This window comes from Lithobates pipiens, unplaced genomic scaffold (assembly GCF_037356315.1).
Source record: "Lithobates pipiens isolate NorthernLeopardFrog02 unplaced genomic scaffold, aLitPip1_a1.2 Scaffold_27, whole genome shotgun sequence".
NCBI lineage: Eukaryota > Metazoa > Chordata > Amphibia > Anura > Ranidae > Lithobates > Lithobates pipiens.
Window position 1 is genome coordinate 62151121 of NW_027507788.1, and position 72089 is coordinate 62223209.

The 72089-nt window shown below is 44.0% G+C and overlaps 1 protein-coding gene across 1 annotated transcript; it reads right to left on the reverse strand.

Annotated features, from left to right (window-relative positions):
* Nucleotides 1-29389: 29389 nt before the first annotated feature.
* Nucleotides 29390-50155, reverse strand: PTH2 (parathyroid hormone 2). The gene is made up of 3 exons (XM_077456113.1): nucleotides 50018-50155; nucleotides 47723-47848; nucleotides 29390-29907 (listed from the first exon to the last, which is right to left on the reverse strand). The coding sequence occupies exons 2-3, from the start codon at nucleotides 47830-47832 to the stop codon at nucleotides 29460-29462; spliced, it is 558 nt and encodes a 185-aa protein (XP_077312239.1). The 5' UTR covers nucleotides 47833-47848; nucleotides 50018-50155; the 3' UTR covers nucleotides 29390-29459.
* Nucleotides 50156-72089: the final 21934 nt, after the last annotated feature.

Sequence of the window (72089 nt, forward strand, 5' to 3'; positions counted from 1 at the left end):
ATATATATATATATATCCACTATATCCACTATATCCACTATATCCACTATATCCAGTTTAGCTATATCTCACTGCAGTCCATTACTGGTGTAGTCTTGCTGAAATACTTCAGGCAGACAGGTGATTCAGTTAGCTGCAATGTATTTAATATATATGTACAGTCCAGTGTGAAAGCCGGAAGAAAAACCCTCCAGCAAAAATTGTCCGAATGCTGGGGATGGGTGGATACCTAGGTAATCCCCCAGCAAGGAGGGGAGTTCTGATTAGCAAAATGCCTGCAAAACAGTTCCATGTCGATGTTGCCCCAACACGTCACCACCTGAAATTGGGCCCAAGTAGCCGCTACCTTAGCGGCAAAGGAACGATGATAGTCGTAAAATGTGAAACCACTGTACTTGTGTACCAAATCCACCGCCTTATGAAGATATAAGTCAAACTCTTCCCTCCTACCCTGACTGACCGAACAGACAATGTCTCTGAAAATGACAAATGCCAGTACAAATTCCGGCACACTGAGTTTGCGACTAAGCCTGGGATCCTTGGTTTTGAGCACCACCGACACCTCTCCGCAAGCAAAAGACTTTTTCTCCAAAACATCTTGGGCCGCTATTAGTAGCGAGGCTAAATTGACATCCTTACCTTCCAAAATATCCTTTTTGATATTGGCAGGAATGAAATGGGCAGGAGACATCGAAAGCAATACTGCCAACGGTGAAGGGGCTGCCAAAGGTAAAGACAGCGCATTACCTGTAACCGAGCTTGGAAGAACCGGAGCTGGGGGTGCAGCGGACACCCCAGCACTGGCTGTCACTGCCGTACTGACTGAGTGGGCTTCCATCACCTCCATCCTATCCTGCAACTGCAGCATGGAGTCCGAGAGTGTATTTAAAACCGCATGTATCGCTCGAGCATGGGCGGATGCAGGACGTGAGGACGGAGCATCCGCCTGAGGGGAGGGGCTAGCTAGCGCTTACCGCAGCGTGTGAGCGAGCAGGGGATGGAGGAAACGGTGTGGTGTGGCTGGGAGAAGCAGGAGGCGCTGAGCAGAGTAGACGTGAGTCCCCCCTGTGCTGCAGCACGATGATACGCGGACCTGTGTACCCCTGTATCTCCGCCGCTCGTAGGGGAGTGAAGGACTGAGCGGATCCTCGGCCGGCTGCATCCCCCCTCCTTCTCGTGCTCCCCCCCCCTCCAGCAGTGAAGAGACAGACGGAACTCTCAGCAAGATCGCATGAATCTGCCGAATATGAGCGAACATGTTAAAGGAGGGTAACAAACGAATTGCTAAATGTGCCTGAGCCATAATATTCTGATTGGTGTACTGGGACTATTTCATTTATGCATACAGTAACCTCTTAGTAGGAAAGTAGTGTCTGCACATAATACTGGTGGCTGGAGAGTACTCCTAACAGGAAGAGACATATTCTGACTGAAATATAATGATCAATATTAAGATTAATGTAACACTTCAGATGAACCTAGCCGGTAATACTTAGAAAACACATCTATCCTTAAGAGGTTACCCTGCATAGGCTGTCTTTTTGGATAAACATAAGGACTGAAACAGTTTGAATTCCCTCAAAGCGTTGGTTGCACCAAGGAAAAATATTTATTTTTTGATTCGGCAGAGGTTTTGGGAGAGGGAGGGGGGCACTCCTGGTAGGAGGGCACCACAGGAATTCAATTAGCTGGGTGAACGTCCTAGAAAAACACTGTTTGCAAAGTTGATAATAGTAGACTGTACTGTAACCATTTCCATAATATACTTCGGAGCTAAATAAGACCGTTTCTGCACCGTGAGTGTAACATATTGGTGGAATTTCACAGAAAGGTTTCTAGGACCAAATCTTGTTGGAAAAATTTACCTATACAGGTGCAAATGCAAATCAAGTTGTAATCACAAGAATGGTGTAGTGCTGTCACCATTTAAAGTGCTTACTGGTTATGCGGGAGGGAAACTGTTTTATTCATTGTCTGTAGGGTAACCTTCATGCAAAGAACGTGGAGCATTTAACTATCATTTCCGGTTAATATCGTAGAAGAAAGCACCTTTTTGTAGGAGGTTAATACAGGGATGAACTTAGCCAGATTTTGGTGAATATTCTAAAAGTCGATGCCTGTGAAGTTCATAAAGGGTGGTGGTATGTGAACTTATGTTATATATATGTAAAAGACTCGCTCCGGATCTCCTAGGGGCTGCATGTGTGTAATGTCAAGTGACTCCTATAGAAATTTATATAAGGCTAGGTTGTACCGGAATAACTAAACATCCAGGTATAGGAGCTCTCTTATTGGAATTTGATATAGTCCCACCTTATACAGCCATTACTGGAATAAAGTCACATTATATGATAGGAAGATACTCATAGAAATACGAAATTTTTCCCTAATGTGAAAAGAGAAGATTAGAGAGCAGCTGGTCTGATCTGTAACAGATACATCTATCTAGGAGTATAAGCTGAAATAATTCTTTACTAGTCCTGGGGCTGGGGATTGTTTATTCGGGGTGAAGAGACTCCGAGACCGAGAGCTTGGGCGGGTTTGTGTTATAATTCTGAGAAAGCAAAAAAAAAAAAAAGAAGAAGCTGGGGAGACACAAAAAGCGATCTGGGAAGAACGTCATGAGTAAATCAACAAATAAAACCACTAAAAGTGGGGCCCCAAAAACTCAGAAGGAGAAAGTAACGGACAGCACGATTCAACAATATATGACACAAGGAGTAAGCCCCAAAAATCCTGGAGCAGGGAAGAAACAGCAACCGGCACTGGAAAAGAAAAAAGGTTCGGAAAGATACAAAGAGGGGATGGCCCACCAATCTAGTGCCGACTTAACAACAGTGAGATAGAAAGCAGTAAAGTAGACGAATCAAGGTTGGAGGATCTCCCCCCAACAAAAGGGGAAATGCTAACGATGCTGCAGAGATTGGAAAATGCGATTAAAGCTGATATTAAGGGGGTACGGGACGATTTGGGTGGCCTATTAGTGAGAGTAGAGGCCACTGAGTATTGCATGGACCAACAGGCCCAGGACTTAAGTAAAGTCAAGGAGCAATTAAAAGCAACCCAGCAAATTCAGAGGGAAATTATTTACAAACTAGAAGACCAGGAGAACCGTAACAGAAGAAAAAATATAAGGATCCGATCGGTACCGGAGGCAAAAGGCGAAGATCTAAGAAACATTTTTGAAACCATATTCTCTCATTGCTGGAGTGGTGAGACTGAAGAAGCCCCAAGAATTGACAGGATACATAGAATAGGTAAAGTAAGACCCCCAGGTACAGAAAGACCACGGGACATAATTGTGAGATTCACGTACTTCGGGGAAAAAGCAGCGCTATGGAAAATGTTAAGGGGGAGAAACCCTCTACAGTATAACGGAGTAGAGGTGCAAATCTTCTTGGATATATCGTCCGAGACGTTAGCTAGGAGGCAATTACTGCAACCTTTGTTGATGGCGATGAGAGCCCAGAACGTAAAATACAATTGGGGGTTCCCGGCATGCCTACTGGGGGTCAAAGACAGCAGAACAGCAAGACTGAGATTCCAGGAAGATCTATCGGACTTCTGTAATAAACTCGACTTGCGTATACCGGATCTTCCGGGCTGGATTAACGAAGAAGGAGAATACTATAGTCAGTAGATAGCGGGTTTAGGCAGGGGGGGAGTGGGAGGGGGGGTGATGACGGCCCGGGGGAAACTGGAGATTGCAGGGGAGACAGGATAAGTGCCTTCTCACCCCACTTAGGGGAGGAATGAGTAGAGGTGCTGGTGAAGTTGCCCAGGGCCCCGAAACAAGTAGATTGGGAGGATGGTATGGGAGTATAAAATCATTGCCCAATCAAGGGTCAAGACTGGACCACAGGGAGGGGGCAGTGGGTTTGGGGGGGAGTGGTGGGGGAGGGAGGGTGGAATGAGGGGGGAGGGAGAGCGACAGAGGGAGGGGGATAAAGGGACTAATTGTTGACCACCTTAGCAATTTAGGGAAACACCTGGATATGGGAGGAACCCGTGTTAGCCGAATGGGGCGCAAAAAAGCCTAAATGGTAGGAACCATTTTTATCACATACAATGTAAAAGGACTGAATACGCCAACAAAGAGGCACAAGATCCTTGCGGAGTTAAAAAGATATGACGCAGATGTTGTTGCCCTGCAAGAAACACATATCTCCCTGGCATCAAACACTAGACTATATTCCAGGCATTTTCCGACCTGGTATTATAGCGATACGATATCTACAAGAAGTAGGGGGGTAGCAATAGGTTTCTCTGGGAAAATCAGGTTCCAACTAGTAGATAGAATGAGTGATCCAGAAGGGAGATATCTGTTTCTAAAAGGCAAACTAGAGGAGATGGATTGTACAATAGCTAATATTTACGCCCCCAACAGTAATTCCATTGGTTATCTAAATGAAATATTAAGGATCTTGATGGAGTTTAAAAATGGATACGTGATTATGATGGGAGACATACATTTTTGCTTGAACCCGGGTGTGGACAGTATGTCTAGAACTCAGAGGGTCAGAAATGAACAGCTAAAAAAGTGTGAGAAAAAATTATACGCCAGCCAAAGGCCCTAGACTACTCGTTCTACTCTCTAGTTCACGATTCATACTCCGGTATCGATTATATATTTATTGATCATGGCATATTAGATTGTGTGGTGGAAGCTGATACAGGGGTTATTACCCTTTCGGACCATGCCCCAGTGAAAATGAAATTAAATATCCCCGGGAGCAGGGTCAGACCTGTGTCATGGCGGATCAACGAAGACCTGATACGAGACGAGGAAGGCAAGGCCAAAATAGGTAGAGAAATTGACCAGTATTTTACAATAAATGAAACGACGGAGATAGCAGGTCATACATTATGGGATGCACATAAAGCTTATATCAGGGGAATTTTGATTGCCTTAGGGGCAAAAAGAAAAAAATGCGGGCCGAGAACATTAAAGCAGTAATGGAGGAGATCTATAAATTAGATCAAGAACATAAAAAAGGGCAGAATCAAAAAGAGGTGTTAAAATATATATGTATAAAAAATTTATAAAAAAATAGTGGAGAAGAGGGAAGAACTGAAGGGCCTGTTGGAACAAGAGACCAATAGGGCTTTTAATGGTCTGGCCCGGGAACGATATCTCTGGGGAGATAAGCCAAGTGAGTTCCTAGCCAAGATGCTCCGCAAAAAAAACCACAAAAATTGTATTGGTAAAATATTAAATAAGCAAGGAACTATGGTTAATACAACAAAAGAAATAGCGGAGACGTTTAGGAAATATTTTGAGGGGATTTACGCGGATAGACCCCCAGGGATACAGGACGAATCCAGAGAAAAGAACATCCACACGTTTCTAAAAAAAAGCTAGACTTCCGAAAATAAGTATTCAAGATAGGGAGACCCTTGAGAGGCCAATAACGGAAGAGGAAATTAATCGGGCACTGCTTGCATCAGCTCCGGGAAAATCTCCCGGTCCAGATGGGTTTACAATGTTCTATTATAAAAGATTTAAAGAAAGCCTGATCCCAAAAATATGTCGATATATGAATGGGTTGGGGGAGGAGTATAAAATGAGCAGGGAAGCCCTATCGGCTACAATTACCCTAATCCAGAAGGAGGGGAAAGATCCAACACAATGTTTTAGTTTTAGGCCGATCTCCCTGCTTAACGTGGATACGAAACTTTATGCAAAGGTCCTGGCCAGGCGAATGAGGGGTCTGATGACCACTTTAATTCATCCAGACCAGGAGGGGTTTGTACCAGGGAGGGAAGGAAGAGATAATGGGTTGAGAACACTCTTCTTACTTCAAAGGATGCGAGGGAAGGGGGCCCCCAGTCTACTTCTGTCGACAGATGCTGAGAAGGCTTTCGACAGAGTAGACTGGGGGTTCATGTTTCAGATGATAGAGAGCATGGAAATAGGCCCGAAAATGTTACAGAAGATGAAAATTCTTTATCATCATCCAGGGGCACGGGTAAAAGTTAATGGGTTGGAATTGCCCTATTTCGAAATGAAAAGGGGAACAAGGCAGGGGTGTCCGTTGTCGCCCCTCCTTTTCGTATTGTCGTTGGAACCCGTCCTCTCTTCTATCCGGGAAAACCCAGACATATTAGGGGTAAAAATCGGGACGGATGAACACAAACTCACAGCATTTGCGGATGATATACTATTTTACATTAGTAACCCAAAGAACAGTATGCCCAACTTAGTAAAGATGCTAAAACAGTACAGCAACCTCTCAAATTTCAAAATAAATCAGCTTAAATTGGAGATATTAAATATTAGTATTAGCAAAGCGGAGGAGCAAATGCTTCAGAGGAAATGGAAGTTCCCATGGCAGAAAGAACTCAAGTATCTGGGCATCAAATTGGCCAATTCCGAGAAGAAATTGTATTGAATCAACTATATACCACTACTACATGAAATTCAAGCGGAATGTAAAAGATGCGGAAATAGACCACTATCATGGCTAGGATGCATAAATACAGTAAAGATGATAATATTTCTGAAAATTCTGTATAGGTTTCAAATGATGCCGATAGCACTCCCACAGGTCTATCTCGCAAAATTGAAATCGGTATTAATGAAATTTATATGGAAGCATAAAAAACCCAGAGTAGCACTAGCCAGCATGCGACAACCGAAAATAAGGGGTGGGTTGACGATGCCAGACGTTCAATTATATTACAACGCAGTCGTCTTGTCAAGAACGACTGAATGGACCAAAAGGGAGAACACGGAAAAAAGATGGGTAAATCTTGAGCACGTTAGTTGTAAGGCACAATTAGGAAAGCAAATTTGGAATCCTCCTCATAAGAGGACAGTGGTCCTAGATGGAAACAATATAACACGTAATACACTTAGGATATGGGATAAGGTGTATAAGCAAATAAACAGGAAATATAATTCACCTCTTATAGCGCTAAAAGAAAACGAAGATTTTTTATTAGGGTGTAAGGAGATAGGAGGTAATTGGGTAAAGAAAGAATCACAGTTAAAAGATGTAATCATTGATGGAGGTATAGCACCACTACACGAAATACAGCAAAAAACAGACATGATGGTGATTGACGACAGGAGATACACCCAGCTCTCCCTCTTCGTAAAAAAATTACCTCAGCCGATTCGAACGGGGGAGAATTAACACCTCTGGAACAGTTATGTACAACAAAAAATTCTAAGGGGATCGTTTCAAAATGGTATGAGTTGTTGCTGGCGGGAGGGGGGTTGCGTGTTCCACCATTCGTCAAAAGATGGGAAAGGGAATTAGGTTCACATAAAGATAATTTAACGTTAGGTAAAATGTTCAAATTGGTCCATGGGTCGGCTGTAGATTCCAAGACGGCAGAGATGAGTTACAAATGTCTGGCAAGGTGGTATTATACTCCAGACCGTATATCACTCAGAAATGGAAGAGTTGGCAAGAATTTAAAATAAAATGGTACATATCTGAAGGGCTAAGGGTATAAGTCCCATTCGGGGCTTGATACAGTTTAGAACGGAAAAAAAATAAAATCTGGAGGTGGTCTACAGGGTTAGCGGGGGAGGGTGTTGGGTGGGGTAGATGGGTGGAGGGGGCAAGTTAATTGGGGACGGAAGAAATGAAGTGGAATAAATAAAAGAAATAAGAGTTAATGCACTATAACAATATACGATACAACATGGAAAATATAAATAAGTGTATTTATCTACTATGTATTAGGGGGAAAAAAAAAAGAGGGAAAGACAAACCGCCACAATGATGGGAAGATGGACGAGAGGGATTCTGAGCGTTAAGCTAATTTGGGTCCTTTGGTAACAATGGAATTCACTGATGTGGTAAAAAAAAAAAATCGCATGTACTGTATCTGCGTCAAAGAGTTGTGCAAAGAAGCATGTTCCGTGCTGGTGGATGCCAGCGCTTGAGAAGGAGATGGAAACAGCAACCTGAAGAGTTCCGCTTTCCTAGCCGTAGCAGGGAAAGGAATACCCTTCCGACGAAGCTCCGCTACCAGCCTAGGTACAGTCCAACTCCTCAATGATGGTGAGCTGCCATGCTCTGAACCCCTACGAGGGGTAGGTGGGATGAACCCAAATTCGCCGCTCTCCGACACGTGAGACATAACGATATCTAAGAATAAATGAACTGAGAGAAATAAGAACAAAACAACAATACCCCCAAGAAACCCCCCCCCCCCCGCCTCTCTAAACACAACGTGTGTGAAATGGCGACAGACCAACAGCGCGTGAAATGAGATAAGTGACCCACCATCTCAAGGTGTATTGAATGAGTAAGCCAGAGAAAACCTGCAGCGCAATACAGGCAATTACCAAATGAACACTCAGGGCTATGATACCCACAGACCGCGCTGGGTAGATATAAATGAAATGAGGTGATGGTGCGACGTATGACGTATGCTGTACAGGCGAGACGATTGTGGTCCAAGCAATCACTTAAAAACGTAACCTCAGCCTGTACGGATCTGAAGACGTGACAGACCCTGAAATCTAACTACATCTGCCTAGCACCCGTGAAAAGAAAACCAACACATGCACCTTTCTGTTGTTACAAAGCAGAAAATCCTGAGCTGAAATAATGACACAATTACCTGCAATGAACCCACCGGATGAAACCAGAACCAAGCCGACGAGAGACCTGTAGGAGGAGGAGGGATATATACCCCCTCAGACTCCTCCTAAAAATCCTCTGGCCAGCCTTCTGACATATCCACTGTATCCAGTTTAGCTATATCTGACTGCAGTCCATTCGTGGTGTACTCTTTCTAATATACTTCAGGTAGGCAGGTGATTCAGTTAACACTGCAGTGTATTTTATATATATATATATATATATATATATATATATATATATATATATATATATATATATATATATATCCACTGCAGTTCATTCATGGTATACTCTTTCTAATATAATTCAGGCAGGTGATTCAGTTAGCAGTGTATTTAATATATATATATATATATATATATGGTCAGTCTTGTATATATAGTCTGTTCCTGGTGTACTCTTTCTAATATACTTCAGGCAGGTGATTCAGTTAGTAGTGTATTTAATATATCTCACCTTTGCACTCCATGCAACCTCTCTAACTATCCATTCCCTCTCTCTGATCACCACCTTATTAGTTTCACTCTCTCCCTCTCCTTCACCTCCTCTCCCGCCAACCGCATTAAAGTTACCCGCAGAAACCTACGTCATCTCAACCCTTCTCTTCTCTACTCTGCTATTGACAACCTCTACGACAAAATCTCACCCCTATCCTGCACCAACCTAGCCACTTCTGTCTACAACACTTCACTTCTGGCCTCTCTGGACTCACTGGCCCCCCTCACTACACACAGAATTAAGCCCCGACCCCTTCAACCTTGGCAAACAGATGCCACTAGAAGTCTGAAAAAACTTAGTCGTGCTCATGAGCGCCTGTGGCGCAAGACCAAGTCTCAGAGAGATTTCAACCAATATAAATCTGCCCTCCAAAATTACAATTCTAGCCTCCTCTCTGCCAAGCAGAACTATTTTATCACTCTCATCAGCAACCTATCATCCCGTCCCCGTCAACTCTTCTCTACTTTCAACTCTCTACTTCGTCCTCCACCACCTCCACCCGCCAACTCACTCACCGCCCAGGAGATTGCTAATCACTTCAAACAGAAGATTTATACAATTCGCGTGGAGATTTCTACTGTTCTGATACCCTCCACGCTTTACACATCATGCCCACAGGCACAATCATTACTTCCCTCCTTCAACCCCACCACTATAGACGAAGTTGCTAAACTACTTGGTAATGTCCACCTTACCACCTGCCCTCTAGATCCTGTTCCCTCACAAATGCTGCGTTCACCCTCTGACTCTATGCTACACTCTCTAACTCACATCTTCAATCTCTCCCTCTCTTCTGGCATCTTCCCCAACTCTCTAAAACATGCACTTGTCAAACCCATACTTAAAAAACCCTCACTGGACCCATCCAATCCTAACAACCTACGCCCCATCTCCTTGCTCCCCTTTTTTTCCAAACTACTCGAACGTCTGGTCTACAACCGACTGAGTGACCACCTCGCTGATAATAGCCTTCTTGATCCCCTTCAGTCTGGATTTCGTCCTCAACACTCCACAGAAACTGCTCTCCTAAAACTAACAAACGATCTACTAACGGCCAAAACCAAACGACATTATTCTGTACTCCTCCTCCTGGACCTCTCTGCTGCCTTTGATACGGTTGACCACCCCCTCCTTCTCAAAAAACTCCACACCTTTGGTCTCCGTGACCGTACTTTACGATGGTTCTCTTCCTACTTATCCAACCGCACCTTTAGCGTTTCTTACAACTCTACTTCCTCCTCTCCTCTTCCTTTCTCTGTTGGGGTCCCCCAAGGTTCTGTTCTTGGACCACTCCTATTTTCAATCTATACCTCCTCCCTGGGTCAACTGATAGCCTCCCACGGCTTCCAATACCACCTCTATGCTGACGACACCCAGATCTATTTCTCTACCCCTCAGCTCACTCCCTCTGTCTCCTCACGTATCACTAATTTACTATCGGATATATCAGTCTGGATGTCACACCACTTCCTCAAAATCAATCTATCCAAAACCAAACTTATAATTTTTCCTCCCCCATATGCCCCTTCCCCTGATCTCACTGTCAAAATTGATGGCACAACCATAAGCCCATCCCCACATGCCAAGGTTCTAGGTGTAGTCCTGGACTCTGAACTCTCCTTCAAGCAACACATCCAATCGCTGTCCAAATCCTGCCGCCTCAACCTCCGCAACATCTCCAAAATACGCCCCTTTCTAACCAATGAGACAACAAAGCTCTTAATTCACTCGCTGGTCATCTCCCGCCTCGACTACTGCAACTCCCTTCTCATTGGCTTACCTCTACATAGTCTATCACCTCTTCAATCCACTATGAATGCCGCTGCCAGACTCATCCACCTTACCAATCGCTCTGTGTCTGCTACTCCTCTCTGTCAATCCCTCCACTGGCTTCCGCTCAGCCAAAGAATTAAATTCAAAATACTAACAATTACATACAAAGCCATCCACAACTCTGCCCCCAGCTACATCACTAGCTTAGTCTCTAAATACCAACCTACTCGTCCTCTTCGTTCCTCTCAAGACCTCCTGCTCTCTAGCTCCCTCATCACCTCCTCCCATACTCGCCTCCAGGACTTTTCCAAAGCCTCCCCAATCCTATGGAATGCCCTACCCCAATCTGTCCGTTTATCTCCTACTTTATTAGCTTTTAGACGATCCCTGAAAACACTTCTCTTCAGAGAAGCCTACCCCACCCACACCTAACTGTATTTTCATTTTCTCCATCAGCTCATCCTCCACAGTTATTACCTTTTGTTTCAACTTGACCCTCCCTTCTAGATTGTAAGCTCTAACGAGCAGGGCCCTCTGATCCCTCCTGTATTGATTTGTATTGTAAGTGTACTGTCTGCCCTCATATTGTAAAGCGCTGCGCAAACTGTTGGCGCTATATAAATCCTGAATAATAATAATAATAATAATAATAATAATATATATATATATATATATATATATATATATATATATATATATATATATATATATATACGGTCAGTCTTGTATATATAGTCTGTTCCTGGTGTACTCTTTCTAATATACTTCAGGCAGGCAGGTGATTCAGTTAGCAGCAGTGTATTTAATATATATATATATATACTAGGGATACTAGGGATGAGCTTCGTGTTCGAGTCGAACGCATGTTCGACTCGAACATCGGTCGTTCGTGCGTTCGCCGAATTCCGAACGTTTGGGCCGTTCGCGGCAAAATTCGTGTGGCCCACAATGCATTGCGATGGCGCAATGCATTGCTGTCTCACGATTGGCCAAGCATGCACTGTGACCCCGCATGCTTGGCCAATCGCAGCGCCAGTAGCGAGGAGAGCAATGGTTGGCCACAGGCATCCTGCCTGTGGCCAATCATAGCTCAGGCTGTGTAGTGCACGCCCCACACTATATAAAGCTGCCTTTCAGGCGGCCTCGTGTAGTGTTTGTTAGCATCTGAAGCAGTGGGTGTTCTGTGTACCTTCAACACAGTTACACACCAATCGTTTTTGGCTGATTTACTATTTTGCTCTTGTGTAGTGGTTACTGTCTGTGCCCTGACCGCAGTATACACCACTATATTCACCTCACCTATATAGCTAGTGATCTAGCTTTAATAATAGAGCTTGCAGTCAGTAGTGTTAGTGCGTGCTGTCTGCGTGCTCTGTACCCAGTACATACCACTATATACACCTACATAGCTGTTCTCTATTTGAGCCCGATTGTCATTTGCTGGAGTTATTGGAAGTTGTGTGTGCCTCCAGCACAGCACAGTATACATCTGTATATACCCCTTTAACTCTGCTGTTTTCTGGTTATTGTCTGCGTGCCCTGACCGCAGTATACACCGTGATATTCACCTCACCTATATAGCTAGTGGTCCATCTTTAACAATAGAGCTTGCAGTCAGTAGTGTCACTCAGGAGATAGTGCGTGCTGTGTGCCTGCTCTGTACCCAGTACATACCGCTATTATCCACCTACATAGCTGTTCTCTATTTGGGCCCGATTGGCATCTGCGGGAGTTATTGGAAGTTGTGTGTGCCTCCAGCACAGCACAGTATACATCTGTATATACCCCTTTAACTCTGCTGTTTTCTTGTTATTGTCTGCGTGCCCTGACCGCAGTATACACCGTGATATTCACCTCACCTATATAGCTAGTGGTCCATCTTTAACAATAGAGCTTGCAGTCAGTAGTGTCACTCAGGAGATAGTGCGTGCTGTGTGCCTGCTCTGTACCCAGTACATACCGCTATTATCCACCTACATAGCTGTTCTCTATTTGGGCCCGATTGGCATCTGCGGGAGTTATTGGAAGTTGTGTGTGCCTCCAGCACAGCACAGTATACATCTGTATATACCCCTTTAACTCTGCTGTTTTCTTGTTATTGTCTGCGTGCCCTGACCGCAGTATACACCGTGATATTCACCTCACCTATATAGCTAGTGGTCCATCTTTAACAATAGAGCTTGCAGTCAGTAGTGTCACTCAGGAGATAGTGCGTGCTGTGTGCCTGCTCTGTACCCAGTACATACCGCTATTATCCACCTACATAGCTGTTCTCTATTTGGGCCCGATTGGCATCTGCGGGAGTTATTGGAAGTTGTGTGTGCCTCCAGCACAGCACAGTATACATCTGTATATACCCCTTTAACCCTGCTGTTTTCTTGTTATTGTCTGCGTGCCCTGACCGCAGTATACACCGTGATATTCACCTCACCTATATAGCTAGTGGTCCATCTTTAACAATAGAGCTTGCAGTCAGTAGTGTCACTCAGGAGATAGTGCGTGCTGTGTGCCTGCTCTGTACCCAGTACATACCGCTATTATCCACCTACATAGCTGTTCTCTATTTGGGCCCGATTGGCATCTGCGGGAGTTATTGGAAGTTGTGTGTGCTTCCAGCACAGCACAGTATACATCTGTATATACCCCTTTAACTCTGCTGTTTTCTTGTTATTGTCTGCGTGCCCTGACCGCAGTATACACCGTGATATTCACCTCACCTATATAGCTAGTGGTCCATCTTTAACAATAGAGCTTGCAGTCAGTAGTGTCACTCAGGAGATAGTGCGTGCTGTGTGCCTGCTCTGTACCCAGTACATACCGCTATTATCCACCTACATAGCTGTTCTTTATTTGGGCCCGATTGGCATCTGCGGGAGTTATTGGAAGTTGTGTGTGCCTCCAGCACAGCACAGTATACATCTGTATATACCCCTTTAACTCTGCTGTTCTATAAAAAAGGCATCTGCAGGAGTTAGTGGGTGTTGTGTGCCTCCAGCACAATATAAACTACCCAACTACTGTTTTACCCAACTCCCTTCAGGCCATTACCATGTCTGGAAGGCCAGCAAGGAGAGGCAGACAGGCGCGAGCCGATAAAAGAGGGCAAGCAGGCTCTGTGTCTAGAGACAACAGTGCTGGTCGTGGACGCGGTGCATTGTCATCAGCACGTGGCCATGGGACATGCTTGTCCTTCTTTTCTGCAGCTGGACATGTTGAACCGCAACATGCCAACGACTTGGTAGAGTGGATGACCAAGCCCTCTTCATCCTCCTCATCCTCTCTCACCCAGTCTCAGGGTAGTAGAAAAGCAGCTGCCAACACATCGTCGTCCCTCCTCTCAATGTCATCATCAGTGACTCCTTCCCTAGACCCACCACGTCCTCCTGAGGAGTCTCCTGAACTCTTTGAGCACAGTGTTGGGTACATGCTCCAGGAGGATGCCCAGTGTTTGGTGGGCTCTGATGATGACACTCAGCTAGAGGAAGGCAGTAGCGTGAGCACAGAGAGAGGGGATGCTCAAGAAGGACAGCAATCTGGCAGTCATGTTCCACAAGCTGCAGCATACTGCCAGGTTTGCTACAGCGATGAAGAGGGAGGGGATGATGAGGGCACTGACTCCACGTGGGTGCCTGGAAGGAGGGAGGAGGAGGAGGAGGAGGCACATGTCCAACGAGGCAGGATGCCCTCCGGGGGCCAGCTTAGGGGCAGCACACCGACTGAATCACACCGCAGAGCTCCGCCTGCGCAGAGCGCTTCCTCTGTGCAGAGCGCTTCCTCTGCACGTTATTCTAAAAGTTCTTTGGTGTGGGCCTTTTTTGAGACGAGTGCATCAGATCGCACCGCTGCTATTTGCAACATATGTCTCAAGCGTATCTCACGTGGCCAAAACATCAGCCGCTTGGGCACCACATGCTTGACCAGACATATGTTGACCTGCCATGCAGCTCGTTGGCAAGCATACCTCAAAGACCCACACCAAAGAACAAAGCGGACCTCTCCTTGCTCCTCATCAGCTGGCATCTCCAACCCCACTAGACCTTCAGTCCTCTCTGAAACCTGCTCTGAGAGGAATGAAGGTGTAGAATTAGGTGTGTCACAGCCAAGTGCTTCCGGGAACTCTGCTAGTGGTACATCCACGTCCGATTATAGCAGACAAATGTCCCTGCCCCAGCTGCTGGACCGGCGGAAGAAATTTACTCCCAGCCATCCACATGCCCAGCGGTTGAATGCTAGCTTGGCTAAATTGCTAGCACTTCAACTGCTGCCTTTTCAGTTGGTAGACTCGGCCCCCTTCCGTGAGTTTGTACAATGTGCGGTTCCTCAGTGGCAGGTCCCCAAACGCCACTTTTTCTCACGGAAGGCGATTCCGGCTCTCTACCGGCATGTGGAAGGCAATGTCCTTGCCTCGCTGGACAGGGCGGTCAGCGGTAAGGTGCATATTACCGCTGACTCATGGTCCAGCAGGCATGGACAGGGACGTTACCTGTCTTTCACGGCCCATTGGGTCACTCTCCTGGCTGCTGGGAAGGATGCAGGACAAGGTGCAGTAGTGTTGGAGGTTGTTCCGCCACCACGCCTCCAAAATGCTACTATTGGTTGTGACACACCTCTCTCCTCCACCCCCTCCTCTTCTTCTTCCTCCATGGCCTCTTCCAGTGCTCTGTCCTCAGAACCAGCGGTGCTCCGTAGGCGTTGCAGGGGCTACGCAAGTACGCAGGCAAAACGATGCCATGCCGTGCTTGCGCTGGTTTGTTTGGGGGACAGGAGCCACACTGGGGCGGATGTTTTGTCAGCTCTGCAGGGGCAGGCCGAGAGGTGGTTGACACCACGCCAGCTTAAGCCAGGAATGGTGGTTTGCGACAATGGCACCAACCTCCTCTCCGCCCTCCGACAGGGACAACTGACCCATGTGCCCTGTGTAGCTCACGTCCTTAACCTGGTGGTGCAGCGGTTCTTGGGCAGGTACCCCGGCTTACAGGATGTCCTGAAACAGGCCAGGAGAGTCTGTGTGCATTTCCGCCGATCATTTAATGCCTGTGCTCGGCTGGCTGAGCTCCAAAAGGAGTTGAACCTGCCCAAGAACCGCCTTATATGTGACATGCCCACCAGATGGAACTCAACATTGGCCATGCTGCAGCGGCTGCACACGCAGCAGAGGGCCATCAATGAGTACCTGTGCGACTACGGCACCAGGACAGGGTCAGGGGAGCTTGGTTTTTTCTCACCACGCCAGTGGGGCATGATCAGGGATGCATGCACTGTCCTGTCACCGTTTGAGGAGGCCACAAGGATGGTGAGCAGTGACAGTGCATGCATCAGTGACACTATACCTCTTGTCCACCTCTTGGAGCATACGCTGCGTGGAATAATGGACAGGGCACTTGAGGCAGAACAGAGGCAGGAAGAGGAGGACTTCCTTGCCTCTCAAGGCCCCCTTTATCCAGACAGTGTTCCTGCTGTGCCACCCATAACACAGGAAGAGGGTGAGGAGGAGGAAGAGGAGGAGGAGGATGATTGTGTCAGCATGGAGGTGGAGGCTGGCACTCAGCATCAGCAGCAGCAGTCTTATAGGGATGATTTACAGTCCCAAGAAACACGTGGACTTGTACGTGGCTGGAAGGAGGTAGCTGCGGATCATGTTGTCCTTAGTGACCCAGAGGACTCCGGACCGAATGCCTCAGCTAACCTACGCTGCATGGCCTCCCTGATCCTGCAAAGCCTGCGGAAGGATCCTCGTATTCTTCGGATCAAGGAGAGGGACCATTACTGGCTGGCCACTCTCCTTGATCCACGGTACAAGGGTAAGGTTGCCGACCTTATCTTGCCATCGCAGAGGGAGCAGAGGATGAGACATCTCCGGGAGGCCTTGCAGAAAGCTCTGTGCAACGCGTTCCCAGAGACTGGGAGGTCACAAACTCCTGGTCCTGGACAACGTGTTGCTGAGGCATCAGTCAGAAGGAGCGGTGGAGAAGGTGGCCGTCTGACTGATGCTTTCAGACAATTTTTTAGTCCGCAGCCCCAAGGTATGATTGGTTCCAGCACCCATCGCCAGCGTCTAATTTACATGGTGCAGGAATACCTAGGGGCAAGGTCAGACTTGGACACCTTTCCCACTGAAAATCCTCTGGCTTACTGGGTCTTGAGGATGGATCACTGGCCAGAGCTTGCACAGTATGCAATTGAGCTACTGGCCTGTCCTGCATCCAGCGTTCTTTCGGAACGCACCTTCAGTGCTGCTGGTGGCTTCGTTACCGATCACAGGGTGCGCCTGTCCACTGAATCAGTTGATCGACTGACCTTCATCAAGATGAATCAGTCTTGGATCACCCACAGCTACCAAGCACCTGAAGCTGATGTAACCGAATAATTTTTTTTGAAATACCACATCCCTTCAAGACTGCCTATGCTGATGCTGAGTGACTGTCCTGTTATGTTGATTGTCTATCCTCTTCCTCCTCCGCTGATATGTTGGAAGAACATTTTTGGTTCTGGGTGATGCCAGCAGCCCAATTTTTCTGCCCCTGTTTAACAGGGGCGTTTAAGTACAATTTTTGATGCAATGCTTTGCAGCAGGGCTAATTCCTGCAATAAAACTAGAGTATATGGCAGAGGTTGCAGTGTGATGGCACCAGTGCCTAAGGCCCAATTTTTCTGCCCCTGTTTAACAGGGGCGTTTAAGTACAATTTTTGATGCAATGCTTTGCAGCAGGGCTAATTCCTGCAATAAAACTAGAGTGTATGGCAGAGGTTGCAGTGTGATGGCACCAGTGCCTAAGGCCCAATTTTTCTGCCCCTGTTTAACAGGGGCGTTTAAGTACAATTTTTGATGCAATGCTTTGCAGCAGGGCTAATTCCTGCAATAAAACTAGAGTATATGGCAGAGGTTGCAGTGTGATGGCACCAGTGCCTAAGGCCCAATTTTTCTGCCCCTGTTTAACAGGGGCGTTTAAGTACAATTTTTGATGCAATGCTTTGCAGCAGGGCTAATTCCTGCAATAAAACTAGAGTATATGGCAGAGGTTGCAGTGTGATGGCACCAGTGCCTAAGGCCCAATTTTTCTGCCCCGGTTTAACAGGGGCGTTTAAGTACAATTTTTGATGCAATGCTTTGCAGCAGGGCTAATTCCTGCAATAAAACTAGAGTATATGGCAGAGGTTGCAGTGTGATGGCACCAGTGCCTAAGGCCCAATTTTTCTGCCCCTGTTTAACAGGGGCGTTTAAGTACAATTTTTGATGCAATGCTTTGCAGCAGGGCTAATTCCTGCAATAAAACTAGAGTGTATGGCAGAGGTTGCAGTGTGATGGCACCAGTGCCTAAGGCCCAATTTTTCTGCCCCTGTTTAACAGGGACATGTAATTACAATTCTTGATATAATATTTCACAGGAGGGCCCCTTCCTGTGCCCACCCAGAGTAACTGTGAGGACTTATAGTGTTGTGGCACCAGCACCACAACCACCAAAGGTCAATTTTTCTACCACTGTTCAACAATGGCATGTAATTACAATTCTTGATATAATCGTTCACAGCAGGGCGCTCCAGCGCCCACCAAGAGTCACTTTGAGGGCTTACAATGTTGTTGCAAAACCAACACCTTGTTCTGCCATTTCTGCAGAGCATATAGGGCAGGCCCCTACTTTCAAACATCCAATTTACAAACATCTCCTACTTGCAAACGGAAGGAGACAACAGCAAGTGAGATGAAAAAAGATGGACGACAAAACAAATTATACAGGGGTGATAACCCTTCCCTATGTTTTCCAAAAAGCTTAAAAATATTTTTTTTGACTGGAGCTACACTTTAAAAATGTACCGGTTGAAAATGACAAACAGATTCAACTTAACACAACAAACCTACACAGTCCCTGTCTTGTTTGCACCGCCTGTATACTTCTGTTCTGAGTATATAGGGCCTGGGGGCCACACGCATTTCCTTTTTTTAATATGGGTACAGGGTTCCCCTTAATATGCGTACAAGACCCAAATAGGCTGGTAATGGGCAGGGAGGGCTACCCATGCCATTTTTCTGAATGATTTTCAACCATATTGCAGGAACCAGATATAACATTAAAACCGCAAGCAGTTTTAAATGGTGTTATTTCCGCTTAATGTCATTTTGTGCAGGGACTGTTCTAAACACGAGAAACACGTGGCACTTCACAGGCATACTACAGACACCCACCAGGCACCATATTTAAAGGAATATTTCACTTTTTTTTTTTCACTTTAATCGTCATTAAAATCAGTGCTCCCGCCAAAACGGTAGTTTTTAAAACTTTTTTTTGCAGTGACCCATGTCCCCTGAGGCAGGTCGCCAAACCCTTTTTAGGACACTATCTTGCATATTAGCCATTAAAATTAGCACTTTCCAATTCGAATGTTCGAGTCCCATAGACTTCAATGGGGTTCTAACGTTCGTACCGAACGCGGGGGTCGTTCGCAAGTTCTGGTGCGAACCGAACCGGGGGGTGTTCGGCTCATCCCTAATATATACAGTCAGTCTCGTGTATATATATATATATATATATATATATATATATATAGTTTAGCTAGATCTGACTGCAGTCCATTCCTAGTGTACTGTTACTAATATACTTTAAGGTAGGCAGGTGATTCAGTGATCTGCAGTGCATAAAATATATATATACAGTCTCCTACATTTATATCCACTGCATTCTAATCTAGCCAAGCCTATATCTGACTGCAGGCAATTGCTGGTGTAAGTTTTCAAAAATACTTTCAGGCAGGCGATTCAGTGATCTGCAATGCATAAAATATATATACAGTCTCCTACATATATATCCACTGCATTCTAGTCCAGCCAAGCCTATATCTGACTGCAGGCCATTTCTGGTGTACGTTTTCAAATATACTTTCAGGCAGGCGATTCAATAATCTGCAGTGCATTAAATATATATACAGTCATATATATATATATATATATATATATATATATATATATATCCACTATATTCTTGTCATACCAAGCCTATATCTGACTGCATGTCAGGGCTGGCCGCTTAGCTCTTCCTCCTCTGGGCTGACCGCTGTCGGCTAATTGCCAGACACAGTCCAAACCAACATAAATGAAGGTGCACCACCACCACCACATATAAATATATGCGCTTTGTCAGGGCTGGCTTAGCTCTTCCTCCTCTGGGCTGGCCGCTCAGCTGTCAGCTAATTGCCAGCTCTCTTCTCTTTCCACAGTTACCAGCTGTTCCCGATGATGCTCGTCTGACCTGCCTATTTAAAGCCTTCCTGCTCACTTTTTCATTTGCCTTTGGGTTGGTCACATCACAAGGAACCATCTCCTGCTGTTTGTTTCAAGACTGGCTTGCTGACATCCCTCCTGGCTTCTTATCCTGCTTGCAGTTGCTCTCCTTGGATCCCTGACTTCTGGCCTGGCTGATTAACCGATCTGGTTAATGAACTTTGGACTGGCTGACTACCCAATCTGGCTACTGGACTCTGGCTATGCTTGATTACGCTTTTTTCTATTTACCTTTTATTTTTATTAATAAACAAGTGTGATTTGATTGTACTTCTGTCTCAGTCTGTTTCATGGTTTCTGATACTGCAGTCCATTCCTGGTATTCGTTGTCAAATATACTTTCAGGCAGGCAGGTGATTCAGTGAGCTGCAGCGCATACAATATATAGATACAGTCTCCTACATATATATCCACTGCATTCCAGTCTAGCCAAGCCTATATATGACTGTAGGCCATTGCTAGTGTACGTTTTCAAATATACTTTCAGGCAGGCAGGCAGGCAAGTGATTCAGTGATCTGCAGTGCATAAAAAATAAATACAGTCTCCTACATATATATATATCCACTGCATTCCAGTGTAGCCAAGCCTATATCTGAATGCGGGCCATTGCTGGTGTACATTTTCAAATATTCTTTCAGGCAGGTACGCAGGTGAATCAGTGATCTGCAGTGCATTAAATATATATATACAATCTCCTACATATATATATCCACTGCATTCTAGTCTAGCCAAGCCTATATATGACTGCAGGCCATTCCTGTTTTTCATTTTCAAATACACTTTCAGGCAGGTGATTCAGTGATCTGCAGTGTATTAAATATATATAGTCTCCTACATATATATATATATCCACTGCGTTCTATTCTAGCTAAGCCTATATCTGACTGCAGGCCATTCCTGGTGTTCGTTTTCATATACACTTTCAGGCAGGCAGGTGATTCAGTGATATGCAGTGCATAAAATATATATACATTCTCCTACATATATATCCACTGCATTTCAGTCTAGCCAAGCCTATATCTGACTGCAGGCCATTCCTGGTGTATGTTTTCAAATATACTTTCAGGCAGGCAGGTGATTCAGTGATCTGAAGTGCATTAAATATATATACAGTCTCCTACATACATATATCCACTGCATTCTAGTCTAGCCAAGCCTATATCTGACTGCAGGCCATTCCTGGTGTACTTTTTCTAGTAAACTTCAGGCGGTGTTTTCCTAATAAAATTTTACAGCATGTCTGTTAGGCCACCAAGGAGAGGCAGACACTCACAGGCCACTAAAAGAGGGCAAGCAGGCTCTGTGTCTACAGCCAACAGTGCACGTTGTGGACATGGTGCATCCTCAGCACATGGCCGTGGGGCACGCTTGTCCTTTTTTCAGCAGCTGGCCATGTTGATCCACAAGAAAAGTTGGTAGAGTGGATAAATAAGCCGTCCTCATCCTCCTCCTCCTCTGTCACCCAGGCTCAGAGTATTTTGCCTGCCAATGCGGCTGCCAAAGTGGCTTATTCCATTGTCTCAATGTCATCAGTCACTCCTTCCCTAGCTGCACCATCATGCATGGAAGAGTCCACGAACTGTTTGACCACACATGCTGGGTACATGCTGCAGGAGGATGCGCAGCGTTTTGAAGGCTCCGATGATGGTACCCAGGTTGAGGAAGGCAATAACGTGAGCCCAGAGAGAGGGGGTTCCCAAGAAGGACAAGAACATGGCAGTTGTGTTCCCCCAGCTGCAGCACACTGCCAGGTTTGCTCCAGTGATGAGGAGGGAGGGGATGATGAGGTCACTGACTCTATGTGGGTGCCTGATAGAAGAGAGGAGGAGGCGGCACATCTCCAATGAGGCAGGATGCCCCCCAGGGGCGAGCTTAAGCGCAGCCACCCAACTGCATCACAGCGCAGAGCTCCGCATGTGCAGGGCACTGCTGACGCCCTGCGTATTTTGAAAAGTTATTTGGTGTGGGCCTTTTTTGATATGTGTGCAGCAGATTGCACTGTTGCTGTTTGTAACATATGTCTGAAACGTATCAAGCGTGGCCAAAACAGCAGCCGCTTGGGCACCACATGCTTGACCAGACATATGTCGACCTCCCATGCAGTCCGTTGGCAACAGTACTTAAAAGACCCACACCAAAGAACAAGGCAGACCTCTTCTTGCTCCTCATCAGCTGGGATCTCCAAACCCACTATACCTTCAGTCCTCTCAGAAACCTTCACTGAAAGGAGTGAAAGGTGTAGAGTTAGGTATGCCAAGTACCTGCGGGCAATCTGCTATCGCTACACCAATATCTGATTGTAGGAGGCAAACATTGTCAATGCTGCAGTGGCTGCACAAGCAGCAGAGGGCCATCAATGAGTACCTGTGTGATTATGGCACCAGGACAGGGTCAGGGGGGCTTTTTTTTTCATGCCAATGGCTACTGATCAAGGATGCATGCACTGTCCTGTCACCATTTGAGTAGGCCCCGAGGATGGGGAGCAGTGACAGCGCATGCATCAGGGATACTGTCCCTCTTGTCTTCCTGTTGGAGCACACACTTCGTGGAATAATGGACAGGGCACTTGAGGCAGAACAGAGGAGGAAGAGGAGGACTTCCTTACCTCTCAAGGCTCCCTTTATCCAGACAGTATTCCTGTGGGCCCGCCGATCACACAGGAAGAGAAGGAGAAGGAGAATGAGGATTGTGTCAGCAGGAAGGTGGAGCTAAGCACTCAGCATCAGCAGCAGTCTTCAAGGGATCATTTTCAGTCCTCGGAAAGCCATTGACTTGTACGTGGCTGGGAAAAGGCGGCTTTAGATCATGTCATCCTTAGTGACCCAGAGGACTCCGGATCGAATGACTCAGCAAACATTCACTGCATGGCCTCCCTGATCCTGCAAAGCCTGCAAAAGGACCCTTGGATTCGTGGCATCAAGAAGAGGGATCATTACTGGCTGGCAACCCTTCCTGATCCATGTTACAAGGGTAAGGTTGCGGAACTTATCCAGCCTTCGCAGAGGATGAAACATCTTTGGGAGGCCTTGCAGACAGGTTTGTGCAATGCATTTCCAGAGCCTGGGAGGTTACAATTTCCTGGTCCTCCTGGACAACGTGTTGCTGAGGCTTCGGTCAGTCACAGAAGGAGAAGTGGAAAAGGTGGCCGTCTGACCAAAAATCCACTGGGTTACTGGGTGTTGAGGGTGGATCACTGGCCAGAGCTTGCACAATATGCAATTGAGCTACTGGCCTGTCCTGCATCCAGCGTTCTTTCTGAACGCACATTCAGTGCTACCGGAGGCTTTGTAACCGATCACAGAGTACGCCTGTCCACAGACTCAGTTGATTGGCTCACCTTCATAAAAATGAATCAGTCTTGGATCAGCAGCTACCAAGCACCTGATCCTGATGTAACCAATAAATTTTTCTATGAATGTGAGATCCCTTGAAGACTGCCTAGGCTGAGTAACTATCCTGTTATGCTGAGTGACTATCCTATTCCTCCTCAATGTTCATGTTATTATTATTATTATTATTATTATACAGGATTTATATAGCACCAACAGTTTGCGCAGCACTTTACAACATGAGGGCAGACAGTACATTTACAATACAAATCAATACAGGAGGGACTAGAGGGCCCTGCTCGTTAGAGCTTACAATTTAGAAGGGATGGTCAAGTTGAAACAAAAGATAATAATTGTGGGGGGTGAGCTGATGGAGAAAATGAAAATACAGTTGTTAGGTGTGGGTAGAATAGGCTTCTCTGAAGAGAAGGGTTTTCAGGGATCGCCTAAAAGCTAATAAAGTAGGAGATAGGCGGACAGATTGGGTTAGGGCATTCCATAGGATTGAAGAGGCTTTGGAAAAGTCCTGTTGATAGCTTCTAAGAACATTTTTGTTTCAGGGCACCCCCACCAGTGCCTAATGCCCAATTTTTCTGCCCCTGTTTAACAGGGTCGTATAATTATAATTTTTGCTGTAAAATTTCACAGCAGGGCTTGTTCTTGCACTCGACTAGAGTCTCTCTGAGGGGTTGCAGTGTTGTGGCACCACCATCAGTGCCTAAGGCCCAATTTTTTGCCTGTGTTTAACAGGGGCATGCAATTACAATTTTTGCTGTAATATTTCACAGCAGGGCTCATTCCTGCGCTCAACTAGAGTATCTGTAAGGGGTTGCAGTGTTGTGGCACCACCATCCATCAGTGCCTAAGGCCCAATATTTCTGCCCCATTCAACAGGGGCATGTAATTACAATTCTTGATATACTATTTCACAGCAGGGACCGTACCTGCGCCCACCAAGAGTACCTGTGAGGGCTTACAGTTTTGTGGCACCACCACCAGTTCACCACCAACAAAGGCCCAATTTTTTCTGCCCCTGTTTAACAGTGGCATGTAATTACAATTCTTGATATATTATTTCACAGCAGCGCCCATTCCAGCACCCACCAAGAGTAGCTGTGGGGGCTTACAGTGTTCTGGTACCACCAACACCTAAGGCCCAATTTTCTGCAGAGTATATAGGGCAGGCCGTATAGTATATACAGGCGGCCCCCCGATTTCAAACATCTGACTTACAAAAGACTCCTACTTACAAACGGAGGGAGGCAACAGGAGGAAATCTACCCCTAAGAATGGAAATTCTCCCCTGTAAGAGTTAATATGGGAAAAAAGGGTCTCCACTGATGCTTTATCACCAATCCTTGTTTCCCTAATAACCCAAAATTTTCTAAATACAATTGTCATTGGGACAGAAAGGTGAAATCTTCTAAACAGGGGCACAGACAACAAAACAAATGTTACAGGGGTAATAACCCTACCCTATGTTATTCAAAAAGCTTAAAAATGTATTTTTTGGCTGGAACTTACAAAATATACCTGTTCCAAATTACAAACAGATTATACTTAAAGGGGTTGTAAAGGTAAATGTTTTTTCACCTTAATGCATTCTATGCATTAAGGCGAAAAAACATCTGACATTGCCTGCGCCCCGAGCCCCCCCGTTTTACTTACCTCAACCCCCGAAAGTCCCGCACTCGTCCCCCGACGTCCTTTCCACCTCAGCCATTGGCTCGCGCTGCTGTCAATCACATCCACTGGCATGGAGCGCCGGGGGCGGGGCCGTGTGATACAGCGAGCAGCTATAGCTTCTCACCATGCGAGGGAGCTCGCATGAACGTGAGAAGCACCTGCGGGAGGAAGCGGAGACAGCCGCCGAGGGACCCCAGAAGAGCAGGTTCGGGGCCACTCTGTGCAAAACGAGCTGCACAGTGGAGGTAAGTATAACATGTTTGTTATTTTATTTTTATTTTTTATTCACTTTACAATCCCTTTAAGAACAAACCTACAGTCCCTGTCTTGTTTGGACTGCCTGTATACTGCGCCTTTTCTTTTTTAAATTTGGATGCAGGGTTCCCTTTAATATCCATACAAGACCCAAAGGGCCTGGTAATGGGGGGGGGGGGGTACCCATGATGTTTTTCTCAATAATTTTCATCCATATTGCCAGGACCCGACAGCAGTTTTAAATGAATTTTATTCCTTTAGAAATGTCATTTTGTACAGGGACTGCTCTAAACAGGGAAACACGCTCCAAACTGAACTGGCGGGTGTTCGGCTCATCCCTATACTGCACTGACACACTATTCTCACACACTATACTAGCACTAAACACTCTACACTCAGTCAAATGTTGTATAAAGCTGTGTTAAACAGTGCACTATACTAACACACTACACTGACACACTATTCTCACACACTAAACTAACAATAAACTAATACTGCACTCAAGGGTCACAATAAGTGAACACACTAACTGCTAGTAGCAAAATGAGCCCTACTCTAATCTATCTCCACTCCAACCCACTACAAGAGCTGGCTATGGGAAGTTAACTTTTATAGTCTGGGGTGAGACTATGAGTACTGAGCTGTGATTGAAGAAAGTAATCACCACTTTGTCCAATCAGGGTTCTGACAGTACTAATTGGCGATGTCTTGCACCTGACCAGCAGTCAGGTGCAAGGCTTTATTTAATTAGGGCCCTAGAATTCACTGTGAAGCACGCAGTGCATTGTGGGGTGCTCGGTGGGTGAACATCCCACCGAGCTACCCGCAAATTCAGATGTTCACTGAACAGGCGAAGTGCGGGCCAATGCATCAAAGTAATCCTTCAATGGCCAGTCCTTACTCTGTTCTGCAAAATGCAAATGGAGTGCCGTGAAGTGGCTCTACAGCTTACGCATGTATTTGCAAATGTGTACAAACTAAACCCCTGTTTGTAGCACATACTGTTAAACAGGCTAATTTGGTTGGTTTCAGGCTGGTAGATAAATTGCGCTGTGAATTTTCTTTTGTTTGACGTGCTGCTTGCTGCAAAGGCCAGTTATAGTTGGTGGCAAAGGTAATTTTTTTTGTACTGTTGGAATACTGGTGAGGGAATGCATTTGTTTGACATGTATATAATCCATCAGGTGCTAGAGGAGTGTAAACACTAAAAATTCTGGATAAACTCTCTGTACACTTCATACCCTTTTTAGCAAACATTTCAAACAAAGAAAAACAGGGATTTTTTGTTCACATGTATTTCAACATATGTTTAAGCTGACCAACTGCATCAAAGTAATTCCTCAGTGGCCAGTCCCTACTCTGCTCTGTAAAATGCAAATGCTTCAGTGGATACAGTGCCAACATGGGTCAGACAGACAAAAGTTGTAGGAGAGCTACAAGGTTCAGGTCTGGCCACTGACCTGCAATGCAATACAATAGAAGTAAGATATACCTGTGCACAAATCCCAATTGCTTCAACGTGTATATAATCCATCAAGTGCTAAAGGGGCGTGACCACATGTTAACACAAAAAATTCTATATGAACCGCATTGCTATATACCCTTTCTAGCAAACTTTGCGGGGAAAAAAACTGAGACTATTTGTACTGAGGAGTTAGGCTGGGAGGGGACATCTGTACAGCGGAGTCTGTACTGAGTGGTTAGGATTGGAGGGGGTCTGCACATAGGGGGTAATACCGGGAGGGGGTCTTTACTCAGGGTTGTCTGTACTGCAGGCTTAGGTTGGGAGGGGGCATCTATACTGGTGGGCTCTTTACTGAGAAGTTAGGCTTGGGGGAGGGGGGAAGATATATAGAAGATTAAGATGGGGAGGGGGAGCTTTAGTAAAGAATTAAACAGGGAGGGGTTGTCTGTACTAAGGGGGGTCTGTAATAGGGGGTGTCTATACTGGGGGTGTCCATACTGAGGAGTTAGACTGGAAGGGGGCATCTGTCTGGGGGGGTCTGTACTGAAGGGTTACATTGGGGGGTATCTTTACTGGGGGGGGCAGTATTAAAGGGTTAGGTTGGGAGGAGAAATTGTACTGGATGTGTCTGCAATGAGGAGTTGACTGGAAGGGAGGTCTGTACAGTGGAAGTCTGCACTGAAACCTTAGGCTGGGATGGGGGGTTTTGTACTGGGGAGATTTGTACTGAGGGGGGTTAGGCTGGGAGGATCTATATGGGGGTGTCTGTATTGAATGGCTAGGCTGGGAGGGGGGCTTCTGTATAGGGTGTCTGTACTAGGGGAAAGGACTGTACTGAGGGTTTAGTCTGGAAGAGGGGTTTGGGGGGGTTCTATTGGGGGTTATCTGTACCGGGGATTGTACTGGGAAGCATCTGTACTGAGGGGTTAGGACGGTACGAGGGGGCTGTACTGGGGGAGTCTGTAATGAGGGGTTAGGCTTGGAGTGGGACTTAATTTGGGATGGCTGTACTTCAGGGTTAGGTTAGGAACGTCTGTACTGGGGGTGTCTGTATTGATGGATTAGGCTAGGAGGGGAGCTGTACTGGGGTGTCTTTACTGGGGGGTGTTTGTATTAAAGGGTTAGGCTGGAAATGTGCGTCTGTACTGGGGGGTCTTTACTGAAAAGTTAGACTGGGAGGGGCTTCTGTACTAGTGATGACAGCATACTGTATATCACACTGTAATTTGAGAAACATTAGTGCACCGTAAAGTTTATGTTTATGTTTAGCACAAAACACATTAGTATATGTTTAAGAAAAAAATGAAAGCAAATGCCCAGATGAATTTTTGGCACAGTCATTTACAGTATGCATTATCTAAAGTACCCAGGCATGGGCGTCCGTAGGTAAGGGAAAGGGGGGTCAAGTGCCCCCCCTGGAATCAGAGATCAGATCTTAAATTCAGCACAGTTGCATCGCTATCGGGGTGCGGGCAGCCCACACCCGGGTGCCATCCACCAGTGGGGTAACACCATCAAGGTGGTGTCAAGCCCCCCATCAGTGTAGTGTGACTTCGGGCTCTTTTCCTTGCTCAGTCCAGCAGAGAACTCAGCGTCACTGTGACAGGAGAAAGGCGTGCTGAGGGCTATCAACTGTTTCCCCCACTCGTCCCCCCCCCCCCTTTCTCCTATCAGGGACAAGAGACGGCAGCTCTCAACAGGTCCCCGCCCAGCTTCCTGCCTGAGAGACACACTGCCCAGTGCCACCAGAGAGAGAAACGCTGCCCAGTGCCACCAGAGAGAAAAAATTATCCACTACCAGGGTACAGACATGCTACACTACTGACCAGAGTCGCCCCAGGGGAACCCAGAGTGAGCGATCATCCAGCCGGAGGGATCACTGCTGTAGTTTTGCTGGGTCTGGTAAGAGGGACTGTTGGCCATTATCCATTACTTATCCTAGGGACTGTACTATGTCTGCAGTCTCTGACCATGATAATGTGATCATGACATTGTCGAAAAGGGGCGGTGCATGGGTGACCCTAAAATGATGCCCCCCCCCCCGAAAAAAGTTCTGCGGACGCCCATGTACCCAGGTAATAGAAAGGTCCGGTTCGGAGGCCACTTCTTCTTTCCATAAGTCCTGTAAATTGCCGTGTTCTACTGTTTATATATTTAAAGCATGTTGTTTTTAATATATCAATGGCAGACAGCACCAACAGTACATATACAGCAGTACTGTAAGGGCTTCCATTCTCATGACCACAGAGATTACTTGATACTTTTACCAAGCTGACATCCACAGTCCTTCGGTTAGATGTTAGTCAATCTCTTCTGTGGGCATTGGTCATGGTTTGTTTTTGCCCACTCCCCCAGCCCTAAACTGAATGGTTACTATTTCCAGTAACATATAAGTAATGTATCTATAATGATCATATTTCATTATTTCAATGACCTTCCTTACATTATAACATTTGCCATAAATGGTGAAAAATACAGAAGGTGTACACACGTGGACACAGGTTACAATGAAAAGTTGAGATCATTTTTATTGTAAGTGAATATATTTTTAGAGCACACAATGTACAGCTAGTTAAGTGGAGTTCACTACCAGAAGTTTCTGCATGTATGAGTTGAGCCACTTCTGTCTCTCCATTGCAGTGAGCATTTTGCTCTTCTCTCTGAAGGCAGCATCATCAGCCACCACAATGCTCCTTTTATCCAGCTCTTCATTTGCAGGCCACGGAGGAAGCCATCTCTGGTCAGATATTGCACTTTTGATTTCATCGTCATCTGGCAATACCTTTTTGGCTATCTCATTAGAGCCAAACAGAATCTGCCTGGCGATGGGCTGCAGGAGTAACTTTCTGGCTCTCTCTTCAGTGGGTTCATTGGGGAGAATATTCGATGTTAACATTTTAAGACTCCAGTTGTGTAATGATATAGAAGGGAGCTGCTGTTTCCACGAGTCTGGCCCAGACATAAAGGGGTTTTTCTGATTATTATTTATTGACTGGTCAGAAAGATCTCTTCTCCAAAGTCTAGAAGAACAAAATAATACAAGGCATAATTAACATTTGCGTTTACCATACAGCAATAGTTTTATGTAAAAAATAATCTAAGAAATAAAGATGTGATATACTGTATGTATGGTATATTAGATATGTCACTATGATCAATATACCTTTTGCATCTATCAACATGCATTTTATATGTTAAAGTGGATGTATATTGGTTTTGCAGATTTTTTTTCTTTATTCTGAGCAATGCTAAAATACATTTAGACACCCTTGAACCACTACAAAGTAAGCCCCACAGCTAACCAGGGTGAGCTGACTAATCATACTGATGGGAATTTTACAGTGACAATGATAAATGCTGCTTCTACACATGCTTGTCAATACATCTATGTTTATTTTAATGTGAGAAATGTGTAGCTTTTATCGCATGAGGTTGGTGTGCTGCTCTTCTGCTTTGTTTTCTAGTATACGTATGAAATATTGAATATGAATATGGTCAATTCTCTTTTGTGAGTGGAAATTTACGCTTTTCAATTTTATCTCTGAATATACTCTCACCTGCTTACAGCATTGAAAAGCTTAAGTTGAATAGATATAGCAAAAAAAGTCTGGCGCTATAGATATGAGATAATATTAATTAAGGTAATGTTAATTGATATAAGTGAATATTAAAGTGCAATAGTGCAAATGATATGTCCATGATAGCAAACCATATAAATCAATAGAGTACACACCGATAATTAATTGAGAAAAATATCCAGTATATCATTAATACACAAAATGTCCATATGATGATATAATTAGTGAATAACTTGAGTTCATGAAAATAAATTCCTGGTGCACTGTGAAGTCAATCATTCTTAAATATTGAATTAAAAAACTTGACCACGTGAGACCACCACCACAAATAGACAGGAGGCTTACCAGAAAGCCAGAGAAAAACTCCAATAGTGCAATAATGCTACAAAAGGTGCTTTATTGGCGAGGAAATGCAATGCTGTTACGCACACACGCTCTGCGCATGCACTGATGTGAATTTACTTTGTTTGGAATTCCAATTTTTACCTAACTATTCCAGTGACTTGTTTGTGGGTCATCTTGTTTTATGCAGCATTGCATTTCCTCTCCAATAAAGCACCTTTTGTAGCATTATTGCGCTATTGGAGTTTTTCCTTTTGTTTTTTTATATTTCACTTGCACTTTTGGCTGTGGATTGGATTGGACCATCACCCAGCACCTGTGTATATCATCTGGTGGTGAAGGCCCAGCATATTGGGATATCGCTCCAGGCTCCAGTTATTTCTCCAACGGATCACGGATCCAAAAAGCCTTGTATGACCCCCCTGAATAAGGATGGTCACTGGTTTTCTGGTAAGCCTCCTGTCTATCTGTGGTGGTGGTCTCACGTGGTCAAGTTTCTTACTTCACTATTTATGGATGATTTACTTCACAGTGCACCAGGAATTTATTTATTGAACTCAAGTTATTCACTAATTATATCATCATATGGACATTTTGTGTATTAATGATATACTGGACATTTTTTAATGGTGTGCATTTTGTGTATTAATGATATACTGGCATTAATTATCGGTGTGCATTGTATTGATTTATATGGTTCACTGTCATGGACATCATTTACACTATTGCACTTTAATATTCACTTATATCAATTAACATTACCTTACCTTAATTAATTGTATCTCATATCTATAGCGCTGCACTTTTTTGCTATATTTCTGATTTTGTGCCTACTATCTGGGTTATAGTGCATAGCTTCTGTATGTCATTGTGGCTTATTTAGCACAGATATTTCTTTTATTCTTTATCTTAAGTTGTATAGGCAAACCTTTTTTGATTTGGAGTAGGGAACTCCTGTCAAGTTTTTATTGCATATATTTATATTAGCATCAACCAATTGTCTCTCTGGAGATACTGGGGTTGACATACTAAAGGCAAACAGGCTGTTCATTTTGCAAAGGGGTACTTTCATTTTGTAAGAGAATTTTCCCTTTAGCCTAGTGAATGAGGTGAAAATCTTCTGTAAAGTGAAACATTCAGTAGTTAAAACAAATATAAGGATTGTGTTGAAATAAAAGCAATTAGTATCTGTTTGATAATCCTGTAGGTAAGTATGTACACTTTGCAATTTGTCTCTGATGCAACAAGAGTTAAAGTGGTATTAATCCCAAACAACAAGCAAACATGTATTATATTCCAGTTTAACAGTTCTCAGGTGTGATGGCTGCATTACTTTTCTTTTTAGTGCTTTCTTTCTTTTGTTTTAACTTGTGATCCAACAGAACAATCTGTCCTGCAAATGCAGTAGTTAGAAGGCTAAGAGACAAATCGTTTTTGATTATCTTTTATTTATTTATGTAAAACCTTTATCCATAAAGCAACAAAGCTTTTGCTGCAACTGCTTACAAAGTGTTAGCTGGAGTTTGGTCTCAGTATGTTAGTGTATCTAAATTTGCTAGTATGTCTAATGCCGCGTACACACGTAGCCAACTATCCGGCGGACTTAGTCTGATGGACTACCCGCCGGACTGTCCGCCGGACTTTCCGAATGAGCTACTTGCCCACAAATGGCACTTTTTCAGCGGACTAATATGGCGTACTAAGTCCGCTGGACTATCCGCCGTACTTTTGAAATGAACGGACTCGCCGACACACGCGGAGGAAAGTCCGCTCATTTTGAGCGCGTCTCCAGGTAGCCGTGGCCAGCGAAGGAGGCATCGCTGGTCCCGTCACCTGGTATGGACTTAAAGGGGAACCCCTAAGCCGAAAAATCGGCATGGGGGTCCCCTTAGGTCCACATCAGACCCTTGTCCGAGCACGCTACCCGGCCGGCCCCCACCCCAAAGCACCTTGTCCCCATGTTGATGAGGACAAGGGCCTCGTCCCAACAACCCTGGCCATTGGTTGTCGGGGTCTGCGGGCGGGGGGCTTATCCGAATCTGGGAGCCCCCTTTAATAAGGGGGCCCCCGGATACCGGCCCCCCACCCTATGTGAATGAGTATGGGGTACAATGTACCCCTACCCATTCACCTGTAAAAAAGTAAAAAAAAACACAACACACAAGGGTTAAAATAGTTTATTGCACAGCTCCAGGGGTCTTCTGTCCGTCTTTGGGGGTCTTCTCGCCGGACTCCTCCGCTATCTTCTGCTAGCTCTTTTGCTAGCGGAGGAGCCCGGCTTTCTTCTTCACCGCCGCCCTCTTCTTCCGACTTCGGGGGGTCTTTTCCCCCTCTTTGGGGGTCTTGTCCCCCTCTTCGGTTCTTCTTGCCGGGCCACCGCACCTTCTTCTAGCTCTTCTAGCCCTTCCCCAAGGCACCCCCAATGTTGAGGGCACGCAGCCTGGCACAGCTCAGGAGGGGGGGCGCTCGCTCGTCCCCACCCCCTTTCCTGGCCGGTCGGGTTGCATGCTCAGACAAGGGTCTGATGTGGACCTAGGGGGGACCCCCACGCCGATTTTTCTGCGTAGGGGTTCCCCTTTAAGTCCATACCAGGTGACGGCTACCTGGAGACGTGCTCAAAATGAGCGGACTTTTCTCCGGGCGGGAAAAGTCTGTTCATTTCAAAAGTACGGCGGACTGGCACACACACGGCTGGATTGTTTGCCGAAATGCGAGTCCGGCAAAACTACTTTCTAAGTCCGCCGGAGCCTACACACGGGGGGATTGTCCGGCGGACTTGAGTTTGCCGGACTTTTCCACCGGATTGTTTGATCGTGTGTACGCGGCATAACATTCCCCTCCCCACAAGACTGACAGTGCTGCTGTTTAAAGGTGCTCCTGTGCGCTTTCATTCAGAGTGGGGGCACTCTAACACAGGAGATGTGTTACTGGCCAGATCTCCAGAAAACAGAGGGTTTTGGCTTTAATGTGGCTTTAAACAATCTCCTTTTCTCCTTTCACTAAAAATCACACACACACATGCAGTTCTGCATGCTGGTATGAAATCATCTTACATTCATTGGTAAGGCAAATATGTTTTACTTTTGCTTACAATGACTATTTTTCCAATTGCTGGTTTCTTGATGCACTGGTGATGTAACCCTGGCCTCACAGCTTATTTTGGAAGTTCCTGTCACATGTTTCAGGAGGCAGACCCAGAGCTCTGGACAGAGTTCTGGGAACTGAAGGGAGATGGATTCATCTGCCCTTATGCCCCATACACACGGTCAGAATTTCTGATAGAAAAAGTCAGACGGGAGCTTTTCACCGTATATTCTGACCTTGTGTATGCCCCAAAGGACTTTTTACGTCAACAATTCTGATGGTCCGAGAAAGAGAACATGTTCTATATTTTTTCGACAGAACAAATTCCTATGGGGAAAACTGCTCGTCTGTATGCTGTACCGACATACCAAAACAACGCATGCTCTGAAGCAAGTACGAGATGAAAGCTATTGACTGCTAGCTATTGAACTTCCTTTTTCTAGTCCCGTTGTATGTGTTGTACGTCACCGCGTTCTTGACGGTCGGAATTTGGTGTGATCGCGTGTACGCAAGACAGCTTCAGTGGAATTCTGTCGGAATTCAGTCGGGAAAACCTTCAGAGTTTATTCCAATGGAAAAAACTGTTGTGTGTACAGGGAATTAGAGAAAATGGCAATTGTGAAAAGAAAAAGGAGGAAAAGCAAAATGAGGCATGCAAAAAATAAAAAACAAACAACAAAAGATTCCTTGTAATCCAGTGCTGGGGGGTGATGGCTACAAACAACTTGAGGCATACCTCAGAAAAGTTGTAGAGCAGATGGAAAGATATCAACAAGCTGACACATTATCAGGAGTACAGCCTGCTGACAGCTTTCCATCTGTTCTACAGCTGCACCTTTGTTCCATCCCAAGCCTTGTTGCGGTTCAACATCGAGCTGTGTTGGAGACATGACACATCCAGTGTGCCACTCAACCAAACCAGCTGCACCATTCGTCAGGTTTGGAGTCCTATGGCTGGTCCACTTGGGGCTTCTCCACATCACTGACCCTTGCAGCTTCTACCAGTGGTCAGTCATCCCTTCCATTTGGTGGATGCCCATCTGGCATGATTAAGCACTACTGCTAGTGCGAAATGTAAACTTTTTTTGTCTGCTGTGTTTGCTGGGTTTTGATGTGATTTTTTAATAAAGAAAGGTGTTTTTTGTGAAGAGTGTGGCAGTCCAGAGTCTACTTTCGTCTGTTGCTACCTGCACTCAAAAACGGTATGGATGCAACCCTAATTCTTACTGAATTAAATTAAATCTGTGTTGTAATTGACCCTCTCTGTGCCATCACTTTGACCAATAACAGCTAGCAACACAACTGTACATAATGAATGGCATGAATCAAAGTCATTCATTGTTTGCATTTGTCATGTGATCTGCTGTATTTGGTCAGCAATCATATGGTACTTGCGGCGGGTGGTACACCGATCAGTCATCAGGCTGTGTCTGGTGCAGTCAGTAATAACGTTGCAGGGGCGCGCGGGGCGCGCTCTGGGAGGACATCATATGGCATTTACCTGGGATGATATAGGTCCTGCCCAGCTGTCATTTGACGATAGGATGGGCAGGAAGTGGTTAAAAAAACCTTTGCACCCAGAAATGATAACAGAGTAAGCAGAGTAGAAAATATTAATATACAATATTTTATATTTATTCTATAAGGCTGCTTGCACACAAGGCGTCGGCGGTTAAGCACCAATATTTTTAGCGACACTTTACCATAGTTTTTGAGAAGGGTTTTGGTCGCTAGTGGGGCACTTTTAACCCCTGCCAGCAGCCAAAAAAGGTTTAAAACCACCGGCAAAGCGCTGCTGCAGCAGCGCTTTGCCAGTGGTTCGACGGCGCTGCCCATAAATTTCAATGGGCAGGAGTGGTGGAGGAGCACTGGAGGGCCTGCTCCTCCACCGCTCCTTCATCGCCCCAAAGATGCTGCTTGCAGGAGTTTTTTTAACATCCTGCCAGTGCATCGCCTCAGTGTGAATGTCCTCGGGCATTTACACTCAGACTGCAGGGGAGCCTGAAAAATACCTCAGTTTGAAAGGGGTTGAATGGTCTTTTTTTTTGCAACTCTAATGTGCTTTATAGACTTTTAGTAGCCCCATGTTTCTTTATTGAAGTTCACAAAGATACATTTACAAAGCGATTATGATACTTACGCATGTTCTATGTAGACAGGCCGGTAAAAGGTTTAAAATACGTTGTTGTTTTTTTTTTATCTAAATGTTATTGTGGGTTTACAGTAAGTATAGTTCCTTCTTGGACAATATTAATGCTGTAATATTATAATATGATTTAATGCTGTGACAATATTAGTGCTGTGATTAATAAAGTGTATTACTTTTTTATGTATTGTTGAAAGTGTTTATGCAGTGGGTGATTGAAATGCAGCTTCAGTGCTATGCATTTCTGGATGCAATTTTATGCCTTTGATGACAACTATTACTGCGAAAAACTCACCAAAATCGCATCAAAAACACATGTACATGCGTTTTTGAAACTTTTCCATTTAGGTCTATGGGTTACAAGATCACACTGCTTTGCATCAAAATAGCACAGAACTCTTCCTCAAACTTGCATCGCAGTTGTGCTACATTGATATGAACAGCCACCATTGAAAACAATGTATTTCCCCTGTCACGCACTTCCGTGCGACTCAGGTTGCATTAGAAATCACACTAGTGTGAACCAGACCTAAACACTAATGGGCAAGGCCCTCTGATTCCTCTTGTATTGAATTACATAGTTAGTGAGGTTGAAAAAAAAGACACAAGTCCATCTAGTTCAAACTATAATAGGGAAAAAGAAAAAAAAATATCATGCAATCCCATATACGCAATCCTATACCCACAGTTGACACAGAGGGAGGCAAAAAACCTCAGCAAAGCATGATCCAATTTGTAACCAGCAGGGGAAAAAATCCTTCCTGATCTCCTGAGAGGCAATGGCATCAGCAATCTACTGAGCTGGCCAGAACCAGCTCTTGAACAAGTCTATTCCACATTTTCTCAGCTCTTACTGTGACGAAAACCTTCCGTATTAGGAGATTAAATCTCTTTTCCTCCATGCGTAAAGAGTACCCCCTTGTCCTCTGTGATGACCTTAAAGTGAATAACTCTTGGGGGCGTGGCCAGATGTGGGACACGGGAGAGTGAGATGTGAATGGAGGAGCGTGTGTACCTCCTCTCTGTCCCGCTTGGCATACCTGACCGGACCAGAGACTGACGGAGATTTCCGGAGATAGCCGGAGACTGCCAGGCGGCCGGAGTGGGATGTAGCCGAGCGATATGGCGTGGGCGGCTGCCTGGGTGGGATGAGCGCTGTGCAGGAGGGGAGAATCTGAAGCTGTGACATGAGAAGCTATGAGAGGCTGTGTAAAGTCATTAGGATTGTTAATCCATCTGTGCTTTGACGACAGCAGCGGCAGAGATAAGTGGTGAGAGCAAGAGTGGAGGAAAAGGCTATGAATACAGGTGATGTGTGAGAGGGTACAACCGGGGCTCATTGGACTGGTGAGTGACTTTCTATACATTTAAAACAGGAAAGAAAAAAAAGAGGGGACATATCTGCTATCCAGAGAAAGGGGTGTGAGCAGGAGCTGTGCGAAAAATCCAAGCTGTTTGAAACCAGGACAAAGTAATTATCACAAGTCTCTCTGTATTGTTCCTCTATTCAATTCAATTCAAATCGAATACTAGGGGAAAGTTGCAAAAACACTTGCGACTTGGATAAACACATCTATTCCAGGGCTATAGTAATCATAATTTAATACCAGTGGATATTTCTGGGACATTTTATGCTCCTGAAAACCGCCAGGGCCGCCATAAGCAGTCATCCAGGTCTTGCACTTGAAAAAACTGTACAAACCGTGAAAAGTAGCTCTCATGCCTTACTATTTTGATGCTGTTTGAGGCCTTGTTGTACATTATTCAGTAGTTTGGCCCTCTCCCTGCCCCCTTTTTTTTGTGTGGCCTCTGCAGCTGTAGTCTGGACAGTACATTGCTACCTTGCAAATTTATAGCATTGAAACACTCTTGTGCTACTTCCGTATTTTGGAATTGCTAAAATTGTTAAAGTTTGCAGAGATCGCAGACCGCTGCACAATATCCCCTTCTTTTCTTTTTCCCTCTCTGAAAAATAGGTGCTGGTTCAGCACTTGTTTATCAACGTAAGCAATATGACTAGAAAGAGGGGAGAGGAGCAGCCACATCAGGAGAATTCCGGGTTACAAACAACACGTTCGGTGAAAGAGAAGGAAAAGGGAAGCCAGGCTGCAGCGGCCGCAGCAGCTAAACTTGAAAGGTTTGCTCATACCCCGAAAAATTCTCCTAATAAAGGGCCTCAGCAGCCAACTGTAAAGGCTCAATCCTCTCAGGATAGAAAAAGCCAAGGTAAAGCGCAGGGCCAGAAAAGTTCTGCATCAACAGGGATAAAGATGGCAGGTAATAATAAGACAGTAAGTGGGAGCTCAGAGCTTGTGGTTGAACCAAACCCTCACACACCTTTAGCAGAACAGGAAGAACTATCACTAAAGGATATACTTATCGCTGTTAATGCATGCAAGAGTTCACTGAACAGTCTATGTGAACAAATTGGGGGAATTAAGGAGGAACTACTCTTGCTGGGCCAAAAACTGCAGATAACCACTGAAAGGACCACAGCTTTAGAAGAAAGACTGAGTTTAATGGAAGATTACTTTTTCCCCTTTAAACAGGAAATCAAATCAATACGTGAAAAAAAATGGCTCTTCAGATTTCAAAATTGGATGAAATGGAAAACAGGGCATGTAGGAGTAATGTACGAGTGGTGGGACTTCCTGAGGGGTGTGAAAGCCCCCATCCCGTTGAGTTCCTGGAGAAGTTGATTAAAGAGGAGTTTGGGGAGGCTATGTTTTCGCCTTTGTTCGCTATAGAGAGAGCTCACAGAGTTACAGCCAGAGTTCAACCAACTGGTGGACATCCCCGGTCAATGCTCTTAAAGTTTTATAATTATAAGGATAAGGAAACTCTGTTGAAAAAAGCCAGGGAGAAGGGGGAATATTTTTTTCAAAGGTGTCAGGATATCATTTTACCCAGATTATTCTCCAATGTTACAAAAACAGAGCAGAGTTTATAGGGATTAAACATTCCTTTCAGAAACATAAAATCATGTACGCTTTACTGTACCCAGTCCGTTTGCGGATAGCGGCTCTGGGGGGGACACAATTTTTTGATACACATCTGAGGTGGCAAGATGGCTTGAGGAGAATAAGAAGAATCTACAGGATGTAGAACTTTAAGTGTAATATGTAACTCTTTTTTTTATGTATCACAAAACGGGATCAGTATAATAATTCACTTGGCTGGTCACTTACTGATGAAAGACATTCAGGTTTTTGGAGAAATGTTTTCAAGTGGGTATAATTTGTTACTAAAGGAGGTGGGTTGCTCCCCAATCTTTGGTTGTCATCATCTTCTAAGCCAGGAATATAACAGAATCCCCGCTTACACAATCTAGTAGTTTGAATATAGCCTCCTGGAATATCAGGGGGCTCGGGAACCCAGTTAAAAAAATGTCTGTTTTCTCAAATATGGGGAAAAGTCGGGCAGACCTAGTTTGTCTACAAGAGACATATCTAACAAAAGATACTATGGGGGGGTCTTTATAGCAAGAAATTTTGGTTCCAATACCATTCGGTTTATTCCTCCTATTCAAGGGGAGTGAGCATAATGGTCAGAACCGAGGCGCGTTTTTCCCCTTAGAGAGTCATAATAGACAAGGATGGGCTTTTTACACTGCCAAATAGAAAACAAACCCTACGTTCTGGCAAATATTTATATTCCACCACCCTTTAAAATTGAGATCTTATTCAATTTGGTAGAATTTTCGGAAGATAAAGAGGGTATACCAGTTATTGTGGTGCAGGATTTTAATGAAGTCCTCAATAAGAGAAAAGATAGGTTTCCACCCGGGGTTCAATCAGATAATGTCCCTGAGGGCCATTTGGCCCAATTTATGGAAGAAGTGGGTGTGTGTGATACCTGCAGAACTGGGAACACAACCATGCAGCAGTATTCATGTTTTTCCAGCTCATATAATACACTATCAAGAATTGACATGGCGTTTGAAAACGGCAAGGCGCTACATCTAGTAAAAGACATAGTTTACGCCCCAAGAGAAGTGGCAGATCATTCACCTCTAATATTAACGATCCAAGTTGAGGATAAAAACCTGCAAAGGGAGTGGAAAATAAGTCCATTTTGGCTGTAGTTAATGGGGGAACCAACTGAGATAAATGCAAAATTAAAAGAGGTTGTAACTTTAAATGAGGGGACAGCACCAATAGGAGTGGTATGGGACACTTTAAAGGCATTTCTCAGAGGGTTAATAATACAGCAGGTGGCAGGGATTAAGAGAAGCTCTAGGAAATGGGAAGAGAGTATTAGAAGAGAAGTGGTAGAGGCTGAAAAACAATATGTGGAAGATTCAACCCCTGAAAAACAAGAGAGATGGCTTAGAAGCCAGCAGAGACATAGAAAGGTTGTTACGAGAAAGGTTGAGAACAAGCACCTCTTTCAGAGACAAGCGGCTTTTGCTGATGGGGAGAGTGCAGGCCGTATGCTTGCTAGGTTGGTTAAAACCAACAACTCCCTGTTAGGGATCGTGGCAATCAGGATACCGGGAGGGGGGGACATTTCCTCTCGGACCCCTGAAATTCTGAATTCATTTAGGCATTATTATGCAAAGTTATATAAATCCAGGCTGAGAGAGGAAGGGGGGGGGGTGGATCGATTCTTTGGGGGGATAGAGGTACCAACACTTTCAGAACAAGCGAAAGAGGAATTGGAGAGCCCCATAACCTTGGAGGAACTACAAAGTGCTGTGGCCAATCAGAAGTCCCCGACGGAGATCTATAGGTGGTATGGGGAGGTGTTGCTCCGAGAACTATTGAAGGTTCTAGAGGATGTGGCAATAGGAGGGAGGATGCCTATTTCGATGTGAGAAGCCACAATAATTGTATTGCCAAAAGAAGAGAAAGATCATTGGATATCTCATTGCACAGGCCAATATCATTGCTGTGCTCCGATGCTAAAATACTCACAAGAGTATTGGCAGCAAGGGTGAATAAACATATACAAAAACGTATACACCCAGATCAATCTGGGTTTTTAACGAATAGGTCCACCAGCACCAATATCAGGAGAGTGTATCTGAGAGTTGTTCAACTGCGGGTGGTAGACAGGATGAAGTATCTAGGAATATGGTTAACAAGAGATCTAAACCAATATTTAGATGACAACCTTGCCCCCCTCCTGCTCAGATTTAGACGGAAGCGTGACATCTGGAACCGCTTACCCCTGTCAGTCGCTGGTAGAATTAATTTAATAAAAATGGTTTGGATGCCCCAGTTCCTGTATTATCTACATTACGCTCCAGTTTGGATAAGAATGAAATGGTTTAAAAAGATCAAAACTTTGTTTAGGGAATTAATCTGGAAGAATGGACAACAACACATAGGCTTACAGACACTGCAGTTACCAATAAAAGAGGGGGTACACCAGTTCCACACCCCACGTAGCTACTTTTTAGCTGCTCAGTTGCAGCACTTGAGGGGTTGCGATATGGTGATAGGAATAAAAGGGAGCTAATGCTGTTGCAGGGAGCTAAGCATGGTAAATTGGTGGAAGCCCTAGAAGCAGACTCCCTCCTTCCTGGGTGCCCTACATTAAGATTAATTACAAAGGTTTGGCAGTAGGTTAAAAAAGGAATGGGATATGTAGGACCAACAGAATATACCCCATTGTGGGATAATAAGTATTTTCTAGACTTATTACCTATAGGTAAAGTAAGTTAATGGGAAAAGTGTGGTGTCGAAAGACTGGCCCAAGTATATGAGGGGAGTAGGTTGAAATCTTTTGAGGAGTTAAGGAGGGACTATGGTATTCCAAACCACTCCTTTTTTTGGTACCTTCAAATCAGACACGCTTAATATACACATTTTAGAACCCAAACAGTAGAATGGTGTAAAATCCCTCTTATTCAAAAAGTTGCTAAAATGGAGTCATTCAAAGGGCTGATATCTGAGTTATATGAACAGCTTTGTAGTAAAACCATCACTAGGGCAGGATTGGTTAAAAACAAAAATAGGTGGGAGGAGGACCTTGGAGTAAGGATAACAGAAGAGCAGTGGAGGAGAATATTGGAGGGTAGTGCCCTGGTATCAGTGTCTCCTGCATAAAAAATGTCCCAGCTATTTCTTTTACATAGGGTTAATTATACCCCGAAAAAAACTTTTTAGGTGCAGCTACAGAGTGGACGCTAAATGCCCAAGGTGTCAAAACATTAGGGGCCTGATCCATATGATATGGAAGTGCCCAAAATTATTTAGGTACTGGACAGGGATAGTGGAAGCCATTAATAATACCTTTAGGACTAAGCTAGAACTGGTTGGGGAGGTGTGTCTACTGGGAAAAACAGAGGGAATTAAGGTACCGGAAAAGGTTAAAACAGTAGTAGTAAGGTGCCTATTTCAGGCACGAAAGATAATAGCCCAGAACTGGCAATCGGTAAGACCCCCCACATGTGAAGAATGGACAAAGGCGATGGATGACACTATATGGAAGGAAAAAGTGGTATATACTAGAAGAAGGAACTTTTGCAAATTTCTAAAGATATGGACGCCATGGTTGGACAAAATGGGCTGCCCACCATAAAGGGGGCTACTAGGTTTATTGTAAGGGTGAATTAAAGAACGAGGGGACGGTACAAGGAAGGGAGAGCAGACCGGAAAGAAGGAAAGCAAGTAAGAGAGAAGGGAGAGTAGTATAATAGCAATATAATTATTGGTTAGTGATGACACAAAAAGTCAAGGCACAGTAAATTGTTGTAAAACAAGGCGCTGGGAGGGAGAGGGGAGGGAACGGAGGCTGGAAAGGAGGGGTTTAAAAGGTTAAAGAAAGAATAATGTACGAGGGGTTTAATAGTTAAATGTGACAATGAAGGAAATATGTATCTGTATCTCTGGATTTTGAAGCTTCTTTATTCTTACAGGTATGTATGTCTTACATGTTTATTTAAAGGAAATAAAATAAAAAGGTAAAAAGGTAAAAAAAAAAAATGAATAGCTCAAAACCAAATTCACGATATGGACCACTTATGTATTTATACATGTTGATCATATCCCCCCTTAATCTCTTCTTCTCAAGGGAGAATAAATTCAGTTCCTCTAATCCAGTGATGGCGAACCTTGGCACCCCAGATGTTTTGGAACTACATTTCCCATGATGCTTCTGCACTTTGCAGTATAGTGGAGCATCATGGGAAATGTAGTTCCAAAACATCTGGGGTGCCAAGGTTCGCCATCACTGCTCTAATCTTTCCTCATAGCTGAGCTCCTCCACGCCTCTTATCAGTTTGATTGCCCTTCTCTGCACTTTCTCCAGTTCCCTGATATCTATTTTGTGAACTGGTGACCAAAACTGAACTGCATATTCTAGATGAGGTCTTACTAATGATTTGTACAGAGGTAAAATGATATCTTACTCTCTGGAGTCCATACTTCTCTTAATACAAGAAATTACTTTGCTCACTTTGGAAACCACAGCTTGGCATTGCATGCTATTATTAAACTTATGATCTACCAGAACACCCAGATCTTTCTCCACCATTGATTCCCCAAGTTATACTTCCCCTAGTATGTATGATGCATGCATATTCTTAGCCCTCAAGTGCATAACTTTACATTTACAGTATCAACATTAAACCTCATTTGCTACATAGTTGCCCAATTAAACAGTGCATTGAGGTAATTTCACTGCCTAGATTAGTGTCCTCTACAAACACTAAAATTGTACTTTTAATCCCAGATCTTATATCATTTATAAATATATTAATTTATTAAATGAACCTTGGGGTACACCACTGATAACCTTAGACCATTCAGAGTAAGGCCGCGTACACACGCGCGGACTGTTCGCCCAACTTTGTCCGTCAAACAGTTTCGGCAAACAGTCCGCTCAAAATTAGCATGAACGGACATGGCCACACACGACGGACGAACAGTTTGCTGAAACCGTGCGCGATGACGTGAACGGCACGTACGTCGGGACGAAAAATACGACGTCCTATACACTGCATTATAACTTTCGGCGTGAAAATCCTTTCTGGGCATGCGCGCAACTTTGTTTGACGAACAAGCCTACACACGAGCGGACTGTTCGCTGAAACAAGGTTTCAGCGGACAGTTTTTCGGAAATTCCGAAAAACCTTGTTCGTCAAACTGTCCACTGAAACTGTCCGCTGAAAGCCCACACACGAGCGGACTGTCCGCCCAAACACTGTTCAGCGGACAAAGTTGGGCGAACAGTCCGCCCGTGTGTACGCGGCCTCAGAATCATTAACCACTTCTCTCTGAATATAGTCTTTTAGCCAGTTTTCTATTCATTATAAACAGATTTTTCCAGACCTGTAGACTTAACCTTACACATTAGCCATGGGCAGGGAATTGGGTCAAACGCTTTTGCAAAATCCAAGTATACCACGTCAACACCCACCCCTCTGTCCAATGTTTTACTTACCTTCTCATGAAAATAAATCAGGTTTGTTTGATAACTTCTGTTTTTCATGAATCCATTTGATCTGTTACTTAAAATACTTTTTTCCAGCAAGAGTTCATCTATGTGGTCTTTTATTAAACTCCCCAGTATCGTCCCAAATATAGACTTTAAACTAACAGATCTATAGTTGCTTGGTAGAGACTTTGGTTCCTTCTTAAATATAGGCACCACATTGGCCTTACGCCAATTCCATGGTACCATTCCAGTCATTAAAGAGTCCCTAAAAATTAGAAACAATGGCTTTGGAAATGACAGAACTCAATTCTTTTAAGATACATGGGCGTATGCCATCTGGTCCACCTTTATTCTGTCTAAATATTTCTGGACCATATCACTTTGAGCCATTGTGAATCATTTGGAGCTCAATACCATGCACATTATGGACATGATCTCCCCCATGCTCCTTTGTATACACAGAGCTAAAGAAGGTATTTAGTACATTTTCCTTCTCTTTGTCTCCAGTCAACCAGGTCAGACCTGACCTTTTTACTATTAATATATTTGAAGAATTTGTGGGAGTTTGTCCTACTATCTTTTGCAATCTGTTGTTCGTTTTGAATTTTTGCATCCCTGATTTCCTTTTTCCAAACTCTATAACTCTGTTATATTCTTTATAACATTTAAATGATGATAGTGTACCTTAAAGCGGGGTTCCACCCTGAAGTGGAACTTCCGCTGATCGGAACCCTCCCCCCCTCCGGTGTCACAATTGGCACTTTTCAGGGGGGAGGGGGGTGGAGATACCTGTCAAAGACAGGTATTTACACCCACTTCCGGGCATAGACTCCTGTGGGAGTCTACCCCATTTCCTGTCCTGCCACGCTGTCTGCTGGGACACACACGGGTCTCAGAGACAGCGCGGACAATTCCTATTGCGCTGCGCAACTCGCGCATGCGCAGTAGGGAACCGGGAAGTGAAGCCGATTCGCTTCACTTCCTGATTCCCTCACCTAGAATGGTGGCGGCAGCAGCCGAGAGCCGAGCGATCGATCGGCCTCGGCTGCTGGCATCGCTGGAACCCGGGACAGGTGAGTGTCCATTTATTAAAAGTCAGCAGCTGTAGTATTTATAGCTGCTGGCTTTTAATATTTTTTTTGTAGGTGGAATCCCTCTTTAATTTTAATATTTTTTAAAAACTATTTTCTTATTATTTATAGTTTTTATTAACATTGGCCTTTTAAAATTATTGCCTATGGGAATATACTTTGCAGTGAGTAACTGTTCTCCCTTTATTTTGTAAAGCGCTGCACAAACTTTTGGCTGTACATAAATCCTGTGTAATAATGATAATATTAATAATAGTAATAATAATATAGATTTATTGGTGATTTAACTAATATATTTATTAATACATGATTAGCACATTGATTAATTTATATAATAGCGTTACCCAGGATATTGTAACTATTCTTTGTCTATGTTTTTATTGCTGTCTGTGTCTCAGCTAGGTAGACTCAGCCCACTACTTGTCACTGTCACTTAAAAGGTGATGGGAGATCCAACATTTAACAGTTATCACCAAAACAAGAGGTGGCTGAAATCTTCCAATGAGGACACCTGTTCCAATGACAACCTTCCTCTAACTTATTGCATCTCTGGGACAGGAGGTGAAGATAAATCTCCTTGCTGGGACACAAACAGATGTTTTAACCCCTCACTATTGTATGAAAAACAAAAACAGTTTTAACTATACTTATAAATGTAAGTACTGAACTTAATTACAGTTATTCATCTCTTATCTGACAGTTTAGTTTAAGCTCTCAATCAGAGAAAGCCAGTCAAAGGGCAGGTTGCTTCTGCAACACTTTTTCTTTAGCCTGATACATCTAGGGTCTCTGGAAATCCTTACGTCATTAATTATATGATTATTTGTAAACTAAATAAGATCATTAAATTATTAGGCTCCATTCACACTTGTGCAACTTGTCATGTGACTTTGAACACATAAAGTTGCATAATTCGCAGCCCATGTATTTCAATGAAAGCCATTCAATGAAAGTCACAGCAACTTTAAAAAGATTCCTGCACTACATTGATAAGACTTTCATGTGGCTTGAGTGCCATAGACTGCAATGTAAACTATCAAAAGTTGCATGAGAGTCACATCTTAATGTTATCAATGCAACAGTTGTGTAACAGTCAAAGCCAAAGTCGCATCCAAATCAAAATGGAAATCGCACAACTTTGGACTCTCACAAGTGTGAATGGAGCCTTAAGCACCAAAAGATAACAAATCAACCAAAGACCATTACATTTTACATTTATAAAAAAAAATATGTTATCCTTTGGAGTCTATGTTTCAATTATGAATATTATATGAGTATCCTTGTTAAAATAGAAATAAATAACCCTACAAAGAATAAACAAAAACAAAAACAAAAAACAAAATCATCTTGACTCAAAATATAATGATAAATACTACAGCATTTGAAGTGCTTTAGGTGTCCTCAAACGACAATGAAAAACATTTTTTTTTAATCGACTGTCCCCTAGAGTTTGAATAGGAGTATCCTCTCAGTAAGGCTCGGTTCACACAGGGGGCGACACGAGACGACACGACTTGCCGCGCCGTGACCTGCCGCAACCTCAGCGGCGACTTGCAAATGACTTCTGTATAGAAGTCAATGCAAGTCGCCCGAGGTCGCCCAAAAGTAGTACAGGAACCTTTTTTCTAAGTCGGAGCGACTCGAGTCGCTCCTCTTAGAACGGTTCCGTAGTACAGAACGGGGGCGACTTGTCAGGTCGCGGCACGGCAAGTCGTGTCGTCTCGTGTCGCCCCCTGTGTGAACCGAGCCTCAAAGGAAAGAGTCAATAAAAGGCCCTAATATGTTTCCCGGGTATGTAATATAACTGAATTACAATTTCCTAATAAGGTTTCTTTTTTGTCTTAATAATTAATTATCTTTTTCATTTCTAAAATATGATTCATTTTAGTACATATTATTAGCAGTAAATGAAATATCTATAAGGTTGGCATGAAGCATTACTATCAAAAGTTTTGTAGATGAACTTAGAGTAATCAAAGTTCTAATGCACTAATAACTTCTACCTGTCAACTCAAAAAATAAATCATGTTTGTTCCCTTCACTCATTTTCTTCTGCTTTAAATTCCTATATAATCGAATGTCAGAGTCTATACAGGAGCCTAATACAAGTTTCTTCTTTGTGGATCCTACCTTTGTTCAACTTCCCTAATATAAAGTGTAAAGCTTATCTACCTAAATTGTAGCAAAAAATCAATACTCTGCTTATTACCTGTTTGGACTCCGGATGTTTGTGATTATGGCTGTAGAGGACAACACAATGCAGTATCCCAGAAGGACTGTGATCAGAAAGAAACTTCGCTCAGCAGCTCTTTTTTCCATGCCCTGTGCAATGTCACTAAAAAGCATCAAATATATTAATGTCATTTCATGTTATAACTTAATACATATTATACACTGATCTCTGTGTATATTATATAGACATAAGTATCAGTGATTTAGAAAGTCTAAAGAGAGGAGAGGAGCCCTACCCAATTATGCAGTGTGCTTAAGTGTCTTCTTATAATCTCTCTTCAGTGTGGAATCTAAAGGTAAGGTTTTTATTTTCTAACTCTTCTGCACAGATACTTTGTTTTAAACAGGTATAATGCTGCATTTTTAGGTGGGGCACAATATATAATGTCCTTGTATTTTTAAGACAAAATTGACTTTAAACTAGACCTAAAGTTAGAAACTGCACTTTGGTGTACCTGCTCCAAATGCTATCTGATTGCATTACCCTCAAATACTTACCTGAGAACTCTCGTCCACAAAACTTGATGATTTTCCTGCTACTTCTGGTCTACAAATGCAGCTAAGGAATCGGAAATGTTATTCTCAGAGGCATTGATTGTCCATTGGCTTCAATACATTTTATATCACTGCCTCTGTATAGGTATGCACACCAAAAGCTCTGACTTTGCTTTGACATACTTGTTCTAGGCAAACTGCTTTTTCAGAACTAGATTAGCAATGATGGCCCACTATTCTTTACTTGGTACAGGTTTAAAATTGTGCAACATTAATTATGTAAAGCAAAAATCTTAATCTCATATGTTTTGGAAAAGTAAAGCATTGGAAGAAACAATTACATTTCTGTCTACCACCTTACACGTGTACATTTTCTCATATTATAAACATGTATTGTCTACACAACAGGAAATGCAGAAGGATAATAGTGTACAAAGTACAATAACTCATAGCAACAAATCACATCATATTTAATTAATTTAGAGCACAAACAAGGATTAGTTGCTGTTGGTTAACACACTTGTACAATGCTCCTTATTTTAGGTTATTTTAACTTTAGAACTTTACCTCTTTAATATGTTTTGTACACCTATTAGAAGACAACGCTATTTCATGGGAACCACTTTTAAATGTCTAAATTTGCAAAACTGTACCATAGTATATTTGCCAGAACCGATAGTTCTTCTATTATTATAGTCAGTCCAATCAAATCTGATATATCAATTTTTAATACATAGTAATGAGTTGAGTCACACACCAACAACATTTATGTTTTGGAAATTTAGGTGGCAAGATGTTACCACCATATTTTCTGGTTCTTTTTCACTGCCTTGGATTTTTACCCCTTTTGTTGATTTTTTTCCCACTTGGAATTTTGTCCCTCTTCCACAAAAATGTACATTTACAATATAGTTACATAGTTAATCTGGTGGAAAAAAAACACAAGTCCATCCAGTTCAACCAATAGAGAATATATATATTTATGTTTTTTAGGTATATTTTAAGCAATAGGACAATTTTTTCATGCATTGTGGAATGTGCACAACAACATAAGCCACGAGAATCTTTACAACTATATTAAAATAGACACCTTGTGATTATTATAGTTATAAAGAGTCAAACCACCTAAAAGTGATATATTTATTATTGAATGTTAGACCAGTAGGCTCAATAAACATCTGGGTTCTTATATGCCTTTTAATACTTCAATGGGGAGATATCCCTATCATTTTTCCTGGCTCTGTTCTTGTTCACCTGTAGGTTATAGGTGCTCTCCCCCACTGTTGGTTGTTCCAACATGTCCTGTTGCATTCTCTATATTGCAAAACAAGTGGAATATCCAACAGAGAGAGTGAGATCCCCCAGCCCTACCCCCATTGGCCACAGCAGTTTAGAGAGCCAGAAATTCTAACAGAGATCCTGCCAATATAGTCCCCAAGGAACTAAATATTAAAGGGATAAAAGTAGGTGGCTTAATTCTCCAGAATCTACCAAACACTAATATTTTTTGTGTGGTTTACTTTTTAAACCTGAAAAGAAAATATTCTTTAGATAACTTTCAAATATTTAGCGTTATAATACTAGCATCAATGTACCCTTTGCTTTAAAGAAGATTGAGTTGATGTTACGTATATATTTTTGTACAGGTCTTAGTAATACATATTGAAAGAGTGTATCTTCTTTTCTAAGTACTGCTACAAGCATACAAGATGATGTAGTACAAATATACAATAGTATTTAAGTATTAGTAGTTTCATATTGAAAAAAATGAGTTTACCTGAATAGTCTATCTTTATCTTCTTGACTTTTTGTCTTGAGGAGCCTCTAAGAAGTGCAATGATTTTTTTTCTTACTACACCAGCTCCTCTTTTCATTTATATACACGCATATATGATGCCGAAATGACGCAAATTTCTTACTCGTTTCCTTATGTGAAAAATTGACTATGTCACCTCTGCCCATCAAACTCACGGGTCTCTTCGATAGCTCTTCAACATCTATTAGTCCAAGGCCTTGTGTCGAGACATAAAGGAGGAGGCAAGAGGAAGTGGATATATTTACTTTATTGGTTGTCTTTATTTCTTTAGCACAGAATATATGGTACATTGGTTAAACTGGACACTTTAATGAATTGAATAATGACATGCAAAAATTAGGTGAGTCTTCTTTGCAAAACCTCAGGATCGAGACTGGTGTCAGGTCCGCAAGTGAAGAATCCAATATTGTTGGTTTTAATTCAAAGTCAGCAGAAACAATGGACCTCTTGCTTAACCCACCTCCTCCTTTTTCTTTTCCTGTTGTCTTGTATTTAATAATACAATATCAAATGTCCAGGAAACTCTATGACCTGATGTGTTGGGGTTAAGGGTGACCTTGTTAAAAATGTAGCGCCGATGGTCTAATTGTTTATGGAACAGGAGCCATCGTTAGCTTGTTAGCTGCTTGGAGCCTAGACATGAGTCACCAGCCTTTCTGACAGATGATGTGACAACAAGACGTGAAATAATGGCTGCCCTTGTTCTTGAATTTTCCTATCATTAGAGAAGCAAATTTTAAGAATAACAAAGTTTATTTGCATGGCAAAAAAGTTTTTCTTATCTACTTGAACATGACTTTATTCTGAAAGAGAAATTTGGTGCTCATAAACGGTGTTGATAGGAATTATGAAACTTAGGGTAGTTATGTGATAGCTGCAAACCCAGAAGACACATATAGCAATGTTGTGTAGGAGAGAGGCTATCAATTGAGTTTTGTTTTTGTATATTGCCTATATAACAGAGGCAGTTAGAGTATCTTTTTCTGACAGTATTTCTAAAGTATATGATATGAACATGCAGCATTATTATTTGAAGGAAATTATCTGCAGAATTATTATTTCCTTATACAAATGCATTATCTGCATTCTTTGGCTAGCTATAGACTGTGCATGGCCAATGTCTTAGACTAGACTGCAAAAATCATGTGTATTGCTTAAAGCTGAACAACCTAATAATAGGATTTTTATATACAGCTTACCTGTAAAATCCTTTTCTTGAGAAGTACATCACGGGACACAGGAGCTTCATTACATAGTGGGTTATATAGGCACCTCTGGTGATTGGACACTGGTTAACCCTCAATTAAGGAGAATTCCTCCCCTATATAACCCCTCCCATATGGGAGGCACCTCAGTTTTGTAGCAAAGCAATAAGAAACCACGTAAAACCCAAGAGGGGCGGGAGCCCTGTGTCCCGTGATGTACTTCTCAAGAAAAGGATTTTGCAGGTAAGCTGTATATAAAAATCCTATTTTCTTGATCATACATCACGGGACACAGGAGCTTCATTACATAGTGGGATGTCCCAAAGCAATGCTCAGTTTGAGGGGAGGGAGACACAGATCAGAAGTATAGACAGCCATGGACCGGAGGATCTAAACTGCAGCCTGCAGTACACTGCGCCCAAAGGCAATATCCTCTTGCCCTCTGACATCCACCTGATAGAATCTAGTGATTGTGTGGACTGATGACCAAGTTGCAGCCTGTCAGGTCACCTTGAGGCGAGGTGACAGGTGCACACCGTAGGGGTCCGGAGTGCACCGCAAGGTTGTGGACCCTACGGCTGACTGCTGCAGACGGGGGACAGATCCCACTGGGGATAGAGCGTGAGATTCCCTGGGACGCGGAGTCTAAGAGCCAGCAGGTGTTCACCAGAGCCTCCAGTGGTGAGGATGGACTGGCTCCAGGTCGCGACCCCCAGGGTCCCCCAGCTCACACCCACAGTAGGCAACAGGAGGATAGGGATGAGGGACAAAGCCAAGGTCGGGGCCACAAGCAGACAAGAATAGTCGGGTATACGCCAAAAGGTCAGGATCACAGGCAAGCAAGGATAGTCAAGACACGCCAAAGTCGGTAACGGAAACCAGTAGCAGAGCACACGGCAGGCAAGCGGAAGCTAACACACAAAGAATACACAATGGTTGATCAGCACTGAGGCCTTCAGTGCACAGGTTAATATAGGGCTCCCTGATAGGGCCTGGGGTGGAGCCATGCTTAGAGGAGAGGTTATAAAAACCACCAGGTGGAAGTGGCTGGCTTCTTAGTCTGAAGACACGAGGGAAGGTAAGCAAACACAGGAAGATCACTGCATAACCATGACACAGCCTTACAGATCTGAGCCAGGGAGGCCTGGTGATGCACTGCCCAAGAAGCACCTAAAGCACTTGAAAAGGAGGAATATTCCCCTTTACACTATAGGCCTAAAAAATAACCTGTCTAATCCACCTTGAGAGAGTGGATTTTGATGCCGCTTGGTCCTTCCTAGGGCCTTCCGGCAAAATAAATAAGCAATCAGTCTTTCTTATCTGAGCAGTTGCCTGAAGATAGATACTGATTTCCCTTACCACATCTAAAGTGTGCAAAGAAAAGAGAAGACAGAAAAGGGAAAAACACAAAAAACCTCAAAAAAATTGTTGGTTGTGTTGGACTTTTTAGGCATACTCCAGTGTCTTGCTCCAGTTGGAAAATGGTCCAATTTTTCAACTGGAGCAAGACACTGGAGTATGCCTAAAAAGTCCAACACAACCAACAATTTTTTTGAGGTTTTTTGTGTTTTTCCCTTTTCTGTCCCTTGAACCTTTAAACTTCCAACCATTGAAACAAGTCTATCCGCTCCTTGTTCCATTGGAAAGATTGAAGAGATGGAGAACCTGGCCACTCTAAACTAAGAGATTATGGTGTAAAATCATCGCCCGCTCCTGTTTTACACTACAATTATTTGAAGCCTCTATGCTAATCGCAGGCTCCTATATAAGTAAAAGTGTGATGTTGATGTGAAAATCGCCCTATCTGCTTAGAGAAATCCTTTCTTATTTGTTATTTCTGCCCTTTGGCACAACTGTTTTTTGGGTTTCCCCTTTCCCATTAAGAAAAAAAATTGATAAAAGCTCCTGAGGAAGCGTTGGTAATAATGCGAAACATGTAGAGTGCCAAAGTATTTCTAAGATTGGTTCTGTAATTAATACCCTGTCCACTATACCCTCTTCTTCTCTGTGTACTAAGGCCTCATGCACACGAGACGCAGTTAAACGCGCGTTCAGATGCAGTTGGACAGTTTTTTCAACTGCCCCTGAACTCATTCAATGTTATCCTATGTGTCCATGCACACAGTCTCGTTTTTTTCCGTTTTTATGCAGTTGCGTTTAATCTCGTTTTTCCAGAAGCAAAAAAATGCGTTCAGAAGCAAAAATTTCCACGTTTCAGACGCAAAACGCGGCAAAACGCGGCAAAACGCGGTAAAACGCGGCAAAACGCCGCTACCGCGTTTAGCCGCGTTTGCGTTTATATGCGTTTTTAAAGGTGACCTTTTTTTTTACATTAAAAATCTCAAAAATGATTGCAAATGATGAAAAACCATTAGAAAAATATTTTAAACAATTGCATTTGCAAGTGGACAATCCACAACTTGTGGCAAGTGACATGGCAGGTGGCAAGTGACGTGGCAAGTGGACAATCCACAACTTGTGGCAAGTGACATGGCAGGTGGCAAGTGATGTGGCAAGTGGACAATCCACAACTTGTGGCAAGTGACGTGGCAGGTGAAGTGGCAAGTGACGTGGAAAGTGGACAATCCAAAACTTGTGGCAGGTGACATGGCAAGTGACCTGGCAGGTGACGTGGCAAGTGGAAAATCAACAACTTGTGGCAGGTGACTGGCATGTGACGTGGCAAGTGGACAATCCATAACTTGTGGCAGGTGACGTGGCAAGTGACGTGGCAAGTGGACAATCCACTTGTGGCAGGGGACGTGGCAAGTGATGTGGCAAGTGGACAATCCACTTGTGGCAGGGGATGTGGCAAGTGACGTGGCGAGTGGACAATCCAGAACTTGTGTCAGGTGACGTGGCAGGTGGACAATCCACAACTTGTGGCAGGTGATGTGGCAAGTGATGTGGCAAGTGGACAATCCACTTGTGGCAGGTGACGTGGCAGGGGACGTGGCAAGGGACGTGGCAAGTGGACAATCCACAACTTGTGGCAGGTGACGTGGCAGGTGATGTGGCAAGTGACGTGGCAAGTGGACAATCCACAACTTGTGGCAGGTGACGTGGCAGGTGATGTGGCAAGTGACGTGGCAGCTGACGTGGCAAGTGACATGGCAAGTGGACAATCCAAAACTTGTGGCAGGTGACGTGGCAAGTGACGTGGCAGGTGACGTGGCAGGTGACGTGGCAAGTGATGTGGCAAGTGGACAATCCACAGCTTGTGGCAAGTGACGTGGCAAGTGGACAATCCACAACTTGTGGCAGGTGACGTGGCAGGTGACGTGGCAAGTGAACAATCCACAACTTGTGGCAGGTGACGTGGCAAGTGACGTGGCAGGTGATGTGGCAAGTGACGCGGCAAGTAGACAATCCACAACTTGTGGCAGGTGATGTGGCAAGTGACGTGGCAGGTGATGTGGCAAGTCACGTGGCAAGTGGACAATCCACAACTTGTGGCAGGTGATGTGGCTGGTGACGTGGCAAGTGGACAATCCACAGCTTGTGGCAGGTGGCATGGCAGAGGACGTGGAAAGTGGACAATCCACATCTCGTGGCAAGTGACGTGGCAGCTGACGTGGCAAGTGACGTGGCAAGTGGACAATCCAAAACTTGTGGCAGGTGACGTGGCAAGTGACGTGGCAGGTGACGTGGCAAGTGATGTGGCAAGTGGACAATCCACAGCTTGTGGCAAGTGGACAATCCACAGCTTGTGGCAGGTGGCATGGCAGATGACGTGGAAAGTGGACTATCCACATCTCGTGGCAAGTGACGTGGCAGCTGACGTGGCAAGTGACGTGGCAAGTGGACAATCCAAAACTTGTGGCAGGTGACGTGGCAAGTGACGTGGCAGGTGACGTGGCAAGTGATGTGGCAAGTGGACAATCCACATCTTGTGGCAAGTGACGTGGCAAGTGGACAATCCACAACTTGTGGCAGGTGACGTGGCAAGTGACGTGGCAGGTGATGTGGCAAGTGATGTGGCAAGTGGACAATCCACAGCTTGTGGCAAGTGACGTGGCAAGTGGACAATCCACAACTTGTGGCAGGTGACGTGGCAGGTGACGTGGCAGGTGAACAATCCACAACTTGTGGCAGGTGACGTGGCAAGTGACGTGGCAGGTGAACAATCCACAACTTGTGGCAGGTGACGTGGCAGGTGATGTGGCAAGTGACGCGGCAAGTAGACAATCCACAACTTGTGGCAGGTGACGTGGCAAGTGACGTGGCAGGTGATGTGGCAAGTGATGTGGCAAGTGGACAATCCACAGCTTGTGGCAAGTGACGTGGCAAGTGGACAATCCACAACTTGTGGCAGGTGACGTGGCAGGTGACGTGGCAGGTGAACAATCCACAACTTGTGGCAGGTGATGTGGCAAGTCACGTGGCAAGTGGACAATCCACAACTTGTGGCAGGTGATGTGGCTGGTGACGTGGCAAGTGGACAATCCACAGCTTGTGGCAGGTGGCATGGCAGATGACGTGGAAAGTGGACAATCCACATCTCGTGGCAAGTGACGTGGCAGGTGATGTGGCAAGTGACGTGGCAAGTGGACAATCCACAATTTGTGGCAGGTGACGTGGCAGGTGATGTGGCAAGTGGACAATCCCCAACTTGTGGCAAGTGACGTGGCAAGTGGACAATCCACAACTTGTGGCAGGTGCCGTGGCAAGTGACACGGCAAATGCAAGTGTACAACTGCTCTCTATGCTGCTGCTGCTCACTCTGATCAAAATAGCAGAAATAGTTAAAAAAATGCTTTGAGAGCTTGGGGAGGGTCTACATGATGTTATCTTTATAAACGCGTTTAAACGCAAACGCGTCTAAACGCGTCTAAACGCGGCATGCAAACGCGGCAAAACGCGCGTTTCTAAACGCGCGTTTCAGCTTTTTTTTAACAGAGGTTTCATCTGCGTCTCGTGTGCATGAGGCCTAAGCGCCTCCACTGGGGGTATTTTTAGGCCTCATGCACACGGACGTTTTTACAGCCGCTTTTTTGAGCTTTTTTTGCAGCTTAAAAAGGCCTGTCCATGTTAGTCTATGGCTTCATGCCCACCTAGGCGTTTTTGAGCTGCAAATGGCATAGGCGTTTTTAAGCTGTAAAAAAACCCAGGACCAGTGCGTTCTGTGGCGTGGAGCTAGAGCTGTAAAAACGCGAAACGCGCAAAAACGCGCAAAAACGCGCACAAACGCGCACAAACGCGCAACATATTTTCTTTGTTTTCTGAGTCCTATAGCCAAGAGATGTGTTTCTTAAAAAAAGCTACTTAACGCTAACGCTAAAAAACGCGCAAAAACGCCAATGCAAAACGCGGTAAAAATCACAACGATTTTTCCAGGCGTCGGAGCTAGCTTTGCAGCCAGTTTTTTAAAACGTCCGTGTGCATGAGCACTTAAACTTATTCCTAGCTCCCCCTAACACCATTTTTTCACCCAAAAGCTTCTCTCACCTCACAGGAGTTTATGGCTTCATGCCCACCTAGGCGTTTTTGAGCTGCAAATGGCATAGGCGTTTTTAAGCTGTAAAAAAAACCCAGGACCAGTGCGTTCCGTGGCGTGGAGCTAGAGCTATAAAAACGCGAATCGCGGGAAAACGCGCAAAAACGCGCATAAACGCGCAAAAACGCGCATAACCGCGCAACATATTTTCTTTGTTTTCTGAGTGCTATAGCCAAGAGATGTGTTTCTTAAAAACCGCTACTTAACGCTAACGCTAAAAAACGCGCAAAAACGCGCACAAACGCGCAACATATTTTCTTTGTTTTCTGAGTCCTATAGCCAAGAGATGTGTTTCTTAAAAAAAGCTACTTAACGCTAACGCTAAAAAACGCGCAAAAACACGCAAAAACGCCAATGCAAAACGCGGTAAAAATCACAACGATTTTTCTAGGCGTCGGAGCTAGCTTTGCAGCCAGTTTTTTAAAACGTCCGTGTGCATGAGCACTTAGTGCTCATGCACACGGACGTTTTAAAAAACTGGCTGCAAAGCTAGCTCCGATGCCTGGAAAAATTGTTGTTAAAAACGTGATTTTTACCGCGTTTTGCATTGGCGTTTTTGCGCGTTTTTGCGCGTTTTTTAGCGTTAGCGTTAAGTAGCGGTTTTTAAGAAACACATCTCTTGGCTATAGCACTCAGAAAACAAAGAAAATATGTTGCGCGGTTATGCGCGTTTTTGCGCGTTTATGCGCGTTTTTGCGCGTTTTCCCGCGATTCGCGTTTTTATAGCTCTAGCTCCACGCCACGGAACGCACTGGTCCTGGGTTTTTTTTACAGCTTAAAAACGCCTATGCCATTTGCAGCTCAAAAACGCCTAGGTGGGCATGAAGCCATAAACTCCTGTGAGGTGAGAGAAGCTTTTGGGTGAAAAAATGGTGTTAGGGGGAGCTAGGAATAAGTTTAAGTGCTCATGCACACGGACGTTTTAAAAAACTGGCTGCAAAGCTAGCTCCGACGCCTGGAAAAATCGTTGTGATTTTTACCGCGTTTTGCATTGGCGTTTTTGCGCGTTTTTTAGCGTTAGCGTTAAGTAGCTTTTTTTAAGAAACACATCTCTTGGCTATAGGACTCAGAAAACAAAGAAAATATGTTGCGCGTTTGTGCGCGTTTGTGCGCGTTTTTGCGCGTTTTTGCGCGTTTCGCGTTTTTACAGCTCTAGCTCCACGCCACAGAACGCACTGGTCCTGGGTTTTTTCCTGAGTCCTATAGCCAAGAGATGTGTTTCTTAAAAAAAGCTACTTAACGCTAACGCTAAAAAACGCGCAAAAACGCGCAAAAACGCCAATGCAAAACGCGGTAAAAATCACAACGATTTTTCTAGGCGTCGGAGCTAGCTTTGCAGCCAGTTTTTTAAAACGTCCGTGTGCATGAGCACTTAGTGCTCATGCACACGGACGTTTTAAAAAACTGGCTGCAAAGCTAGCTCCGATGCCTGGAAAAATTGTTGTTAAAAACGTGATTTTTACCGCGTTTTGCATTGGCGTTTTTGCGCGTTTTTGCGCGTTTTTTAGCGTTAGCGTTAAGTAGTGGTTTTTAAGAAACACATCTCTTGGCTATAGCACTCAGAAAACGAAGAAAATATGTTGCGCGGTTATGCGCGTTTTTGCGCGTTTATGCGCGTTTTTGCGCGTTTTCCCGCGATTCGCGTTTTTATAGCTCTAGCTCCACGCCACGGAACGCACTGGTCCTGGGTTTTTTTTACAGCTTAAAAACGCCTATGCCATTTGCAGCTCAAAAACGCCTAGGTGGGCATGAAGCCATAAACTCCTGTGAGGTGAGAGAAGCTTTTGGGTGAAAAAATGGTGTTAGGGGGAGCTAGGAATAAGTTTAAGTGCTCATGCACACGGACGTTTTAAAAAACTGGCTGCAAAGCTAGCTCCGACGCCTGGAAAAATCGTTGTGATTTTTACCGCGTTTTGCATTGGCGTTTTTGCGCGTTTTTTAGCGTTAGCGTTAAGTAGCTTTTTTTAAGAAACACATCTCTTGGCTATAGGACTCAGAAAACAAAGAAAATATGTTGCGCGTTTGTGCGCGTTTGTGCGCGTTTTTGCGCGTTTTTGCGCGTTTCGCGTTTTTACAGCTCTAGCTCCACGCCACAGAATGCACTGGTCCTGGGTTTTTTTACAGCTTAAAAACGCCTATGCCATTTGCAGCTCAAAAACGCCTAGGTGGGCATGAAGCCATAGACTAACATGGACAGGCCTTTTTAAGCTGCAAAAAAAAGCTCAAAAAAGCGGCTGTAAAAACGTCCGTGTGCATGAGGCCTAAAAATACCCCCAGTGGAGGCGCTTAGGCCTCATGCACACGAGACGCAGATGAAACCTCTGTTAAAAAAAAGCTGAAACGCGCGTTTAGAAACGCGCGTTTTGCCGCGTTTGCATGCCGCGTTTAGACGCGTTTAGACGCGTTTGCGTTTAAACGCGTTTATAAAGATAACATCATGTAGACCCTCCCCAAGCTCTCAAAGCATTTTTTTAACTATTTCTGCTATTTTGATCAGAGTGAGCAGCAGCAGCATAGAGAGCAGTTGTACACTTGCATTTGCCGTGTCACTTGCCACGGCACCTGCCACAAGTTGTGGATTGTCCACTTGCCACGTCACTTGCCACAAGTTGGGGATTGTCCACTTGCCACATCACCTGCCACGTCACCTGCCACAAATTGTGGATTGTCCACTTGCCACGTCACTTGCCACATCACCTGCCACGTCACTTGCCACGAGATGTGGATTGTCCACTTTCCACGTCATCTGCCATGCCACCTGCCACAAGCTGTGGATTGTCCACTTGCCACGTCACCAGCCACATCACCTGCCACAAGTTGTGGATTGTCCACTTGCCACGTGACTTGCCACATCACCTGCCACGTCACTTGCCACATCACCTGCCACAAGTTGTGGATTGTCTACTTGCCGCGTCACTTGCCACATCACCTGCCACGTCACCTGCCACAAGTTGTGGATTGTTCACCTGCCACGTCACTTGCCACGTCACCTGCCACAAGTTGTGGATTGTTCACCTGCCACGTCACCTGCCACGTCACCTGCCACGTCACCTGCCACAAGTTGTGGATTGTCCACTTGCCACGTCACTTGCCACAAGCTGTGGATTGTCCACTTGCCACATCACTTGCCACATCACCTGCCACGTCACTTGCCACGTCACCTGCCACAAGTTGTGGATTGTCCACTTGCCACGTCACTTGCCACAAGATGTGGATTGTCCACTTGCCACATCACTTGCCACGTCACCTGCCACGTCACTTGCCACGTCACCTGCCACAAGTTTTGGATTGTCCACTTGCCACGTCACTTGCCACGTCAGCTGCCACGTCACTTGCCACGAGATGTGGATAGTCCACTTTCCACGTCATCTGCCATGCCACCTGCCACAAGCTGTGGATTGTCCACTTGCCACAAGCTGTGGATTGTCCACTTGCCACATCACTTGCCACGTCACCTGCCACGTCACTTGCCACGTCACCTGCCACAAGTTTTGGATTGTCCACTTGCCACGTCACTTGCCACGTCAGCTGCCACGTCACTTGCCACGAGATGTGGATTGTCCACTTTCCACGTCCTCTGCCATGCCACCTGCCACAAGCTGTGGATTGTCCACTTGCCACGTCACCAGCCACATCACCTGCCACAAGTTGTGGATTGTCCACTTGCCACGTGACTTGCCACATCACCTGCCACGTCACTTGCCACATCACCTGCCACAAGTTGTGGATTGTCTACTTGCCGCGTCACTTGCCACATCACCTGCCACGTCACTTGCCACGTCACCTGCCACAAGTTGTGGATTGTTCACTTGCCACGTCACCTGCCACGTCACCTGCCACAAGTTGTGGATTGTCCACTTGCCACGTCACTTGCCACAAGCTGTGGATTGTCCACTTGCCACATCACTTGCCACGTCACCTGCCACGTCACCTGCCACGTCACTTGCCACGTCACCTGCCACAAGTTTTGGATTGTCCACTTGCCATGTCACTTGCCACGTCAGCTGCCACGTCACTTGCCACATCACCTGCCACGTCACCTGCCACAAGTTGTGGATTGTCCACTTGCCACGTCACTTGCCACATCACCTGCCACGTCACTTGCCACGAGATGTGGATTGTCCACTTGCCATGTCACTTGCCACGTCACCTGCCACGTCACTTGCCACGTCACCTGCCACGTCACTTGCCACAAGATGTGGATTGTCCACTTGTCACATCACCTGCCACATCACTTGCCACATCACCTGCCACGTCACCTGCCACAAGTTGTGGATTGTCCACTTGCCACGTCACTTGCCACATCACCTGCCACGTCACCTGCCACAAGATGTGGATTGTCCACTTTCCACGTCACCTGCCATGCCATCTGCCACAAGTTGTGGATTGTCCACTTACCACGTCACCAGCCACATCACCTGCCACAAGTTGTGGATTGTCCACTTGCCACACCACTTTCCACGTCACCTGCCACAAGATGTGGATTGTCCACTTGCCACGTCACCAGCCACATCACCTGCCACAAGTTGTGGATTGTCCACTTGCCACGTCCCTTGCCACGTCCCCTGCCACGTCACCTGCCACAAGTGGATTGTCCACTTGCCACATCACTTGCCACATCACCTGCCACAAGTTGTGGATTGTCCACTCGCCACGTCACTTGCCACATCACCTGCCACAAGTGGATTGTCCACTTGCCACGTCACTTGCCACGTCCCCTGCCACAAGTGGATTGTCCACTTGCCACGTCACTTGCCACGTCACCTGCCACAAGTTATGGATTGTCCACTTGCCACGTCACATGCCAGTCACCTGCCACAAGTTGTTGATTTTCCACTTGCCACGTCACCTGCCAAGTCACTTGCCGCGTCACCTGCCAGGTCACTTGCCACGTCACTTGCCACAAGTTGTGGATTGTCCACTTTCCACGTCACTTGCCACTTCACCTGCCACGTCACTTGCCACAAGTTGTGGATTGTCCACTTGCCACATCACTTGCCACCTGCCATGTCACTTGCCACAAGTTGTGGATTGTCCACTTGCCACGTCACTTGCCACAAGTTGTGGATTGTCCACTTGCAATTGCAATTGTTTAAAATATTTTTCTAATGGTTTTTCATCATTTGCAATCATTTTTGAGATTTTTAATGTAAAAAAAAAGGTCACCTTTAAAAACGCATATAAACGCAAACGCGGCTAAACGCGGGTGCCGCGTTTAGCCGCGTTTAGCCGCGTTTTGCGTCTGAAACGCAGAAATTTTTGTTTCTGAACGCATTTTTTTGCTTCTGGAAAAACGAGATTAAACGCAACTGCATATAAACGGAAAAAAACGAGACTGTGTGCATGGACACATAGGATAACATTGAATGAGTTCAGGTGCAGTTGAAAAAACTGTCCAACTGCATCTGAACGCGCGTTTAACTGCGTCTCGTGTGCATGAGGCCTTAGGCAAAGACTGCAGCAAAAATGGCACCAGGCTCCTAAGCCTCAGACACAATCACCTCAGCACGCAGGACAAAGACAAAACTGTCACAGCAAATCTCCGCAGATGAATCTGACACGGAATTATTTCTGTCATAAAAATCCTCACAAGAACTCACCGCATCCCCAAGTCTAATGAAACAATTTGAGAAAATGCTGCACAAAGCACTAAAGCACACCTCAGAACAAATAACCAGTAATCTGACTAAAGAAATCAGAGAATTGGGAAATCGCACAGCAGCGCTGGAAATTAAAGTTGAAGAAATAGAAAACTCAGCACATGAATACATGAATGAAATAGATCTCCTTAAAGAAGAGAACATAACATTACAAAATAAACTGGAAGACTATGAGAACCGTGCAAGAAGATCTAATTTGCATTTCAGAGGCATACGTGAATCGATCACTAACATATCTTCCACAATAACAGCATTGTGCCAAGAATTGCAACGAGGAATACCGATCGAAAGGTTGGAAATGGACAGGGTGCACAGAGCCCTCATGCCTAAAAAAAACAGATGGACCCCCATGCGACATCATAGCAAAGTTCCATTTTTATCAAACGAAAGAGCAAATCTTAATTGCAGCCAGAGAGAAAAATGACTTAACCTTCCAAGGTCACAATTTTCTGATTTTTGCAGATCTCGCTCAAGTAACCATTTCTAAAAGGCGTGCTATGAAACTACAATTAATGGAATTGCAACGTCACAACATCACATACCAATGGGGTTTCACATTTTCCATACGATTTCACTACCAAGGAACCAGACACATCTGTAAATCACCGAATTAACTTCAACAAGCCCTACAAGACCTTGAATTGGTTGATGGAACATCTGCAGCTACAACCTCGTGCAGACGAACAGCATCTACTTCTTCCATACCAAACTCATCCCCTGCAGCAGAAAAAAAGGGGAACCATCACGTACATAAGAGGGGCCGCTATATATCCCCTCCACAGGACCAAGAAGATCCTATGGACTGAAAGGCAACTCTTCAAGGAACACAATTATAATTCATCAATGAAAATAGGTTCCCAGAGAAACCACAGCATATTGAACCTATTAAATATGCTCATTTGACTCAAATGTACATCCTATACTTGTATCATAATGAATAGTATACAATATAGGTTACAACAAATCCTCTACTCAGGTGACATTTGAGTATGCTAAACCCAACCATATGGAAACATCATTCTTATCAGTTCTGTATTTATTTCTAAAAACTTGGAACCAAATCTCTTTTTCTTCTTTCCCAAACAGAATGACTAAAAGTATCTCTCCTTATTTATTATATGCAACCTCGAGTTGTACAATAATATCATCAAACAAACAAGCTCAGTCATGACTGAAGAAATACAATTTTACGTCTATGGTTGCTTTGTTTATATAGATTAAGAAACAAAAGTTTTAGCCCTTGTACACACGGTCGGACATTCCAACGGAAAATGTCCTATCGGACCGTGTTGTCAGATAATCCGACCATGTGTGGGCTTCATCTGACTTTTTCCGTTGGAATGTCTGACCAACAAAGTTTGAGAGCTCGATATAAAAATTTTCCGACAACATGATCCGATCGGACTTTGTCCGATCATTTGTAGAGAATTCCGATCGGACAAAGTACCACGCATGCTCATATCAAATTCCTAGACCAAAGCTATTGGCTACTAGCCTGAACGTAGTCCCATCATAACTAAATTATGTCATCACGTTACGAACGATCGGATTTTCCGACAACTTTGTCCGGCCGTGTGTATGCAACATCAGTTTCGGACAAAATTCGTCAGACAAAATACAACGGATTTTGTTGTCGGAATGTCTGACCGTGTACAAGGGCTAAGAGTAGTCTAAATTCATGTCACAAGACACATCCCCTTTATCTTTTCAGACTGAATAGACTACACTTCCTAAGTATCACAGGAATTTAACAACCTGTAATTTTTAAGTTTTAATGTTATTTCGAAAAACCTATTAAAGAAAATAGATAATATTTTCATTAAGCCGTAAGGGCTATAACATGCATCCTAGCGATGTTATTTTTTCATTTTACAAAGCGGTTCAACAGTGTATGGAAGTCCTGTGTGCCTCACTTAGTCTTCCTCGGATCTCCTCACTTAATATGGTGGGGCTTGATGAGTTTCATAGTTAGTAAGGTTGAATAAAGACACTAGTCCATCCAGTTCATCCTGAGTGAGTGTCTACCCCTATCCCTCTACATTGCACACTCACATTGGTCCCTACCCTCAAGGAGCCCACAATCCAAGGTCCCCATTCATATACTAGGGCCAATTTTGGACAGAAGCCAATTAACCTACATGCATGTCTTTGGAGTGTGGGAGGAAACCAGAGTACCCGGAGGAAACCCACGCAGGCACAGGGAGAACATGCAAACTCCAGGCAGATAGTGTTGTGGTTAGGATTCGAACCAGCGACCCTTTTTACTGCTAGGTGAGAATGCTATCCACTACACCACTGTGCTGCCCATAACCCCTGTTGGGGGGTTTTACCCCTCACCACGGGTCATTTTTTAATACCTCCGTATCCTTACATTAAGTTTAGATAATGAAAACTTACCTGCTTTTTCTTTTTCCTCAACTAGATTACACTGGACCTTTCTTTTTCTTTTCCCTTTTGAAGTCCGTACGGGTGGAGTCGTGAGACCGTCAAGTTAGAACATCTGATAAGTGCTGCCTATTGACTCGGCTGCCATGGCCCCTTTAAACATTTTATCCCTGAATGTACAAGGACTCAATGTACCACAGAAACATACTGAAGCATTTAGGTCATTCCAGGCAAAGAATGCACACATTGTGTGCCTTCAAGAGACCCATTTTACAGTAAATTCAACACCTACATTTTTTAGTTCATCCTATCCACAAGTATTCGCTGCCTCGGCCAATACCAAACAATGCGGAACTCTTGTGGCATTCCACCGTTCCACTCCATTTACAATTCATTCAGAAATTAAATATCTGGAAGGACGATATCTAATCCTCACGGGACACATTTTGGTCACAGAAGTAACTGTAGTCTTTTATTATGCTCCAAATAAACAGTCAATTCCATTCTTAACACATCTGTTACAAGTAGTTAATGCATATAAACTGGGAACAATTATTGTGTGTGTGATTCCAATCAGGTTCTCCTCCCATTTCTGGACAAAACACCATATATTCCATTCCGAAACCACTCTAAAATATCTCTCTCTCAACTCCTTTCCAAGCACAATCTAGTTGATTCATGGAGAGAGAATAACCCAACAAAAAGAAATTACACCTACTTTTCACACCCTCACCAAACATTCAGTCATATAGACCACATTTTCCTAACCATAGGAATAATACCTGAGATTCTCTCATCAAATATAATCCCCATCCCATGGTCAGACCATAATGCTGTCCTAACCACCATAGCATCAACCATACCTAAAGCACAAGATAAAACATGGTATCTACCAGAAATATTACTTAAACACACTTTATATCGTCACAAAATTGAACATGCCTTGAAAGAATATTTAACGTCCAACAAAAGTCCATAAATTTCCCCAATAACACTTTGGGAAGCACACAAACCAGTCTTGAGAGGAACATTTCAGCAGCAGTATGGGATACTCAAAAGAGAACGTAAAAATCTTGCACTAAAATTAGACACACAATTTAACTTCCTTTTCTTAGCATTCCAAAACAATCCTAACCCAACTACTAAGAATAATTTAGAGAAGGCACGCTTGGAATATGATCTATGTCTTACAGACTCATCTGATAACCTATTGTGTAGTTCCAGGCATGCCTTCTACATGAAATCTAATAAACCCAGCACATATCTGGCACGCACACTCAGATCAATAAATAAATAATTTAAACTAATTAGGCTAAAACTATCTAAAAAATATATATACAAGTAACCCCCTTAAAATTGTTCATAAATGTAATTTCCACTTAAATACACTATATACGGAATCAAATACATTTAATTCAAACAAAGCCGATTCTTATTTCTCACAAATTAACCTGCCTAAACTAACTGATTTCCAAAAATCACAACCTGAGATACCTATCACAGCAGAGGATGTAGCAAAGGCCATAAAAGAACTGAAAATCAATAAAAGACCAGGACCAGATGGTTATTCTTCACTATACTATCGCACCTTTTCAGACACTATTTCCCCCACATTGGCAGAGGCATTCAATGATTTACTTGAAAATAAATCATTTAGACAAGAATCCTTAATGGCGATCATATGTATGATTCCAAAATTTTAGCATTCCGTCTTAGTAGGTCCATAGGCACACTTATAAATCGTGATCAAGTTGAAATTTATGCCAACACGTCAAGCAGGTGATAATGTACGCTGAGCAGTCCTTTTAGCGCAAATCGCCAAAGCACGTTGCATTCCCTCCTGCTTTCTCCCACTTGACATTCAAAAGGCCTTTGATTCAATATCCTGGCCCTACCTGCAATATACATTGCAGAAGTGGGGTTTTGGCCCAAATTTTACAAACTGGATCAGGGCGCTATATAATAAAGAATAAAGCATATGTTAAATATGCAGGTTATAAATCTGATGTTTTTAATATTGAAAGGGGCACTAGACAGGGGTGTCCGCTCTTACCCCTGTAGTTTGCCCTTCTTATAGAACAAAGTTGATGCAATCTTAGCAACAATGCCCAATGGATCAGATCAGATTCCACTATAACTGGAATTGAGGTAGGGGGATTTCATCACAAACTTTGTCTATTTGCGGATGATATCCTCCTATTTCTTTCATCACCACAAGTATCAGGCCCTAACCTAATGCCAATACTAGATGACTTTGCTGCATTTTCAGGCCTAAAAAATGTGTAGCACTGAACGTCTCTTTCAAATTTGGAACAAAGTTCAGCTAAGGTAGGTCTCCCCTTTACCTGGGCAGACAAATCCATTTCCTATCTAGGGCTACATCTTACTGCATCATTTTCAGATATTTTTTTGCTAATTACCCTCCAATGTTGAAAAATATAACAAATATGCTGAATTCTTGGAACCACCTTCCTTTATCATGGTTCGGAAGAATCAACACAATAAAAATGACAATCTTACCCAAATTATTATATTTATTCAGAGTTTTACCAATTCCAATTCCTGCCTACTATTTGAGAATCACACAGAAAAGGCAAATACATTTATATGGGGCTCCTCTAGACCACATACACAACAACACACACTCTACCTCCCCAAGTTGAATGGAGGACTAGGTTGTCCTAATTTTGCATCTTACTACAGAGCAGTTCATATAGCATCATTAACTAAATACCGTGCACAACAAGAATCCCCTCTATGGGTATCGATCCAAGCAGCTGAATGTGATCCCCTATCAATCGCAAACTTGATTGGGCTTCCACCAAGCGATCGTAGAGGGTTGCGCAACCCAATTACCAAATATTTTGTTTCCCTATGGGACAAATACAAATTCAGAAATTAATTGCAGTTGTTGCATAATCCTCTACTATCTTTCTATAAAAACCCTGTGTTTTACCCAGCATGGGTTTCACCTAGATCTTTCAGAGCATGGACTAGCTGGGGTATACTAACTATGCACAAATTTGTGAAGTCTTCATCATTTATCCTTTCCCAACCCTTTGTGATAATTACAAATGACCTCAATCGGAATTATTTAGGTACCTCCAGATCAAAAACTTTTATATGCCTCTTTTAACCACAGACTCTTCACTGGCTCAATTAACTAACTTTGAAAAAGTTTGTAAAAATGACCCTCATGCTAGGGGCATAATTTCGGTTCTATATATCCAGTTGTTAGCCAAACCCGAAATAGGAAAACCATGTTTTGTCCAGAAGTGGGAGGTTGACTTGGAGCGAACATTGGAAACCACCGAATGGAATCAGATCTGGTCAACAACCAAAACAGCCTCTCCCAATATACTAGCGGTAGAGGCTAGTTATTTATAGTTATAAAGTATTAATAAGATGGTACCTTGTACTAGCTAGAATAGCGAAATATGTGCTTAGCTACTCAGCGGATTGTTATTGTGGATGCTCTGACTTAGGAACACACTTCCATATTTGGTGGTCATGCCCCAAAGCTCAAATTTATTGGAATGAAATCTTTACTATAGCATCTAAAATGTTAAGAACATCCATCACTCCTGACCCTACGATGGCTCTCGTTAATCGGAAGCCAGAATTTCTAACATACACCCAATTTAAATTACATATGCAACTATTTACTGCAGCAAAACAATCACTAGCAAGAGCCTGGAAGTCCCCTTCATTGAGAGTGGAAGAAGTAGTGAATAGAATGAACAACACTATGACTCAAGCCAAAATGGCAGCTCTTGAAGCTGACACGCTTACCAAATTTGAAAAAGTGTGGCATCCGTGGATAATAAATTGTTTACCATCAACCTTTAACAAAGAAGTTCTACTGCCATGGTAGCTGACATGGTAGGTCAGTGGATATATTATAGGAACTCGAGTGGATGTGGTGGCCCTCGGCTCGACCCTGCGGACTCCTCTTCTTCTCTTCCTAGTTTTTCCTTTTTCCATCTATCCTTTCTTTTCTACTAATTCCCATTATGATTTTGAAGCTCTTACTTACTACAGAATATAACTCCTGGTATAAACCACATCATTTGTATGTATTATTGATATCATAGAAATTATAGTTCAATATATAGTTTACATTGTTTTGCAATTGTATTGTATTGTATGTACAATAAAATCTTTTGACAAGAGAAAAATTTGTCAATACTATACTGCCTGCCATCAACCGAAGAGCAGAAAGTGTCACCCTGCATAAATGTCTTTGAACACAAAAAAACTGGGTGATAAGTAATTACCCAGGGTTTTTGCTTTTTTGGCCACTATGAGCACATTTTTGGTCATTATAAAGTATGGATAAATATTTGTTGACAATGTTTTTAATTTGATTAAATTCTAAACTATAACCTAAAACCAAAAAAGGATGCTTATCCACCTAATTCTTCTTTACCGTTTTTGCACATGATTTCTTTGGACAAGATAATAAATCTTTCCTTTCTCTGTTCAAGGCCATAGAATATGCTCTGTCTAATGACCATCTAGGGTATCCCCTGGCCAGAAAGTGATGGTAAAGCTTTGAGGATTCTACCTCAAAAGTCGCTTACTCACTGCAGATGTAGCGCAATCTGAAAATTTGCTCCACTGGGATACCCTTGATGGTGTGGTGGGGATGACTGGAACTGGCGTGAAGGAGACTATTACCTGCTAAAGGCTTTCTATATAGGCTACAGGAGACTTTCCCATTTTTTATTGCTCAATAAAACATCCAGAAAGCAAATAGACACCCTATAACTGCAACCAGTAAAGCAGAGATTGCGCCGATTCTCATTCAAGAATTCCAGAAAAAAGTCAAGGACAATCCCTCTATGGAAAATAAAGATCAAATCATATATATACCTATAGTACACAGCAATCTGATCCCTACAGGAGTTCCTATCTCCAAAGATGTGGGACCTCTCCCACCAACCCAAATTGGCTATTTGTCTAGTGAGGGCGAAAATGTTGCTGCCATCAAGGCCCCACACCTCTGGAGATAGAAAACCCCATTGAATAAAAAATAATTGTGCGTAAAGCAAATAATCAAGATCTTCTAAAATGAATGAACATAGAGCTGATGACATCTCAGTACTAAACTTCAACCAATAGGAAACAGCTTCCAGAGATAGATGACATGGTATAGATGAATAAAGGCTTGCAACATCACAGATGAGCCAACTAAATTCATTCTCCCATGTAAAACAATCCATGGTGTCTAACAAGTGGTTTGTATCCCTAACTGGGCAGTTTCATAGTTTCATAGTTAGCATGGTTGAATAAAGACACCAGTCCATCCAGTTCAACCTGAGTGAGTGTGTACAATTGTCCTTATCCCTGTACATTGCACACTCACAATGGTCCCTACCCTCAAGGAGCCCACAATCCTAGGTCTCCATACATATACTAGGGTCAATTTTGGACAGAAGCCAATTAACCTACCTGCATGCCTTTGGATTGTGGGAGGAAACCGGAGTACCCGGAGGAAACCCACGCAGGCACAGGGAGAACATGCAAACTCCAGGCAGGTAGTGTCATGGTTGGGATTTGAACCAGTGACCCTTCTTACTGCTAGGTGAGAGTGCTAACCACTACACCACTGTGCTGCAGTGTATGGACAATAGCTTGGAGCTGTCCATCCACCCGCTCACCCAAGCATTCACTTAGGGAACCAATACCCGATACAATGGGTCTGCCCTTGGGGAGGTGGTGGAAGGTGGGCAGTATGGGAAAATCTGGGACCAACTTTTCTGCTTCTTTGGGAGTCAAGGCCTCTAAGCTGGCTCCCTTTTGTACTAACAGGGTAAGATTTTTTTAATAATTTTTGGTGGGATAACTTTTCAAAATGGAATAAGTATTAATATTAATATCATTTAATTGTCTATAAGATTCCTCTCTATACATCTCCCTATCTCTAACCATCACTCTCCACTAGGGATGAGCTTCGAGTTCGAGTCGAACTCATGTTCTACTCGAACATTGCCTGTTCGCCTGTTCAGCGAACAGTGAACAATTTGGGCTGTTCGCAGCAAATTCGAAAAGCCGGAACACCCTATACAAGTCTATGGGAGAAATCTAAAGTGCTAATTTTAAAGGGTAATATGCAGGTTACTGTCCTAAAAAGTGTTTGGGGACCCGGGTCCTGCCCCAGGGGACATGGATCAATGCAAAAAAAAGTTTTAAAAACGGCCGTTTTTTCAGGAGCAGTGATTTTAATAATGATTAAAGTGAAACAATAAAAGTGTAATATTCCTTTAAATTTCGTAGCTGGGGGGTATCTATAGTATGCCTGTGAAGGGGCGCATGTTTCTGGTGCTTAGAACTGTCCCTGCACAAAGTGTCATTTGTGCAGGAAAAAAAGTCTTTTAAAATCACTTGCGGCTATTGTCGGGTCCCGTAATACAGAGAGCACTCAATGAGTGTTCTCTGCATTAGCCGACAATTCATTCATTCATTGATAAAAAAAAAAAAAAAAAAGCGTGGGGGTTCCCCTAAATTCAATTACCAGGCCCTTCAATTACCAGGCACGTCAGCGCTGGGATCTCTGCAGTGTCTCCGGAGTAGAGACAGAAGAAGGATGTATGGACAGCGCTGGACTGAGAGATCCCCCGTCGCTGGATATGATCATCCATCGCTGGACCCCGGAGACCCGTCGCTGGATAGCAAGAGTGGATTAGCACCGCTGGAATCTTTTTTTTTTTTTTTTTTTTTAATAAAGGAATTTTTCAAAAGTGTGTTTGTCTTATTTAACCATTTTGACATTTTCTTTGTGAAATGGTAGGGGTACTTTTGTACCCCCTTACCATTTCAAACAGGGGGGGCTGGGATCTGGGGGTCCCCTTGTTAAAGGGGGCTTCCAGATTCTGATAAGCCCCCCGCCCGCAGACCCTCACAACCAACGGCCAGGGTTGTGAGGATGAGGCCCTTGTCCTCATCAACATGGGGACAAGGTGCTTTGAGGGGTCACAGACCCCCAAAGCATCCTCCCAATGTTGAGGGTATGTGGCCTGGTACGCTCTCTCGTCCACCCCTCTTTTCCTGCGGCCTGCCAGGTTGCGTGCTCGGATAAAGGGTCTGATATGGATTTTTAGGGGGACCCCCACGTCAATTTTTTTTTATTTGATGCGGGGTTCCCCTTAATATCCATATCAGACCTGAAGGGTCTGGTTATGGATATTTAGGGGGACCCCCACGTCAATTTTGTTTTTAAATTTGACACGGGGTTCCCCTTAATATCCATGTCAGACCTGAAGAGCCTGGTAATTGAATTTAGG

What these genes read in the sequence shown, in the direction of transcription:
- PTH2 (XM_077456113.1), bottom strand. Translation starts at nt 47,832, where the DNA reads ATGGAAAAAAGAGCTGCTGAGCGAAGTTTCTTTCTGATCACAGTCCTT. An exon ending in AACATCCGGAGTCCAAACAG is followed by an intron (nt 29,908 to 47,722) that starts GTAATAAGCAGA and finishes TTGTTCTTCTAG; the next exon opens with ACTTTGGAGAAGAGATCTTT.